Source organism: Aegilops tauschii, chromosome 2 (genome assembly GCF_002575655.3).
Source record: "Aegilops tauschii subsp. strangulata cultivar AL8/78 chromosome 2, Aet v6.0, whole genome shotgun sequence".
In the NCBI taxonomy this organism is placed as follows: Eukaryota; Viridiplantae; Streptophyta; class Magnoliopsida; order Poales; family Poaceae; genus Aegilops; species Aegilops tauschii.
The window spans coordinates 490,483,797-490,555,885 of NC_053036.3; the positions used below are offsets into that span (position 1 = coordinate 490,483,797).

Below are 72,089 nucleotides of genomic sequence, written 5' to 3' on the forward strand. Positions count from 1 at the left end.
TCCTGAAACTTCACGGAGAATTATTTTGGAATATATAAAAAATAATGGGCGAAGAAAATACCAGAGGGAACCCACCAGGCAACCACAAGGGTGGGGGCGTGCCCTACCCCCTAGGCGCGCCCCCTGCCTTGTAGCCCACATGGCAGGCCCCCGGTGCCCATCTTCTGCTATATGGTGTGTTTTGACCTGAAAAAAATCAGGAGGAAGCTTTCGGGATGAAACGCCGCCGTCTCGAGGCGGAACTTGCGTAGAACCAATCTAGGGCTGTGGCGAAGCTGTTTTCCGGGGAAACTTCCCTCCCGGAGGGGGAAATCGAAGCCATCGTCATCACAAATGATCCTGTCATCGAGCTGGGGTCAATCTTCATCAACATCTTCATCAGCACCATCTCCTCTCAAACCCTAGTTCACCTCTTGTATCCGATCTTTGTCTCAAAACCTCAGATTAGTACCATGTGGGTTGCTAGTAGTGTTGATTACTCCTTGTAGTTGATGCTAGTTGGTTTATTCGGTGGAAGATCATATGTTTAGATCCTTAATGATAATTATTACTCCTCTGATTATGAACATGAATATGCTTTGTGAGTAGTTACGTTTGTTCCTGAGGACATGGGAGAAGTCTTGTTATAAGTAATCATGTGAATTTGGTATTCGTTCGATATTTTGATGAGATGTATGTTGTCTTTCCTCTAGTGGTATTATGTGAATGTCGACTACATGACACTTCACCATTGTTTGGGCCTAGGGGAAGGCATTGGGAAGTAATAAGTAGATGATGGGTTGCTAGAGTGACAGAAGCTTAAACCCTAGTTTATGCGTTGCTTCATAAGGGGCTGATCTGGATCCATATGTTTCATGCTATGGTTAGATTTATCTTAATTCTTCTTTCGTAGTTGCGTGTGACGCCCCTGATTCAATCATACACTAATCATACACGCAAACGTGTACGATCAAGATCAGGGACTCACGGGAAGATATCACAACACAACTCTAAACACAAATGAAAGTCATACAAACTTCATATTACAAGCCAGGGCCTCGAGGGCTCGAATACATAGCTCGATACACAAGAGTCAGCAGAAGCAACAATATCTGAGTACAGACATAAGTTAAACAAGTTTTTCCTTAAGAAGGCTAGCACAAAACATCAACGATCGAAGAGGCAAGGCCTCCTGCCTGGGACCTCCTAACTACTCCTGGTCGTCGGCGGGCTCCACGTAGGCATCGGCGGTGGCATCTGGCTCCTGGGATCCACCATCTGGTTGCAACAACCGGAAAGAAGGAAGAAGGGGGAAAAGGGGGAGCAAAGCAACCGTGAGTACTCATCCAAAGTACTCGCAAGCATCAGATCTATACTAAGTATGCATTGGTATCAAATGGGAGGGTTGTATCTATGGACTGAACTGCAGAATGCCAGAATAGGGAGGAAGGCCTAGCCTATCAAAGACTAGCATCTTCAAGCAGCTCCAAGCATCTTGCAGCATGTATAAGAGTATAGAATAGCAGTTTAATTAACAAGCATGTTGTAACATTAATGCCCAGAGATCCTTCCTCGTCTCCCTGCGAGAAAGCAATCCCGGGGCCACATATCCATCACATATCAAGTATCCATTTCTAGTTGTATAAGATCAGGATACAAGTCTGAACGTCCATTCCTGTGGACACGGTATTCGAATATATATATATCTTCCCTGCAGGGGTGCACCACGCTACCCAACATGCTCGATCACTCTGGCCGGACACACCTTTCTGGGGTCAATGCCCGGCCTCGGAAGATCAACACGTCGCAGCCCTACCTAGGCTCGGTAAAGAGGTCCCCGCCGGTCTACATCCTAAGCACTCCGGGGTCTTGGGCCCATCGCCCGTTGCACTCCGGGTCGTTGCGCGCAGGGTGGATACCAGCACCGCCTCGGATGGCTAGCACGATCCTACCATGCCGCCATGCTGAACTGGACGTCTGACAAAGCTTCGGCTGATACTATGACGTCGAGGCCCATAACTATTCTCGCATGGTGGTTAGTGCGTAAAGGCCAAAGGCCAACTCAGAACAAATACCCAAACCTGTTAGTGCATTAACAATTAAAGTAGTGGCGGATGTCGGGACAAGTCCGGAGCTATCACCCCTCCTGGGTGATACCGCTAAACAGCCAGCCGCCACCATCACATCGCACGGGTGCTCTCCGGGCCCGCCCGGCTTTCACAACGGTCTCAAGTAAAGTCAAGGTAATTGTGTGTCCAGACATCAAGGGGAAAACCCGAGGAATCACCCCTGGTGGATTCCACTCGATATAATCGTCAAGGTGAACGTAAGAGGAACCACCCTCGAGGTTCACACTTGAGGTGTTGCACGACAGAGCCGTATCAGGAATGGTGAAGGAGGAATCACCCTCGTTGACCACGACCGAATAGCTACAGTACAGAGATCTCATCAGGAGTGATGTATGAGGTTCCACCCTCGGCACTCGATGGTAACTCTGCAGAGTCGAGCAACAAAAGGGGCGTGATGTGATGTGAGGTGTTGGGCTCTGGTCGTCGATCACGTTGATCGAGTCATCGATGATGAAGCAGGGGCAACAAGGACAAGGTGGGGTCACTGATGGATCACTTATCCAACCTATACTAATAGTTTAGGATAAGCAGGTAGGTAACAATAGCAGGTACAAAAGTAGGCTATGTATCAGAGTTGCAGCCGAACAAAGTGGCAGAGAACGGTAGCGAGAGCAGCATCCATGAGCAGCAGAAGCAATTAGCGGCAGCAGCGCACCGATGCAGCAATAACAGCGAGGGACGATAGGCAGCGGAAGCCACGCATGGGGTCGCGGGGTGGCCAGCAGGGCGCGAGCGCGTACAGGGGAGGAACGGGCGCGCGGTGTTGGGGAACGTAGCAATAATTCAAATTTTTCTACGCATCACAAAGAACAATCTATGGAGTCTTCTAGCAACGAGAGGGAAAAGAGTGCATCTACATACCCTTGTAGATCGCGCGCGGAAGCGTTCAAGAGAACGGGGTTGATGGAGTCATACTCGTCGTGATCCAAATCACCGATGATCCTAGCGCCGCACGGACGGCACCTCCGCGTTCAACACACGTACGGAGTGGGGACGTCTCCTCCTTCTTGATCCAGCAAGGGGGGAGGAGAAGTTGATGGAGATCCAGCAGCACGACGGCGTGGTGGTGGAAGTAGCGGGATCCCGGCAGAGTTTCGCCAAGCGCAAGCGGGGAAGAAGAGGTGTCACGGGAGGGAGGGAGGCGCCAGGGCTTGGGGTGCTGCTCCCATGCGCCTCCCCACTATATATAGGGGTGGAGGGGGCTGGTTTCTTGCCCTCCAAGTCCATTGGGGCGTTGGCAAAGGTGGGGGAAAGAAATCCCATCATTTCCCTTCCCCACCGATTGTTATCCCCCCTTTTTAGGGATCTTGATCTTATCCCTTCGGGATATGATCTTATTCCTTCTAAGGTGGGATCTTGGTGCGCCTTGACCAGGGTTGTGGGGCCTTGCCCCCACTACCCACGTTCATGTGGGTCCCCCCATGCAGGTGGGCCCCACTTCGGAACCTTCTAGAACCTTCCCGGTACAATACCGAAAAATCCCGAACATTTTCCGGTGGCCAAAATCGGACTTCCCATATATAAATCTTTACCTCCGGACCATTCCAGAACACCTCGTGACGTCCGGGATCTCATCCGGGACTCCGAACAACTTTCGGTTAACCGCATACTAATATCTCTACAACTCTAGCGTCACCGAACCTTAAGTGTGTAGACCCTACGGGTTCGGGAGACATGCAGACATGACCGAGACGACTCTCTGGTCAATAACCAACAGCGGGATCTGGATACCCATGTTGGCTCCCACATGTTCCACGATGATCTCATCGGATGAACCACGATGTCGAGGATTCAATCAATCCCGTATACAATTCCCTTTGTCAATCGGTACGTTACTTGCCCGAGATTCGATCGTCGGTATCCCAATACCTTGTTCAATCTCTTTACCGGCAAGTCACTTTACTCGTACCGTAACGCATGATCCCGTGGCTAACTCCTTAGTCACATTGAGCTCATTATGATGATGCATTACCGAGTGGGCCCCGAGATACCTCTCCGTCATACGGAGTGACAAATCCCAGTCTCGATTCGTGCCAACCCAACAGACACTTTCGGAGATACCTGTAGTGCACGTTTATAGCCACCCAGTTACGTTGTGACGTTTGGTACACCCAAAGCATTCCTACGGTATCCGGGAGTTGCACAATCTCATGGTCTAAGGAAATGATACTTGACATTAGAAAAGCTCTAGCAAACGAACTACACGATCTTGTGCTATGCTTAGGATTGGGTCTTGTCCATCACATCATTCTCCTAATGATGTGATCCCGTTATCAATGACATCCAATGTCCATGGTCAGGAAACCATAACCATCTATTGATCAACGAGCTAGTCAACTAGAGGCTTACTAGGGACATGTTGTGGTCTATGTATTCACACATGCATTACGGTTTCCTGTTAATACAATTATAGCATGAACAATAGACAATTATCATGAACAAGGAAATACAATAATAACCATTTTATTATTGCCTCTAGGGCATATTTCCAACAGTCTCCCACTTGCACTAGAGTCAATAATCTAGTTCACATCACCATGTGATTAACACTCAAAGTTCACATCGCCATGTGACTAATACCCAAGAGTTTACTAGAGTCAATAATCTAGTTCACATCACCATGTGATTAACACTCAATGAGTTCTAGGGTTTGATCATGTTATGCTTACAAGAGAGGTTTTAGTCAACGGGTCTGCAACATTCAGATCCGTGTGTGCTTTACAAATCTCTATGTCATCTTGTAGATGCAGCTACCACGCGCTACTTGGAGCTATTCCAAATAACTGCTCTACTATATGAATCTGGTTCACTACTCAGAGTCATCCGGATTAGTGTCAAAGTTTGCATCGATGTAACCCTTTACGACGAACCCCCTTTCCACCTCCATAATCGAGAAAATTCCTTAGTCCACTAGATAATAAGGATAAGTTCGACCGCTGTCATGTGATCCCTTCCTGGATCACTATTGTACCCCTTGACTAACTCATGGCAAGGCACACTTCAGGTGCGGTACACAGCATAGCATATTGTAGAGCCTACGTCTAAAGCATAGGGGACGACCTTCGTCCTTTCTCTTTCTTCTGCCGTGGTCAGGTCTTGAGTCTTACTCAATACTCACACCTTGTAACACAGCCAAGAACTCCTTCTTTGCCGATCTATTTTGAACTCCTTCAAAATCTTGTCACGGTATGTATTCATTTGAAAGTACTATTAAGCATTTTTTGATCTATCCTTATAGATCTTGATGCTCAATGTTCAAGTAGCTTAATCCAGGTTTTCCATTAAAAACACTTTTCAAATAACCCTGGATGCTTTCCAGAAATTCTACATCATTTCTGATCAACAATATGTTAACAACATATACTCATCAAAAATTCTATAGTGCTCCCACTCACTTCTTTGGAAATACAAGTTTCTCATGAACTTTGTATAAACCCAAAATCTTTGATCATCTCATCAAAGCGTTCATTCCAACTCCGAGATGCTTACTCCAATCCTTAGAAGGATTGCTGGAGCTTTGCATACTTCTTAGCATCTTTCAGGATTGACAAAACCTTCTGGTTGTATCACATACAACCTTTCCTCAAGAAAATCGTCGAGGAAACAATGTTTTGACATCCTATCTGCAAGATTTCATAAATAATGCAGTAACTGCTAATATAATTCTAACAGACTCTTAGCATCGCTACGAGTGAGAAAGTCTCATCGCAGTCAACTCCTTGAACTTGCCGGAAAACATCTTAACGACAAGTCAAGCTTTCTTAATGGTGACACTTACCATCATTGTCTGTATTCCCTTTAAAATCCATCTGTACCCAACAGCCTTACGACCATCAAGTAGTTCTTTCAAAGTCTATACTTTGTTTTCATACATGGATCCTCTCGGATTTTATGGCCTCGAGCCATTCGTCGGAATCCGGGCCCACCATCGCTTCTCCATAGCTCGTAGGTTCATTTTTGTCTAGCAACATGACTTCCAAGACAGGATTACGTACCACTCTGAAGTAGTACGCATCCTTGTCCTATGAGGTTTGGTAGTGACTTGATCTGAAGTTTCATGATCACTATCATAAGCTTCCACTTCAATTGGTGTAGGTGCCACAGGAACAACTTCCTGTGCCCTGCTACACATTAGTTGAAGTGACGGTTCAATGACCTCATCAAGTCTCCACCATCCTCCCACTCAATTCTTTCGAGAGAAACTTTTCCTCGAGAAAGGACCCGTTTCTAGAAACAATCACTTTTGCTTCCAGATCTGAAATAGGAGGTATACCCAACTGTTTTGGGTATTCTATGAAGATGCATTTATCCGCTTTGAGTTCGAGCTTATCAGCCTGAAACTTTTTCACATAAGCGTCGCAGCCCCAAACTTTTAAGAAACGACAGCTTAGGTTTCTCTAAACCATAGTTCATACGGTGTCGTCTCAACGGAATTGTGTGGTGCCCTATTTAAAGTGAATGCGGTTGTCTCTAATGCCTAACCCATAAACGATAGTTGTAATTCGATAAGAGACATCATGGTATGCACCATATCCAATAGGGTGCAGTTATGATGTTTGGACACACCATCACAATATGGTGTTCCAGGCGGTATTAGTCGTGAAACAATTTCCACAATTTCTTAATTGTGTGCCAAACTCGTAACTCAGATATTCATCTCTATGATCATATCACAGACATTTTATCCTCTTGTCACGACGATCTTCAACTTCACTCTGAAATTACTTGAACCTTTCAATAATTCAGACTTGTGTTTCATCAAGTAAATATTCTCAGCATCTACTCAAATCATCTGTGAAGTAAGAACATAACGATATCCACTGCGTGCCTCAGCACTCATTGGACTGCACCCATCAAATGTATTACTTCCAACAAGTTGCTCTCTTGTTCCATCTTACTGAAAACGAGGCCTTTCAGTCATCTTGCCCATGTGGTATGATTTGCATGTCTCAAGTGATTCAAAATCAAGTGAGTCCAAATGATCCATCTGTATGGACTTTCTTCATGCATATATACTAATAGACATGGTTCGCATGTCTCAATCTTTTCAAAAACGAGTGAGTCCAAAGATCCATCAACATGGAGCTTCTTCTTGCGTTTTATACCAATATGACTCAAGTGGCAGTGCCACAAGTATGTGGTACTATCATTACTATCTTATATCTTTTGGCATGAACATGTGTATCACTACGATCGAGATTCAACAAACCATTCATTTTAAGTGCAAGACCATTGAAGGTATTATTCAAATAGACAGAGTAACCATTATTCTCTTTAAATGAATAACCGTATTGCGATAAACATAATCCAATCATGTCTATGCTCAACGCAAACACCAAATAACAATTATTTAGGTTTAACACCAATCTCGATGGTAGAGGAAGCATGCGATGCTTGATCACATCAACCTTGGAAACACTTCCAACACATATCATCATCTCACCTTTAGCTAGTCTCCGTTTATTCCATAGCCTTTTATTTCGAGTTACCAACACTTAGCAACTGAACCGGTATCTAATACACTGGTGCTACTAGGAGTACTAGTAAAGTACACATTAATATAATGTATATCCAATATACTTCTGTCGACCTTGCCTGCCTTCTCATCTACCAAGTATCTAGGGTAGTTCTGCTTCAGTGACCATTCCCCTCATTACAGAAGCACTTAGTCTCGGGTTTGGGTTCAACCTTGGGTTTCTTCACTACAGCAGCAACTGATTTGCCGTTTCATGAAGTATCCCTTCTTTCCCTTGCCCTTCTTGAAACTAGTGGTTTTACTAACCATCAACAATTGATGCTCCTACTTGATTTCTACTTTCGCAGTGTCAAACATCGCGAGTTGCTCAAGGATCATCATGTCTATCCCTGATATGTTATAGTTCATCACGAAGCTCTAATAGCTTGGTGGCAGTGACTATGGAGAACCATCACTATCTCATCTGGAAGATTAACTCCCACTCGATTCAAGCGATTGTAGTACTCAGACAATCTGAGCACATGCTCAACGATTGAGCTTTTCTCCCTTAGTTTGCAGGCTTAAGAAACTTGTCAGAGGTCTCATACCTCTTGACGTGGGCATTAGTCTGAAATCCCAATTTCAGTCTTTGGAACATCTCATATGTTCTACGACGTTTCAAAACCGTCTTTGGTGCCACAATTTTAAACCGTTAGCATCACACACTGAACTATCACGTAGTCATCAAAATGTGTATGTCAGATGTTTCGTAACATCTACAGACGACGCTCGAGGTTCAGCACACCGAGCAGTGCATTAAGGACATAAGCCTTCTGTGCAGCAATGAGGACAATCCTCAGTTTACGAACCCAGTCCGTATAATTTCTACTATCAACTTTCAACTAAATTTTCTCTAGGAACATATCTTAGTAGAACTAAAGCGTAAGCTACTACATTATTTGCAAAGACCTTTTGACTATGTTCATGATAATTAAGTTCATCTGATTATTTAATGAACTCCCACTTAGATAGACATCCCTCTAGTCATCTAAGTGATACATGATCCGAATCGACTAGGCCGTGTCCGATCATCACGTGAGACGGACTAGTCATCATCGGTAAACATCTCCATGTTGATCGTATCTACTATACGACTCATGTTTGACCTTTCGGTCTCTTGTGTTCCGAGGCCATGTCTGTACATGCTAGGCTCGTCAAGTCAACCTAAGTGTTTTGCTTGTGTTCCAAGGCCATGTCTGTACATGCTAGGCTCGTCAACACCCGTTGTATGCGAACGTTAGAATCTATCACACCCGATCATCACGTGGTGCTTCGAAACAACAAACCTTCGCAACGGTGCACAGTTAGGGGGAACACATCTCCTGAAATTTTAGTGAGGGATCATCTTATTTATGCTACCGTCGTTCTAAGCAAATAAGATGTAAACATGACAAACATCACATGCAAATCATAAAGTGACATGATATGGCCAATATCATCTTGCGCCTTTTGATCTCCATCTTCGAGGCGCGGCATGATCACCTTCGTCACCGGCATGACACCATGATCTCCATCATCATGATCTCCATCATCGTGTCTTCATGAAGTTGTCTCGCCAACTATTACTTCTACTACTATGGCTAACGGTTAGCAATAAAGTAAAGTAATTACATGGCGTTTTTCATTGACACGCAGGTCATACAATAAATTTCGACAACTCCTATGGCTCCTGCCGGTTGTCATACTCATTGACATGCAAGTCGTGATTCCTATTACAAGAACATGATCAATCTCATACATCACATATATCATTCATCACATCCTTTTGGCCATATCACATCACATAGCATACCCTGCAAAAACAAGTTAGACGTCCTCTAATTGTTGTTGCATGTTTTACGTGGCTGCTATGGGTTTCTAGCAAGAACGTTTCTTACCTATGCAAAAGCCACAATGGTGATATGCCAATTGCTATTTACCCTTCATAAGGACCCTTTTCATCGAATCCGATCCGACTAAAGTGGGAGAGACAGACACCCGCTAGCCACCTTATGCATCAAGTGCATGTCAGTCGGTGGAACCTGTCTCACGTAAGAGTACGTGTAAGGTCGGTCTGGGCCGCTTCATCCCACAATGCTGCCGAATCAAGATAAGACTAGTAACGGTAAGCAAATTGAACAAATCATCGCCCACAACTACTTTGTGTTCTACTCGTGCATAGAATCTACGCATAAACCTGGCTCATGATGCCACTGTTGGGGAACGTAGCAATAATTCAAATTTTTCTACGCATCACCAAGAACAATCTATGGAGTCTTCTAGCAACGAGAGGGAAAAGAGTGCATCTACGTACCCTTGTAGATCGCGCGCAGAAGCGTTCAAGAGAACGGGGTTGATGGAGTCGTACTCGTCGTGATCCAAATCACCGATGATCCTAGCGCCGAACGGACGGCACCTCCGCGTTCAACACACGTACGGAGCGGGGACGTCTCCTCCTTCTTGATCTAGCAAGGGGGGAGAAGTTGATGGAGATCCAGCAGCACGATGGCGTGGTGGTGGAAGTAGCGGGATCCCGGCAGGGCTTCGCCAAGCGCAAGCGGGGAGGAAGAGGTGTCACGGGAGGGAGGGAGGCGCCAGGGCTTGGGGTGCTGCTCCCATGCGCCTCCCCACTATATGTAGGGGTGGAGGGGGCTGGTTTCTTGCCCTCCAAGTCCATTGGGGCGTTGGCAAAGGTGGAGGAAAGAAATCCCATCATTTCCCTTCCCCACCGATTGTTATCCCCCCTTTTTAGGGATCTTGATCTTATCCCTTCGGGATATGATCTTATTCCTTCTAAGGTGGGATCTTGGTGCGCCTTGACCAGGGGTGTGGGGCCTTGCCCCCACTACCCACGTTCATGTGGGTCCCCCCATGCAGGTGGGCCCCACTTCGGAACCTTCTAGAACCTTCCCGGTACAATACCGAAAAATCCCGAACATTTTCCGGTGGCCAAAATAGGACTTCCCATATATAAATCTTTACCTCCGGACCATTCCGGAACTTCTCGTGACGTCTGGGATCTCATCCGGGACTCCGAACAACTTTCGGTTAACCGCATACTAATATCTCTACAACTCTAGCATCACCGAACCTTAAGTGTGTAGACCCTACGGGTTCGGGAGACATGCAGACATGACCGAGACGACTCTCCGGTCAATAACCAACAGCGGGATCTGGATACCCATGTTGGCTCCCACATGTTCCACGATGATCTCATCGGATGAACCACGATGTCGAGGATTCAATCAATCCCGTATACAATTCCCTTTGTTAATCGGTACGTTACTTGCCCGAGATTCGATCGTCGGTATCCCAATACCTTGTTCAATCTCGTTACCGGCAAGTCACTTTACTCATACCGTAACGCATGATCCCGTGGCTAACTCCTTAGTCACATTGAGCTCATTATGATGATGCATTACCGAGTGGGCCCAGAGATACCTCTCCGTCATACGGAGTGACAAATCCCAGTCTCGATTCGTGCCAACCCAACAGACACTTTCAGAGATACCTGTAGTGCACCTTTATAGCCACCCAGTTACGTTGTGACGTTTGGTACACCCAAAGCATTCCTACGGTATCCGGGAGTTGCACAATCTCATGGTCTAAGGAAATGATACTTGACATTAGAAAAGCTCTAGCAAACGAACTACACGATCTTGTGCTATGCTTAGGATTGGGTCTTGTCCATCACATCATTCTCCTAATGATGTGATCCCGTTATCAATGACATCCAATGTCCATGGTCAGGAAACCATAACCATCTATTGATCAACGAGCTAGTCAACTAGAGGCTTACTAGGGACATGTTGTGGTCTATGTATTCACACATGTATTACGGTTTCCAATTAATACAATTATAGCATGAACAACAGACAATTATCATGAACAAGGAAATACAATAATAACCATTTTATTATTGCCTCTAGGGCATATTTCCAACACGCGGAGCTTTGCGCATGGCGGTCGCAGCATCCTACGGTGTCAAATCGAAGAGTAGGAGGGGGAATTTGGATGCGGTGCTCACCGAGGAGGCACAAGGAGGCCCGTCGAGTGGCGTAGGAACAGCAGAGGTGGTCGGCATCGTCGTGGTTCGTCGGGGACCCGAGGAGGAAGAAGCTTCGATCCAGCGCTGCAACAGTGAGGAGCTCCAACGAGTGGCACTAGTCGATGTAGAGGATGACGGCAAAGCGGACGGATGCGGTTCTAGTCGTCAGGGCACATGCTGGATGTGGTAGGGCGAGATGGCCGGCGATGCGGGCGCACGACAACGGCGGAGAGCGGTGTCGGTGGTGCGGATCTGGCGATGGAGACGAGGGGAAGGGGAATAAGGAGGGGTCGGCTAGGGTTTCAGCCCGATGGAGATATAGGCGAGGGGGAAGCGGTGAATGGGCGCCACGGCATCGTCCTGTGCCGTGGCGGCAATTGCCGGTGTCCACGACAACATGAACAGGGGAGATGGGGAGGGAGCGTGCGTCTGGGCCAGCCTGCTAGGTAGATGGGCCTTAAGGCCCAAGGTAGCAGGGGTTTGTTTTATTTCCTTTGCTTTGCCTTTTAGTTTTCTTTTAACTTTTCTATTTAATTGTCCTACTTAATTCTCAGATTATTTTAGCTTAATAAAATATTAGACCTACACCTAGATTAGTGTTTTAGTTTAACCCTCTACCGCAAAAGGCTTTACTCACAAATAAAAATAGTTTGACATTTTAAAAATTATAAAATGCATTTAATTAATTGTTTTTGCTACTGTTTTATTTATTTGGGAGCATTTAGTGTTTTATAAAAGTGTGGTTTCTTCACCAATAATACTCATGAATTATTTACCACACTTTGCACATTTTAGATTTGATATTTTGAAAACTTTTATTTTTGACTTTATTTTAAATTTGAATTTGAACCGCTTTGAATTCAAACGAGATTAGTAACAGCAACAGTGGTGACGTGGCATCATTATTGGAGGATTACTGTAGCTTAATTATCCGGGCGTTACATTGCGGATGCTTGCGAGAGGGGTAAATCATAAGTGGGAGGCTTGTCCAAGTAAGGACAGCACCCAAGCACCGGTCCACCCACATATCAAATTATCAAAGTACCAAACGTGAATCATATGAGCATGATGAAAACTAGCTTGACAGTAAATCCCATGTGTCCTCCGGAGCGCTTTGCATTATATAAGAGTTCGTCCAGACTTGTCCTTTGCTACCAAAAGGATTGGGCCACCTTGCTGCACCTTAGTTACTTTTGTTACTTGTTACCCGTTACGAATTATCTTATCACACAATTATCTGTTACCGATAATTTCAGTACTCGCAGAGAATACCTTGCTGAAACCGCTTATCATTTCCTTCTGCTCCTCGTTGGGTTCGACACTCTTACTTATCAAAAGAACTACGATAGATCTCCTACACTTGTGGGTCATCATGGCTCACCTGTTTATTACTATTACCGAATCAGATGGCACTGTCAAGCATTCTCAAAAAGGTGGCACTGTCATGCAAAGACATTAACACACTTTTGTTATAATAATCAGTGCCTTCCAATTAATCGCAGTCAAATTTGATTTTTCAGAGGCACGACCACACACTACTGATTAACCCAACACCACAGGGGCGCCATTATTGGGTTGTTTCTTGTATGTAGACCAATGTACCATCTACCATGTATGTACACCATAAGAGGTCTTGGAACCTCCGGAGCATTTGCTACTGCTCCCATGTACTTGAGTGCAGTGGATTAGGCGCTGTGCCCTTGAACCAACGGGCTCCACTTCCCCAAGTCGTAGCCGTCACAAGCGCTGATGCTTGCCTCCTTCATCTTGGTCTTGGAGACGCCATTGTTGCAGATGTTTGCGAACGCCCTCATGTGTTTCATGCCATACCAAGTGAGTGATCCGCACTGGGACTCAAAAACTCGCACCTGGCAGTTGGCATCAGTACAGCAGAGTAAGTTCTATCGGAAACAGAAAGAGTGGAGGGTGTTGCATGTCTATGGGATTCAAATAAGGAATTGTTTCACTCACCATCGTCTTCAGACAATACCAATCATCGACTAATGGCTGGCCAGAGCCTCTAACAGCCCCAAGCATTGAAGGCCCCTTGTCGAATCCAAAGACAAGCTTCCCGATGAAATCGATACTGCTGTCCAGATGCTTCCTGTGTAGAACAGTTTCTTTGACCTCCCTGAGGGCCCTTTGCTTCTCTTCTGATCCCCCATTCAACTTCTCATACTGAAAGCGAGAAGATAGATTAGCAGAAAAATTAGTCAAAACAAAACACATGAAACTTAGTACTCCGGATCTAGACAAGAAATGCTAAGTGGGATTTTTGTTACCTTGTTCCACATGAAAAGAATATCGGCGTCTCTTTGATTGATTGCACCCTTAAGGCTGGGCAAACGCTGCCTGTTTGGGATGTATGACTTTGCAGGATCGAAACCTTGATAGAGGAAAAGCATGTCACCCTTGAATGTCGTGTCACCATACTCCATGACATGAGAACCTATACTGGACTCATTCAGGGGTGCCGTTCTCGCTTTAACTACCTCGTACTGCTGCTTGATTGTTTCCTTCTTTAGATTGTGAGTTTCACTGCAAATTAAGTAGGATCGAATGGTTTAGAATAGCAAGCAAGTGTCATGGTGGTGGACAACTGATACAAACTTGTACTAGTACATATATTACAGCTGATGCTTATTACCTATCCTCCATCCAAGAAACACTGTATAAGTCACCTAAACATGTATCATATTCAGGTGGAGGTGGCATTTCCATCCTAGGGCAGTATGCTGCCCAGCTACCTTCTACCGCATTTGCTGCCGTTGTAACATAAATATTAAGATCTTGTGGCAACAAACCCTCAAAGATGCTACCACTTTCACACGCTTCAACATATATGATCTGCCAAAATTGTAGTAATTCTCATTAGAGATGGGACTCAAAGCGTACATATACTGTTTTGGATTAAAAAATATATAAATTTTAAGGGAAAAAGAAAAGAAAGGATACATACCATTTTCGAATAGCTTTTGGAAGCATGCTTTTGCCGCAACACTTTGATGAAGTCGTCAGCATAAACATTTGGTCCGTCGGGCATACCTGCACACAAGCTTGATAAGGATAGCTAAGATATAGTACAAAACAAATCAGCTGAACTACGGGGTCGTTTATGTGGGATTATGTATGCATGTACCAAGTGAACCAGGAGACCCATGATCCGTGTAGTAGATGAAGATGTGATCATTTGGTTTGCTGTTCCTTCCTACTCCCTCCAGTAACCGCGGTTTTGTTCCCCAGGAGAACCGCATACAAGTTCTTAGCAGTAACCTGCTCGCCAGTGTAGTCCTGCAATGCATGTTAAGTTGATCGTCGGCCTTATTTGAATTAAAAAGGGAACACACCCAGTAATTAGGTAATAGTAATACTTTGGGAACACCATGGTAAACATCTTTGCCTTTAGGATGGTTGATGACGACTCCACGCCTTGGGTTGTCAGGGCTGTCCGCGATGTCATTGTACATAAACACCACAATGTTGTCATCCTTGGGGCCTCCCTTCTTCAGGATCTGGTACGCGTGGCACACATCGGCCTGTACGTCGTGCCGTGCATCAACAACAACACACAGTCGCTGAACACAAAATTTCATATGGTGAATGATATACGAGTTGCATTGAGGAGAGAACTCTCACCTGGTGCCGGTAGTTGCCATAGCCGGAGGAGCCCGCGACGAGCACGGCCCACTTCATCACCCCTTCTTCCGCCGCCGACGCGGCGGGGCGAGGCGCGGGGTAGGGGCATGCCCATTCTCCGTCGACAGCCGGATCAGCGGCTCTGAGCTCCCCTTCGCCCCATCCGCAGCGGCCGCGGCCACGGCTAGGAGCAGGAGGAATCCACAAAGCCACCACGCAGCCATCGCAAACCTCGAGTTCATCATGTGTGTGTGCTAGAGAGGAAGAGAAGGCGGAGAGTGAAGTGTGATCGTACCGGCTGGGGCTGGGGCGTCATTTCATAGCCGCGGCGGCATGTAGGGAGTGAAGAATACTATTGGGGAAAATAGGTTGGAAAAATCCCTACATCTAATGAATCGCATTAATGAGTCGGTTCCAAATTAATTCCGCGTGAAAAGAGTTCTATTTAAACGTGATTAATAGAATTAATGACTTGATTTTCAAATTGATCCGTCTATCGATTTTTAAATTATTTTGCACTAATGGCTGCATGCAAACAACAACGATGTACATATATACCCCTCTAATAGTAGAGATTAATTGCATTAATGGTTTGCTTTTCAAAATGATTCGGCTCTTGATTTCAAATTGTTTTCACATTAATAGCTACGTGTGAACGACGACTTACACACTCCCTAGAGATATGTAAGCTGTTAGAGATGCTCTAACAAGCTAGTTTCTTTTATAATGAATAAATAAAATGATATAAACGAGCTAGCTGTGGTCCTTTTTTGATGATTTTTTGTACTAAAGTGATATGGATTTGGACATCCCACGGCTTAGACTCCGTCAACATGCATATTCTTTTGCGTGTATTTGCATCGATAGAAGTACGTGGCTCTATCTGTTGTATTGCTAATTGTGGCGGAAAACAGCCTAGTCAAATGGGTGTAGTCTCGTGTGTGGTGACCTCTTTCCAGCCAAGGAATGGAGGATCGCAGGAGAAGCCTGCATAGAGCACCCCTTCGGGGATGTGCCGTGAGAGATATCCCCATTCTATCAATGCCAACATAGCCACTAGGCTGGCCAACTGTACCTTCTCTATATCACCCCATCGATCACTTGATCAAAATTGTTTCCCGCCTTCTCTCTGCTAATGAAATCACCAGCTACGGCTGGATCTTTCAAAAAAAATAAAATCATGGCCGATGCTAGGCGTAAGCCGGCTGATAACTCGCTGCTATAAGCCGCCTTCGTAACCGTCTGATGGTGCATATCATAGCCGTTCACTTCGTGTCCCGCGGATCGCAATTCCCCTGGACGCACGCCTCCCCTCGCGCAGGCGCAGCACAGGCACCACCATATAGCGCCCAAGGTCCTGCTCCAAGCACCCCCAGCAACATGGCGGCGCACCGGCGATGCTTCCCGCGGCGCTGCCTTGCAGCATGCACACGACGACGCTTTGCGGCATCGCTGCCGCCGTTTCACTGTAGCATCGGCGACCACTGCATCCAGCACCAGGAGCCACCAGTGCTCCACAACAGCACCGTGCGCAGCAAAAAGCTTCAACGCAACACCGATGACGCCCCGGTCAAACACCATTGCAGCCCCACCACAGCTTCAACGACACCGGCAGTGCTCCATTGCAGCCCCGACGCCCGGTGAAGCTCCATTGCAGCTTCGGTGACGCTCCATTGCAGCCCCACCACAGCTTCAACGACACGGGCAGTGCTCCATTGCATCCCCGGGCGGGATCCTTCGGTTGCAACGTTCACTGTTGAAGGACGACGAGGTATGCGAGTTGCAGTGCCGTGGTCACCACGACGATTCACATGGCATTGCAGCATCTTCCGCCATCGCGCAAGTGCAGCGCCGTGGTCTCCATCACAATCGACGCTGCATTGTAGCATCTGCCGCCACCGCCTCACCACGGCGACGTTGTGTTGCAGCTTCTGACGTCACCGGCGCGCGCAGCACCGTGGTCACCACCACGGCGACGTTGTGTTGCAGCTTCTGCCACCACCGGCGAGCGCAGCACCGTGGTCACCACCACGGCGACGTTGCGTTGCAGCATCTGCCGCCGGCGATATCTGCGGTTTGCAGTGTCGCTTGTGCTGCACTGCAGCTCGGTCGCCGTGGGGAGACCCATGGGGACGCAGCCCCTGGCTTTGCAGCGCCGGTCGCCGGGGTGAGAAGCAGCGCCGGTGTCGCGGGATGAAAAGCAGCGGTGGCCCCTGTTTTGCAGCGCCGGGCTGGCTGGGATGAGAATCAGCGCCGGTGCCCGTAAGCTTTGCTGCAACGCACGAGGAGTGGCCTTGAGCGACGGTGGAGCAGCTAGGCGCGAAGCCATGCGCGCGATGCGCGGAGCGAGGAAGCGGAAGAGCTGGGATGGAAAAAGAATGCGTGGTGGAGGGGCGCTCCTCTTTGGATAAGGATTGGTGGTGGACGCTCTGGCCAGGGGCACGTGGCAAGCGGTGACGGCGGCTTACGCGCGGCCGAAATCAGTCGGTTGCAAAGAATAGTTTTCCTAAAATCATGGACCACGCCCGTGCACACACCAGCAATTAGCGAACAAACGCCGCCTCGCCATAAAACAACCAGGTAAAATCCCAGACGAATCCCCACATGAATCTTCCCCTGCCACCAGGCAGAAAACCAAAGCCGAACCGAGCCAAGAACCTTCCTTTTAAAAACGTGAAACGACGAGCTGCACAAAAACACCATCAAAATTTTCGGATTCTACTGTTTGGTTCTCGCCACTGTTGGCGAGCCAAATATTTGGCGCGGGATCTGGGCGCCTGAGATTTGCCAATGATTTGGCGTCAAAGTGAACTAGAGGAGCTGGGGTGGGCTGGGCGCACCAAAAATTTGGAGCTAATCCAAACGGGACGCCAAGCCTGGTTAACGACGAAAATTTTGGATCGGCAGGTGAGGGATGCAATCCAAACAGCCCCTGACACGGACTTCTACCGTTTGTCTTCAGCTGAGAGAGACACGGCGGGGGTCCCTGTCCGCTAAGAAACTAAATTTCAAGTACATGTTCCATCAGTACAAGGTCTCTACTGAAGTAGAAGTTGGGCGGAGTGAGGCACCAAAGGACTGCTGCTTCGTCTGATCTGGACAAATAACTGAATTGCATCTTTGTAAAAAATGACACACAAGAGAGAGAGATTTATTTCATTAAAGCCATAAGATTACTACTAACTCCGATCCATTGGTCTGGGTAGAAATAAGCTAGAAACCTACCAAACTTCTACTAGCATTCAGCACTAACTCATGAGCAACTTTATAAAACACTATCTTCACCTATGTAAGTATTGTCTGGTTCTATTACAAATGCTTCGCAGTTGCCCAAAATATCAGCAGAGATACGACAACTAGGTCAGAATGGTAAGTTCTGCTGTCAACTTAAGAGGTGCTTCCACCATGGCCGAAACTCTGAATTCTAAACAAACTGCAATCAAGGTTTAATTTTTGACATGTTCAGGGCGCAAATCTTATATGACACTTACTGCGCTGTATAATCGACCAATCACAGAGATCAAGCACAACAACGATGTAAATGGGCAACTTACTACAGTGCATCCTATTGTCCGACAAGGTTCCTCACCGGTTCTGGACAGTTTTTTTTTTCTCGTTTTATCTTTTCCTATTGTTTCTTTTACTCTTTTTATTTCGTTTTTTTCTCTTTGAAAAGTTCCCTTGTTAAAAAATGCTATAAATTTTCCAAATTTGTTGCACATTTTTAAAAAGCTATGCGAATTTTAAAAAAGTTCTAGTTTTCACAACAAACTAAAAATTTCAAACAATGGTCATGGTTTTAACATTTTTTCACAAATTCAGAAAATGTTTGGATATTTCAAAAAACTATTTGGAATTTAAATGCTCCTTTAAAAACTTGAAAAATTCATAAACATTAAAATTTCAAAAATTGTTACAGAATTTATAAAAAATGTTTTTTGAAAACATTAATGGAAATTTTGAAAAATACTCAAGTTTTCAAATTTTATTTTCATTTATAAAAACAACTAAAATTTAAATAATGTTTGTATTTTACAAAAATGTTCAAGATTTATTCATGTTTTATAAAAATGTTTGAAACTAAGGAAAACAACTGAAACCATCAGATGGAACAACTATAGAAGGCGTTGATTGCTACATGATGTCTACTACGCAACTTTATTCTTGTAGACACGTGTTGGGCCTCCAAGCGCAGAGTTTTGTAGGACAGTACCAATTTTCCCTCAAGTGGATGACCTAGATTTATCAATCCGTGAGAGGTGTAGGATGAAGGTGGTCTCTCTCAAACGATCTTGCAACCAAATACAAGAAATCTCTTGTGTCCCCAACACACGCAATACAATGGCAAATTGTATAGGTGCACTAGTTCGGCGAAGATATGATGATAAAAGTGTAATATTGAAGATAGAAATATATTTTTATAATCTGAATAAATAAAAACAGCAAGGTAGCAAATAGTAAACGGGCACAAAAACGATATTGCAATGCTTAAAAACAAGGCCTGGGATCCGTACTTTCGCTAGTGCAATCTCCCATCAGTGCTAATATAGTTGGATCATATGATTATCCCTCAAAGTGTAATAAAGAATCATTCCCGAGTTCCTATTAGCGGGGAACAAAAGATAGATATTGCTTGTAGGTTACGAGATTACCTCAAAGCTATTCTTTTCGTTCAATCTATTCAAGAGTTCGTACTAAAATAACACAAAGCTATTTTTTCCGTTCGATCTATCCTAGAGTTCGTACTAGAATAACACCAAAGCAAGTTCATATTCATAATACTCAATCCACACAAAGAACTACAAAGAGACCCCGAAGTTTCTACCGGAGAAAAACGTGCATCAACCCCTATGCATAGATTACCCCAATATCACCGCGGGGATCCGCGAGTTGAATGCCATAACATATGTCAAGTGAATCAACAAGATACCCCAACTGTCACCTCAAGTATTCATACCGCAAGACATATATCATGTGTTCTCATGTCTGAATATTCAATCCGACAAGACAAAACTTCAAAGGGTAAAGATCCAATTCATCATAACAAGAGTATAGAGGGTAGAAACATCATATGATCCGACTATATTAACAAAGCCCATGATATAGATCACGAGAGAGAGAGAGATTAAACACATAGCTACTGGTACAAACCCTCAGCCCTGAGGGTGGACTACTCCCTCCTCATCGTGGTGGCCGCCGGGATGATGAAGATGGCCACCGGAGATGATTCCCCCCTCTAGCAGGGTGCCAAAACGGGTCTAGATTGGTTTTCGGTGGCTACAGAGCCTTGCGGCGGCAGAACTTTTGATCTAGGGTAACCCCGAAGGGTTTCAGAATTAGTGCAAAGAGCGGGTGCGGGAGGCCACCGAGGTGGGCACAACCCACCAGGGCGCGCCTGGCGCGCCCAGGTGGGTTGTGCCCCCCTCTGGGCTCCCCCCAGGTGCAGCTCTGGCCCATTGGGTTCCTTCTGGTCCATAGAAAATCTCCGTGGAGTTCCGTTGCATTTGGACTCCGTATGGTATTGATTTCCTGCGATGTAAAAAACAAGCAAAAAAACAGCAACTGGCACTGGGCACTGGGTCAATAGGTTAGTCCAAAAAATAATATAAAGTTGCTATAAAATGATTGTAAAACATCCAAGAATGATAATATAACAGCATGTATACTTCATAAATTATAGATACGTTGGAGACGTATCAGCACCCCCAAGCTTAATTCCTACTCGTCCTCGAGTAGGTAAATGATAAAAGAAATAATTTATGAAGTGTGAATGCTAGCAAAGTGCATAAGTTTGATCAATGGTGATTTCAATCACTTTTCCTAGCATCATAACGACAATTCTTTCTTATAAAACTTCTCATGTCATAATGGCAACCAATTCACATGTTAAGGTTCAAACAATGAACTCTCTTGAAACTCAACAACCTATGTCCTTAGTCACCAAGCAATTGCTTCAACTTATTCAACAGAGTTTAAGTAAGAGCCCCACATACTCAACCATCATATAGTCTTCTATGATTGCTAACACTCACCTCATAGACATGAGCAAAACGTTTCAACCGGACACATAGAAAGATAGGGGCTTATTGTTTTGCCTCCCAATCACTACAAAAAAAGACACATCCGTGACATTTTGGGCCGAACGAATTTTTTCTGTCATACATATGACACTTCTATGACGATAATCGTGACAAAACCCGGTATCATCATAGATGTGGTGGGCTCCTACTTCTATGACAAAAAATCATGACAGAAAATGGGCTTTTCGTCCTGGGCGGGCCGGAGACGCAGCCGCATGACATTCTTTGGGCCGTCCATGACGGAAAAAACCATGGTAGAAGCGAGGGCGAGGAAAATTTCAGGGGGTTCCCGGTTACGGTGGGAGGTCGGGGGCCGAGCGATGCGCGTTTCTCTCATACACGTACGCGCGTGTGTGCGAGGCGTTGGCTCTAACTGAACCCGAGCGAGGCGTTGGGCTCTAACTGAACCCGAGCGATTGCACTGCAGGCTACGCGTTACTGAACCCGAGCGATCGATCGATGGCTGTTAACTGAACCCGATCTAGCGATTCCTTCGCTACTGCTGCTAACTGAAGCCGATCGATACTGCCTCTGGGATGAACAGTGAGCGTTGCGGGAGGGGGGGGGTTGGATGAACAGTGAGCGGTGGCGTTGCCTCTGGATGAATAGGACCCCGTGGTGTGGAGGGTTGGATGAACAGTAGACGATGGGGGGGGGGTGCCCGTGGAAGGGTGGTTGAACAGGACCCCGTGGTGTGGAGGGCTGGATGAACAGTAGATGGTGGAGGGGTGCCCGTGGAGGGGTGGTTGAACAGTAGCCGGTGGAGTAGCGCGCGGTGGAGGCTGGATGAACAGGAGCCCGTGGAGGCTGGAGGAGGTCGACGGTGGAGATGAACAGTATCCCGTGGAGTCCCATTTTGCGGTACGCCACACCCCTCCCGATGAACAGGACCCCCGTTTCGACCGTAGGAGGTCTGTTTCGTCCGTTTTGCGGTATGCCACACCCCTCCCGATCAACAGGACCCCCATTTCGACCGTAGGAGGTCCGTTTCGTCCGTTTTGCGGTACGCCACACCCCTCCCGATCAACAGGACCCCCGTTTCGACTGTAGGAGGTCCATTTCGTCCGTTTTGTGGTACGCCAGACCCCTCCCGATGAACAGGATCCCGTTTCGAACGTGGCCGGTCGAACACAAGGCCGTTTCCTCCGTTCTGCGGTACGCCAGGCCTCGTTTCCATCGCCTGTTCCGTTCCAAGCCCTCCCGATGAACACGACCACACATTCCGTTCCGACCCAGCCGGTTGGCTCCCACGCGTTCCGTTGCCTCCCGATGAACACGACGCATTCCGTTGCCTCCCCATGAACACGACGCATTCCGTTGCCTCCCCATGAACACGACGACGACGCTGTTTCTCCGTTCCGACCTAGCCATGTCAACGAGCCCTCGCCGTATGTATGCGCGAGTAGGCGTTCGAGACCCCGCCCGTATGTACACATACGTGGCCGTATTTTCTTTCTTGCACCCTGGCCGTTGTACGTACGTGTACATGCTACGTGCGCGCCTCTACTACGACACGTGCGTGCCTCTACATCCACCAGTATATATGTACGTACACGTTCGCGACCAGAGTGACAACGCTACGTACGCTTCGACCAGGTGGGTCCCGACTGTCAGGCACTTCCTTGCGTGCGAAGATGTAGCTGGTGGGTCCCAGCAGTCAGGGGGGCGAATCGTTTTTGTTTTTTTACCCGGAGGCACTTCCTTGCGTGTGAAGGTGTAGCTGGTGGGTCCCAGCAGTCAAGGGGAAACGTTGTTTTGCGAAATACGGTGGCCCGTCCGGTGGGTCCCTGCTGTCAGGTGGAGGAATAATTAATTTGCGCGTAATAAGGAGGCACTTCCTTGCTGCGGCCGTGGACCCAGCTGTCAGCGTCTCCACGCACAGTACTCTTCCGATGGAAGTCGTTCGTTGACCACATTGACCACGCCGCACCGAGAGCACCACGGCGGTGGACGACGGCGAGGCCTAGGAAGGGGACGACACGGAGGCAGGGAAGACTCGGCAGTTGTTTCCCACACGGAGGGGAGTACGACTGTACGAGGGTTTACTGGTTCGTCTGCCGTCGCCGAAGAATAACAGCAGGTGTGGGTGAGTAGAGGGATGGCTAGGCCAGCGATGGGAGTACGGTGGGGCGGTGAGGCCTACGCGGCAGCACAGCCGGCTGCGGGGAGGAGGGAGCAGGCAGTCCCGCCGGCGCTTGTTTGAGCGGCTGGAGCAGGAAGAGCAGAGATTGAAGAAGCACGACGGCCGTTGGATGGACATCCAACAGTCAGTGCTTGTGCGTCAACCTTTTTTTAGGAAAGCCTCAAATCTGTGGAAAACAACATACAGCCCATCTGCCATTATTTCTAATAATTTACAGCCCATTTGCTAATTCTTAAGGTTTTTTTGGAGCCCATATTCTTTTTGTTAGCATTACAGCCCATATTGTGGCCACGGTTAAAAAATTATACGAAATTTTGCATATTTCGGTGCGGTCCGAACTATTTTTAATCCCTAAATTTCGACTCACATTCAAACTGATTTCAAAAATAAATGTATATCAATGTAAAATCCAACAAATTCTCCACGCATAAAAATTAATGTAATTTAAAATCTTGAAATGAAAAAAAGATATTTGAAACTAATTGCCGGTTTGATGTGTTTTAAAAATGTACAACCCATTTCTCATTACTGATGGGCCATTTTCTCGGCCAGCCGAATGAAAGCTCTCCTCGTCTTGAAAGATTTGCAGCCCAACAGGCCTGACAAAGCGACTTACTTGGCAAATCACAAAAAAACTGGGCTGTGGCCGTGGACCCAGCTGTCAGCCTCTCCACGTACAGTACTCTTACGATGGAAGTCATTGCTTGACCACGTTGACCACGCCGCGCGGAGAGCACCATGGCGGTGGACGACGGCGAGGCCTAGGAAGGGGACGACGCGGAGCCGGGGAAGACGCGGCAGTGGAAGCCCGCGCGGAGAGGAGTACGAGGGTTCACTGGTTCGGCTGCAGTGTGAGGCTGCCTTCGCCGCAGGGCCTGGCCAGCGGTGGGAATAGCAGGGGCGGTGAGGCCTCTGCGGCAGCACAGCCGGCCACGGGAGGCAGGAGCATGCCGCACGACCGGCGCTGCTTTGGGCGGCTGGAGCAAGAAGACCAGAGGTTGAAGAAGCACTACGGCCGTTGGATGGACATCGTACGGTCACTGGAGCTAGAGTCGTTCATATTGACTAAGTTGACAAAGCCCTTCGTCCCCGTCAACTTAGTAGGCCCACAAGTCAGCCCAACAATATGGTGGGTCCCAACTAGCAGGGGGGTATTCATTTTTTTGGGCGTAATAAGGAGGCACTTCCTTGCGTGCGAAGATATAGCTGGTGGGTCCGACCTGTCAGCGGGGGGAACGTTTTTTTCACGAAATACAGAGGCCCTTCCTGTGGGTCCTAGCTGTCAGGTGGAGGAATCATTATTTTGCGCGTAATAAGGAGGCATTTCCTTGCGTGCGGCCGTGGACCCAGCTGTCAGCCTCTCCACGTACAGTCCACTTCCGATGGATGTCGTTCATTGACCACGTTGACCAGGCCGCGCCGAGAGCACCAGGGCGGTGGACGACGGCGAGGCCTAGGAAGGGAACGACATGGAGCCAGGGAATACTCGGCAGGTGTTTCCCACGCGGAGGAGTACGAGGGTTTACTTGTTCATCTGCCGTCGCCGGAGAATAACAGCATGTGTGGGTGAGTAGAGGGATGGCTAGGACAACGATGGGAGTACGGTGGGGCCGTGAGGCCTGCGCGGCAGCATAGCCGGCCGCGGGAGGAGGGAGCAGGCAGTCCCACCGGCGCTTGTTTGAGAGGCTGGAGCATGAAGAGCAGAGATTGAAGAAGCACGACAGCCGTTGGATGGACATCCAATAGTCACTGCTCTCGTGTGTTGACTAAGTTGACAGGGCGTTGCGTGTGCGTCAACCTTTTTTTTATTAAAGCATACGTGTCAACCTGTAGTAGGCGCACAAGTCAGCCTCAAATCTGTGGAAAACAGCATACATCCCATCTGCCATTATTTCTAATAATGTACAACCCATTTGATAATTCTTAAGAATTTTTTGGAGCCCATCTTCTTTTTGTTAGCATTACACCCCATATTGTGGCCACGGTTAAAAAGTATATGAAATTTTGCATATTTCGGTGCGGTCAACTGTTTTTAATCCAAAAATATCGATTCACATTTAAACTATTTTGAAAAATATTTATATAAATATAAAATCCAAATAATTGTCCACGCATAAAAATCAATGGAATTTAAGATCTTGTAATAAAAAAATTGAAACTAATTCCCGGTTTGATGTGTTTTAAAAATGTACAACCCATTTCTGGGCAAACCGAATGAAACTCTCCTCGTCTTGAAAGATTTGCAGCCCAGCAGGGCCGATAAAGCAAGTAGGCCTTGTTTGGGTATTTCTTTAAAAAAATAGAACTGGGCTAGCCATTTTCAGCAAGAAAAAAACACAACTGGGCTCATGATGTGGTAAACATAAATAAAACCCTGGCTAGACGGGCCACAGCCCCCGCACAGCCCCGTTGTTACCCTGATCCGTCGCTAAAACTAGTATAACTAACAACTGCTTCTTCCTAAAAAAAACTGCACGCCTTGCTGGGTCCCTGGTGTCAGCCGCTCGTAGTGTAATTCTCTCGTTTATTGACTACGTTGACAATGGCGTGAGCCCCAGATGTCCAACCATTAGGAGGAACCATATTTTTGGGCTTGTACTATAGAGGCACTTGCTTGTGTACTGCCATGACGCTGGTGGGTCCCTACTGTCATCCTCTGCACGTACAGTCATCTCCTTGTTCCTCTCGGTTGTTGACGACGTTGACAACGCAAGAGGGCGGCGCACCATGCACGGCGAGCGAACCAAGGCCGCAAAGCGGAGGATGACAGCGAGGCCTCAGATGGAACAAATAGGAGCCGTTGAAGATGCGCCGGTCCAGTCGCAGGCGGAGGGGAGTACGAGGGTTGACTGGTTCGGGCGCGGGTGCGTGTTGGGGCTGACGTCGCCGGAGAATAACAGGACGTGTGGGGAATAGAGGGAGGCACTGGCCAACGTTGGATGGTACATACGGTAGGGCGGCGGAGGCGCAGCCAGCCATGGGAGGCGGGAGCAGGCGAAGCCGATGGGGTGGTTTGGTTTGGGCGGCTGGAGGAAGAAGAAGACAAGAGATAGAAGATACACGACAGATGTTGGATGTCAATCCAATGGCTGGTAGGCAGAATCGTTTGTTGACTGGCTAGTAAGTCGACACCACCTTGGATAGGCTATTTCCTCGCGGGTCCCAAATGTCAGAATCCAAATTTGTCACGGTCATGCAGCCTTTCCTATGAATCGAAATAAGTTTGTGGGTGCTGGTGGGGGCTAATCACTTGGCTTCTGTAATGCACAGTGAGCTCAAGCAGCCGGCGAGAGTGATGTTATTTCCCTTGGTTGGGATTTGTTACAATATTTCACTCTAAATTAAACGAATGGCAAGCCATTTCCCTTGTTTCAAAGAAAATATGACAGTCACAGCCGAGTTGAAAAGGGCAGGAACATCTAACTCCAGCTTACAAACTGTACAAAAGCACGAGGGTTAATTGTTCATCAGGTTTACAAAAAAACAGATTGAGAAGGGCAACAACATCTAACTCCAGCACTGTTTTCGGCAGTCACAGTCAAATGGATCGGTCAGGTCCATAGAATGAACATCCTGGGTCGTAAAATTTACTGGATTATGCCCACAATATGTTGTAAATAGAAGCCCGACACGTTCAGAAGCTCTTTTGCCCACTTGAAACTCCTTTTTTTTTGCTCTTCGACATACCCATCCGTCAAAACCATGCTGCTGATAAACTTAAGCCTGATGGACAATAGTAACCTCGCATTCAGCAGGAAGAATGTGACAAATCTTGTGTTTGCACGGTTGGCTACATATCGTTCTAGCGTTATTGTCTTCAATCGAATCTCATGAGAAGTGAGAAAATCCTGATGCTTACGAATCCACCGATTGGTTATAACTTTCTTACCCCGTCCTATTGCCTAAATAGACATGAAGATTGAAAACAGTTAAGGTCTAAAAGAAGAGTGTCGAAAGAGCAACAGCTGAACGGTTAATTCTAGTACACTATATGCGGGCTTCCAATGTGCGTGAAATTATCACCTTTATATACAACTTCTCCAGACATGGAAAGCATTGCAACAAGCCAATAATCTTGTTTAGATCAAAACTATTCATTTGGATATATAAGATCTTGACAGAATCCAGCAGCATTGATAGGCCATCCATGGAGAAACTCTTCTTTGAGCATAGAACATAATATTAGTACAAAATGTGTACTCCAAGATGATATATAAATTATGCACAAAAATTTAAAATGCAGCTTATGGTTACAAGTGTAGATGATAATATAAAGTACCTGAAGAGCTGTGGAGCCAAACACCATATTGAAATCAGCACAGAGATCATGTATTACACCCAAGGTCTCCAGTTTAGGCGCAGAGAGGACGGTTATTTGCAACGGTGAATAACTAGAATCAAGGATCAACCTTTCAAGTGAAGGGGCATCTTGGATGATGAGCTCCCTTCCGTCAAAAGAAATTCCAATTCTTACAAGGTTAGGCGACTTTATTTGGAGACAACCGATTCTAACTGTGAAAACAAGCACCAAGCACTCCAGCGCAGGGCAACTGGAGTGGATGATGCTATGCAATGAGGCCTCCGATATACGAACCCGCACAAGTGAAAGTTTCTTGAGAAATGGGAGTCGAAGGTTTAGTACCAGATTGTCTGGTAGGTAGCACAGCGCAAAGGTGGCGGTGTGGAGAGAGGACGAAAACCGCGAGATGGACATCAGTGTTGAGGGCACAAGTTCATGGCGTTCGATATGTGGTATGTGATTTCCAGGGGAATAGTAGAACTCAAGCAGCTGTAGTTCTGTGAATTCAGGGGATTTCAGCCAGGCGTCCACCATGCCAGGGCACGGTATGCTTGCTCAGGTAGCATGACGGGATGCAGAGGCTTTGAACGGAGCCCTGGTGGGAGGAGATGATGGCTCTGGGGATTTCAAAATCATTAAAGAGAGATAGCTGACGACAGTCGAGATTAAGGGGCACGGCGCGCCATAGAGAGCGCCACCGAATTGAGAGGATTTGGGTGCGGCAGCAATCCTTGGTGGGGAGCAGCGAGATGATCTCCCCAAGGATGGCGTCCGGGAGATCGGTGATGCAGTCCACCCGAGATTCTACGGGTTCCTGGGATCCGGTGGGGGCGGGGTCGCCGCTTCTCCCCGCGCTGTCGGGTGTGGGATCTACAACAGGCGTAATTTGGGGGTACGAGTGGAGCGAGCTAACGTGAGGTGGGTGGGAGCGAGGAGGGGGCGGTGTGCTGGGTGTGGGTAGCGCCTCTCATTCAGTAAATATATGGGCTTTTGAATTGATTTTACTATTTACTAGTGTGGATGGGCTGTTTTGTCTTGGGCCCAGAGAAAAATTACTACTAGTACAGTGGAGACACTCTACAGCTACCCAGAAAAACAATTACTACTAGTACAGTGGAGACACTCTACTGCTTCTGGCTCCTCCTAGGTCATTGAAACGTCTCCCTCTACTTAATGCCGTTATACTTTTGTTAACCGACATGCGGGCCATGCAGCGGGCGGGCCCAAATGCCATCCACCAAATTAGAAGGCAGTATGCAAGCGGAGAGTCACCCCGGTCGTAGCACGGCAGTAACGAGCCGTCGTATCACAAAACCCCACCTCCCCGCAGTATAAGTTTGACGGACGAAGCAACCATCATTTCACTCTTCGCTGAATCCCCTTCTCCCTCACCGTCTTCAAGAAAGGCAACACTCGCATCTGCCAAAGTTCTTCTCTCCGAACGAAGGGAAGGTAAGCGGATCCACGATGTTGGTATATTTTCGTTCAGAGAAAAAAAAGAACTTTTGCAAAGCAGTAACCGATCCTCACTCTCTTTTTTGTTTCATTGTCATTGTGATTATGTTTTCCATTCAGTGGTCTCCTAGTATTCGCCAGTTTCATGATGGACCAAGGAGAACCAGGCAAAGATCTGCCGATATTGGAGCAGACGCGGGAGGCTGATCCCCACGAGACAGAGAGCTCCAAGAAGATGGAGGCAACCACCGAGCCGACCCCAGATACGCTCACGGCCACTACTGAGATGGTCAACGCCCCGTTTGAGGTTACAGCCCCCGTGGCACTTGAGGAGCAGTTTTCCCCCTTCGAGGATGTGTCCCCCCCCCCCCCCCCCCGCTGAGCTGCCCAAGGTGATTTCCTTCTTTGCCGATCTCGATTGTGGTTTTTCATCTAAGTATGTGGTGATTTTTTAGAAAAGGAAATATGTGGTGATTAACAATGCAAAAATTTATTAGCTTCGATGCCATGCTATACATAGTGGTTTAAATAACTTGTGTTTCTTATACTGAAGAGTAATTCAGAATTTGTTTCTGTTTCAATTAGAGCCCTGATGCAGACAAGGATTGTGTGGTTGTACATGTCACTCGCTATGAGGCGGACGACCTGAATATACGCACTGGGAAAACAGAGTTCTTAGGCTGTTGGATCCTGGAAGCCATTTGTGGTTATACCAATGAACAATTGTATTCCAGCCTCACTGTTGTGAGGTGTGTTGTCCAGGGTGTACTGAAGCACAAGAAGTTCAAAGCTACTCCTTCGTTTGTGAGGCATACTGTTCTTGTCAAGCTTACGCAGGAAGATGACATGGCATGCCTCCACAAACAAGTTTATCAGTGGCAAGGCCACAAGGTTGTCTTCATGAAGGTTCACAGGATTGAGCTGTTGCGGGACGTCCTCGATGATGTTCATGGCAAGGTCCGTCTTGTGTCCAGCCCAAATTAGATCGAGGCATAAAATAGTTGCCCCAGCTAGTGTTTAATAGTAGTTTGGATTGTGTCTAATTATCCGAACCTTGCATGTTATCGACCCCTCTGGGGCTAGTACTCTGTTTGAATCCGTCTATGGGAACTTCTGCTACTTTTGTGTGCCCGTGAATCATGTGAGAACCATCGTAATTGTTGCCGAAACAGATGCATCCTCACTAGTTTTTTCATGAATATGGCATGGTAAGACATAAGTTGTCACGGTTCATCATATGAGCAGTGTGTGTTTTGATGAAATAGAGCACTCGTTCGAGAACCGTGCGCCGACGTATACATAAGTACTTGTAAACATTGTTGGTGCTACCCCACTTGTAAGCAGTTGTGCAAAACACGACACATTGGCTCAGCTCGCTTCAACACTAGGCTATCGACCAGCTAAGAATCAAAAATCTGCTGTCTAACATATAAGCAACTATGTATCTTGTTACAGTGGTTCATGCAGTTAATTGAGGCCACAATGTAATAAATTCCAAACGTTCACACGCTAGTCCAGCGCTCATGTGGAACACTCACATTAAACTCGTCTTCATAAAAAACTTGAAAAGCATAAGTTAAGCAATTTTATACATCTCAATGATTCATAGAACATAACAAACATATACTAGTTCACAGCAAAAGACAAAGTTGTGAGAAAGTTTACAAATCAGGAAAAAACAAGCAAGGCTTCTCTGAGCAAAGGGCCTCCCGGCAGGCTTAAATTTCCTGGAGTTCACTCTGGTTTTTTCTTGTTGCCACCATCCAGGGTTAGGTTCTCTCATTCCAGAATAACCAATTATAATTGTGGTCTCAGCTGGAATGCTGAACTGAACCATGCAGTGTACTGACCAGCTGAAATGCTTGTGCATTCCACTAAATTTAAGCACCTCTATTTGCAGAAATAAGCAGACCACAATGCCTCTTGTCTGCGCACCTGTCCAAAAAACCGCCGTGCAGCCGTGCCAGCTAGTCCTCGGTCCATGGATGAACTGGTAGAAAGTGCATTCCGGACTAGGATGCAGTTGTTTTCGCTCGTCCCTGCACTGCAACCAGGAAGTAAAACGTACGAATCAGCTTCTTTTAGATTACGTTGGTCATTCTACCTTAGTTACTACCAATGTAGGGATACCTTGAAGACGGGAGGTTAGACGACGGCAACGAGGGATAGCCATCTCATTTTGCGCAGTTGTACTAAAACCGAGGTGTGTGCTTTTGATTGCGTGGATAGAAACGATACGGAGACACACATCCCGAAACGATATGGAGACAGACATCCCTGTTTGCGCAAATACGAAATACGGTTATTTAAACAGTGACAGATATTACTACTTTCCCCCGTTTCCTCTTAGAACCAAGTCCTAGATTCATGCTATAGCTTTCCCACTTTCTTCCCTGTTTGAACCAATGCTTTGAGTCAAATGTATGAACTAGATTTACTTCTAATAATAGTAGAAGTCTAGGTGGCTTTGGAACAACGGACGGAAGTAGAAAAGGATCCACACGAAGGGAGCTGGGGCAGTAGAGCAAGGCAGGTTTCGAAGGAATATATACCTGAGGGTCGTCGGCATGTGGCAAAGACGGCGTCGGGAGGCCGCATCTTGGCCACAATACCACAGGGAGGAAGAAGGGGTCGGAGGCCCTCCCGTGCCGGCGCTCTCTCGGAGAGAACGACACGGCCGCCGATCGGGACGCGCGGGCAGCCGTTGGTCTCCTCCCTCGCCGCCGACGACAGCGTGAATGATGCACCTACACCCCTGCCCGGTCGAGGTTGTCCGGCCGGATTTGTGACCAGCCGTGAGCTGAGAGAGAGTATGGCCACCTATGTGTTGCTGAGATTTGGAGAGCATGAGAGAGTGAACAAGAGGAACCCTAGTAAAGCAAGCGCTAAGGCTCCTGCTTTTATATATAGTGGAGTGAGTTTGTTGTACCAGCTTCAAAAAATGCGCTCCTACGTGTACCCGCGAGTGGGTGTGAGAGAACTAGTGCGTGCGTGCACCGCTTCTCTTCGTGATAGTACAATATACTATGCCCAAAGAACGTTCGCCGCAAGAGTAATAGTATAAGTGTGTGACGTGTGAGCTAAAATAAAATGTTCGGGCCGTCTTTTGTTTTTTAGAAGTTCTGAGGGTAGGGTGTGAAGAGCACATATGTGCGTGACGTCTACCTGCAGATAGACGGTGGGTGCGACGTGCGAGTCTGCGAGAGGACTCGGGAGAGTCGTGACTCGTGAGGGTGCGTGTGCGTGAGAGAGAGGGGGGCACGTATCAATGCAATGCATGTGTCCGTAAATCATTATCCGACAAACGTTCGCCACAAGCCTTTTCCTGACGAACGCCGTAAGAACCGTTAGATCGGCATCCGACAGTGTCAGTTTTGCCATGTCATTTAACAGAACAGCCACTCCTCCTACACACAAATCTTCCACGTGAGTGTTAGCAACTGCCGTATGCTTCCTCCGTTCCGAAATGCAGTGCATATAGCTTTATTGAAAATTCGAACCTCGCAAACTTTTACCGAGTTTTCGTGTACCAAATTGCACATGTAGAATACCATGTATATATCATTTCATTCATCTTCGAGAGGTAACTATAAAGATGGGTGAGGAGTCTACAAAGAAAGACCATCGTATCACTCGCAGCAATTCAAGCATCCTTTAGTGTCGAGGAATATCATAGGAACTCTATCTGATATGATTTTTATAGGATTTTTTTCCTTTAGAGCCAATTGGTTCATAGTAATAGATTCATATACTCCACATTTCAAAGGAAATAAACATGATATCATTTCTATAGCTTTAGAGCCACTTGGTTCATATGAATGGATTCCTATACTCCCTTAATTTCAAAGGAAAATAAACATTGGCGTATATTCAATAGAAAAGTTCCTATGATATGAACCAAATTACATCTCTTTTCTAATCCCTCCTCATAGGAATTGAGATACATGTCATCTCTAGATTCAATAGAAAAGTTCTTATGATGTGAACCAAATGACATGTCTTTTCCAATCCCTACTCATAGGAATTGAGATGCTCCATGTCATCTCTTTCCCTACAACTTCCATGTATACATCTTCTATTCCTAAATAGATAGTACAACCCACTAGTATCTTTTTTCCAAAACATGCAACTATGGAAAAACAACTATATAGTGTGCCAATAACTTTGAAAGATGATCGCTGGATGAAGCAAACCCGACAGTGCAGAGATAGGCAAATCTGAGCACTACTGGCCATTGGATATCATCAACATTCCACCAGATCTGCCACATGTACAATTTAGAAGACTCCATGGTTGAACTTAAGCATAATGCACAAACCTCAAAACGCAAGCACTTCTCCTTTGTTCTAGAATCTTCTGTATCATAATTGATTACTTTTGCTAAATGAATTGTCATTATTTGTTTTTTACTTTATGATTTACAATTCACAACCCCATGAATCTTAACATTTTTATAAAACTAATTGATTTTGAATGAGATGAACTATAAGAACTAAACGAACATCTACATCATGCATATATGACTCAAAGCTTTACATGCTATAGTGTGTATTTATTCATAATTTGGTTTCGAAATGTCATGCGTTCAATACATGTGTACCTTACTAGTTTTGAGTAGAGTAGCAAATTTCACGCGGCCCCGGGTATATCAAAATGCAGGGCCCATGCATCATTGCCTTTCGGTCGAACCTACGTCCACAATTTTTTGTACGTACTATATCTCCACTGGTCCCCGAACCCAAAATGCTGCCTCGTTCCCGTAAAACCAAGCGGCCCACACATATTTAAGGCATCGACTCGAACCCGTTTACTATGACGTGGCCCAGCACGCCGTAGTACTCCTACAAACCCTACCGCCGCACTCATCATCGGTTTTCTTCAAGAGGACGAGGGAGAAGCCGATTTGTAGTGGAGGCGCTTTCAAAAAAAAAGGATCTGTAGTGGAGACCCCTACCCTAGGGTGCCCTAGGTAGCTGCCACACGCATCATAGTTTTCTCTTTTCTTTATGCTCTTGCTCCCTAGAGTGAAATGATGGTTGCTTCGTCCGTCCAGCTTAATGCGGGAAAGGTGGGGCTTTGTGATTTGACCCCTCATCGCTCATTTTCTACTACTCCGGCGCTACGACCGGGGTGCCTCCAATTCCAACCGCTGCTCCAAACTGTAATTTGGTGCATCGCACGTAGAACAAGACGGTGGATGAGCCACATGTCGGCCAAAGGGGTCCTGTTAAGCGTGTCGCCATTTCGTGTGCGGACTGACCCTGCTTGAGTTGCCATGCCAACACGACAGGAGCAGCCTACCACTTGGTTTTGCTCCTTGGTGAATCCCGACTATATTGATCTAAAAAGATACGTGCTGAACTACCCTCTCCGGCTCGGTTTTTTATTTTTAGGAGTCTCGGTTTATAGGGCCTGCACGTAGTTCTAGGTCATCCATTTGAATAACTAAATATGAGTTACTATGTCACAAAAAGTATATCATTGGATTCTTAAGCGGATGTAGTTGTATTTAAAAGTCGAGGGCGAGGCTTTTCCTGCGTGGTAGGCGGGGTAGTTCCGCCTAGTCGGTTCGACAGAGACGCGAGAAGACGAGGGAGTAGGCTTCTGCAAACGTAGGGCTGTGTGATTTGACAGCGAGTTACTGCTGGATAGGTGGGGCCCCGTGATTTGACCTTCCATTATCATTTTAACTGCGGCGCTACGACCGGCGTGAGTCTCCCGATTCTTGACCACCTCCATACAGGTGCCTCTCCCAACGCTCCACCATGTAGTAGAGGCTGGCTCTTGCATGAGAGCCCACTTCTCCACTTTTTCCTTGCCTCTCTTTCCTCCACATATGCAAAAATGCCATGTAAAGCGCACTATTGTACTTACTTTTACTTGCTCCTACAGGTGCTTAAGCTTGCCACATAGGCATAAAGTCTGATGTGGCAAGTTAATCAAGAAGAGAGAGACTAGTTTGGTGACCCAAGGAAGAAACGGTGCTAAGCGCGTGTACCTAGGTGAAAAGACAATTTTGAGTCTATAGCTAATTAAATGAAGCAACCTTAGCAACACCATTTCATTGGAAGAGGTCACTCCTTGGCAAATGCAATAAATACTAGTACTCCCTGTGTCCCATAATATAAGAACGTTTTTGGCACTACACTAGTGTCAAAAATGTTCTTATATTATGGGATGGAGGGAGTACGAAGAAAGAGATAGAGAGGAGTAAAAAAAATACACTTATAGCCAACCTTATAGCCAACCTTGTTGTAGTATGAGTGACTAAGTGATGACTATGTATGACATGCCAACATCAGATAGCCTAACGCACCGTGTTAAATCTCCAAGGGCGCGACCGCGCGAGCGACACGACGGTCGTGGTAGGCGCGACCATGATACGGGCTGCTGGCAGCCCTTGGATCTGAGATCAAACGGTCGCATGCTAAGTTGCTGAATATTTGCAGAATAACCCTCCAGGATAGGATATTTACCCATAGGTCTAGAATCACGCCATCCAACCGTTCGATCTCAGATCCAAGGGCTCTCGGAAGCCCGTATCATGTGAGAATGTAAAGCCACTACCCTGCCGTTCGCACGCTGGAAGTTCGCTCCTACTCGTCCCCGCACGTCCTTCAATACTACGGCGGTTCGCTCCTAGTCGTCCCGTCCATTCACATTACGGCAGTTCCACTAATCCTAACCCTCCTCCCAAATCCATGCCGTCCCAAATCTCCACGATCGGCGGTGAGTACAAGGTTAGAACCATCACCGGCGATGAGTTCGACGTCATCTACACCCGTTCTTCCGCGACGGTGAAAGGATACCTTTCTCGCTTCAGACGCATGTTCGAAAACTCAGATGATGAGTGGGTCGCTGGGCTAGATGTTGAGTACACCACAGTCCTGGGACGAGAGAAGGATCTAAAGGACGAAGAGAGGAAGAAGCCCGCCGTGATCCAGGTTTGCGTACATAAGGTTTGCTTGGTCTACCACATATGCCATGCCGACGTTGAGTGCCAGGATTTTAAGAACTTCCTCAAGGACAAAACAGTGAAATTCGTTACTGTAGACTTTAAGAACGACAAAGAAGTCCTGGGTCAGATAGGCCTCGTTGTAGGCAACCCCTTCGATCTCCAGAAGAACCGGCTGGTGCCCTCTCGTCAGCCTTCAATGCTGACCCTGGCAGGAGCCATGGTTCATCCTTCGTACTGTAAACTGGAGAAACCTCATTACACGTTTCATCGTCATGCATGGCAGCGGAATGTACTAGATATAGACCACATCCACTACGCTGCAATGGATGGCTACCTTTGTTTCAATATCTACAAGGGTTGGATGAAGAGCAACAGCCAAGTGTGCGGTTCAAGCAAAGAAGTATCGGCCAAGAGGAAGAGGGACAAGGACGAAGTCGAGGACATGGACGAGGACTTCGAGTAAGGTGGCAGTGTCGTTGCTCATGGTGGTTCTAAACTTCTAATGCAGTGTCTACCAGATTAGTTGCATAGTTTAATTTCAGGTGTGCATAGTTTAATTGAGGGGTGTGTTGTGCTGAGCCCCCAGCAGAACTATGTTATGTTTCTTCTCGTTACTTTAACTCTTCAGTATGTACATACTACTAGTATTTCTTTAATAGAATTTAGCACCCCAATTAAGCACGTACTAGCTTTTTTAATAGTACTATATGCATAATTTGGCGACGAGCACTCTCTATATGTACCACCTTTTTTTTAATTTCAATTTTTGCTCCATGGCGCAATCCATCGATAGTACTACTGTACAAAAGTATACATTTTTAAAGGGCTAGAGTATTGTTCATCACATATATAGCCAGTTAAATTCTCAACCTAGAACGACGTGCATGCCATGTAGTAAACCGATACGGAGGAAGTATAGTAAAAATGAGGTGATTTTACCGAGCGATCGGCGGGGGAGCATGGCCTGTCATGCGGTCCCACGTGTCATGATGTACCAAGGCGATGCGCGTGTCCCTCTTGAGGCAGAAGCAATACTACGTGGTTTGAGATGATGGCGAACCGAAGTGTGAAATAATGGTTGCTTCGTCCGTCTGGGAAGGTGCGGCATTGTGATTTGACGTCTCATTGCTCATTACTACTACTGGGCCGGTACGAGTGGGGTGCGTCCCCCCTGCTGTTCTGCACTGTTATTTGGTGCTTTACACGTCGACCCGGTTGCTATATGTCCCACATGTCGGCGACATGAAGTACATAATTCATGAAAGGGAGCGTCGATGGAGGAGTATACTACATAATTCATGAAAGGGAGCGACTTAGTTTTGGAAAAATCTATTTTTACGGAGTACGTACCCACTAGGGTTTATAGGGCTCATCTAAAAAACATTCGTTTTTCTGTTTGATAAGTCTCAATTGTACTATACTAGTAGTAGTACCATTACATGTTGGATTTCGAGGTGCATTAGATCACCCGACGCAAGCAGTCTCAAGAGGAAACTAACCAGTGCATGTACAAGTTCATGGAAATTTAGTAGTCATTCATGCATTCGTTCTAATTAATGCCTCGATAAACATAACTTCTTGAGAAAAACGAGCGTACTAATTACTTGTGCAAACTACGAAATTAATTCGACCACTCACCCTCTACCTTGGTTGGAGAGATTTTGAAATTGAGCCATAAACTGGAAAGGAGGGCGTAGTAACTTTTGTCTCGATTACTATTTGTGGCCTTGTATAAATGCAAAATGTATTTTTTATAGTGGCCTTGTATAAGTAAATGGAGGGAGTACTAACCAAAGTACGTAGTAGGGACGAGGAGTAAACGGAGGGAGTAGTAAAATTTTCTCCTCGTGCTGCGAGCCACCGGGCGCGTGGGCGAGGGAGCGGGCATAAAGGCGTACAGTAGTAGTAGTTGTTGTTGTAGTACTCGTAAGCAAGCTTCACCTCATCCTGCGAGCCACCGCGCCCGTGGGCGGGGGAGACGGCGTACAAAGCAAGCTTCTCCTCGTTCTACGAGTTGACGGGACACATCAAAAGTACTCCAGTGTATAGAGCCTTGCCTCTAAGGTAGGCCCCACATGGTTTGCCTCTTTATTTAATTTAACATAACGCGTCAAGTCGCAATTTGTTTGTTCACCCGTGGTAGACGATCCTCCCTCCACCAAGTGGACAACCAGTACACGTGCCACATTACCACGTGGGCTGCCTTTTTCGTATAGAAATGAGCTCCAACGTGTACCCGCGCGGGTGTGGTTGGGAAAGAGACGGGAGTACGTGCGTCATGCATGCACCTCTTCTCTTCGTGCACGTCCCCCGCCTACGTGGGTGTGTGTGAGAGAGATACAAACCTAGACATAATGCGCCGTCCATCCCCATGCCTCCGCCCAGTCCGACCACCACGCCCCACTCCTCCTCACCTTATCTCTCATCTTTCTCCCTCCATTTTTATATACAAGGGGCCACTATCAAAATTACAATTTGCAGATATACAAGGCCACTAACACTAATCGATGCAATATTAATGGTGTTTTCCTCGTGGTACTAGCAAAGGAGGACATTAATTATCCCTTGCATGCATGCGGGAGTTTGTAAAAAAATGCATCTTGATGTTCCGTGCAATGCACGGGCATCTTGCTAGTCCATGAAAACAACACATGGCAAAATTCCACGGCGAACGAGGGATTTGAATCTGTTGGGAGGGGCTGTTGGGATCTTGCCCAGGGTAGCCAAAATATTGGCGACCCTTTTGTCCACCGGTGCCTTTGTCACCGATGAACGAGGAATGCCTCAGGTGCTCATGCTGTCATGCATCCTCCAGCGCGGGCGTTGGAGACGAGCTCGCACGAGCTGTGTTTTTTTGTCCCACAACGCTGCCCGAGCCGCCCGCAGACCGACCGGTGACCCGCAAATTACGCCATCCAACCGTAGCCGCACACATTATGACAGCAACTCAACCAACCGGACGAAATTCACGCAAACACGTAGACAAACTGATATTTCATATAAACAACGACGGAAATCATATAAAATACCGGATTTTCATACAAACATGATGGATTTCATTACATTCAAATGAACTACGCGGTGATAGTTCTGGACAGCACAGGTATACAATACCTGCCCTAAATGGGCGCCCGCCGATCGATTTGTGTTCCTCATGTCCGGCAGCACGATCACCGGACTGCCGGGAGCCCCGGAGGTATATGCTTCAGTGCAAAGGATGGCTCGCTTCCCCACTGCCCAACTGATATCATTGGCTGGTGCCGAAGATGATGGTGCCCGGCACATGTTCGAGTTCATCACCGGCCACTACTTCACCATGGCCGGCACCTGCTCGAGTTCATCCTAACATTCCCCACTTCCGTGGAGCCCATGCGGGGTCGACGAAGGTCCTCGCAACAAAAGGATCCGGCAAGACACCTGCTATGTACGCCGGCGTCGCCTCCGCGGTGGCCTTCATGGGACCCAAGCGGCGGCGGCCTCCCGTGTTCTACTTCTCCTTGATGATGGCGGCGGACACGGAGGCGCTGGCCACCGACTCGTCGCTCTCCGCGCACCCGGCTTCTATCGCTGCTTGCATGGCGCGGCCGCCGGCATGGGAGTCTCGGCCACAGAAATGGGAGACACGGTACGAGGCGGCGTCGTGGACGGCAGCAACGACGCCCGTGCGCTGCTCCTCGTCGAGCTGGCCTGGAGCGGCGAGTTGCTGAACCGCGCGCTGGCTTGGGGCGGCAACTGGCTCCGTCGGGCGAGGGGAGGGAGGTGGATCTGCGAGCTGCATAGCTCGTATCCGGCGGGCTACCCAGCCGGCTTGGATGCGGAATGACTACTCTCCGTAAGCCATTGTAAGAGTGGACAAAATGGTGGAGGAGATAGGGGAGCGGCGAAGGTGTGCGATTCTTGGCCGGTGTTTGGCCTTGTTTAAATAGGAGATTAAATAGATGGCGGACGGGAGGAGCTCGGCCGGCGTTGTGTTTAACGCCGGCCTGGTCATGAACGGACGTGTGTCCAGAGTGGGTTTCTCGGCTTCCACACGGGCGGGTTTCATGGAGGCGTTTGAATGCGGCACGGAGGTGTGTTCAGCCGGGCGTCCCGCGAGTGGCACCCTCGACTCTGACCAAGGACACCGCGCCGTTCTTCCACTGACGTGTGGGCTCTTTGGGTGCATGGCATGCATGTCAGTGACCCAACGCAGGCAGCGCACAGCAGAGGAACCTTTGGTGGGCCAGGGCGGTCAGAAGTGGGCATTTCATAAACCAATGATTGTTCATTGAGTGTGACGTCATCTTTTTCATGTAGATAAGCCTACTATGTTGATAGCCCATTCGATACATTGTGATTCATAAAGACCGCTGCAAACATCAATGTTCTGCTTATCACAGATAAGATTGATTAATACCTGTAACAATCCATGTCCTTAACAAAGGGTGCATGCACGTATAGGTTGAGCGTGTGTCTTGCATCGTGTGTTGTGTGCATGCAGGCGTGCGAGTGTTGCGTGCGTGCAAGGGTACGTTTCAGTGTTGCATGCATGGGTGCGTACGTGCATGTGTTCGTGAGTGCATGTGTATGTGTCAGTGTTGCACTCCAGCAAGCGTGCGTGTGTAAGTGTCAGTGTTGCACGCCTACATGCGTGCAGGTCTTGCGTGCGTGCATGTGTACGTGCGGGGTGAGGCTACACGTCAGTCGACTAACTTTTTCATCTCTGGTCATTAGATTTTCCAGCCGTTGGATACGAAATCAAGGGCCTCCAGTTTATCATCAAACTCCACCCCTTGAGCCGCCAGCCCGCGCCGCCCGCGGCCGGCCCGCCCTCCCCGAAACCACTCCCCACCGCCGGTCTGCCGCCGCACCGGCCATCCCTCTAGCCCCCCACTACAAGAAATATGTCAACTAGTGACCTTCTGGCAGTGACCCTCGAAGAATTGGTCATAGATCTAAGACCATTTGAGACCAATTGGTCAAAAGCTATTTGGGGGGCTCCAAACGCTAAACTATATCGACCATTTTGGTCAGAAAGGTCGTAATTTCCTTACGCGAAATGGTCACAAAGCAGACAACACTGATCCGCTGCCTTATTTCTAGCTGGTCATGACCAATATAGATGGTCATAACCTTGTAAGTTGTGGTGGATTTCTATGACTAGGCGCCACCTCATCAGTTTTGCCTATGTGTCATGTCCATGTGTCAATTTTTGCCCTAGGTTGTGAAGCAACCTATATTTCTGTCATTCCAAAAATTCCCAAAAAAATTGGGCATTCTTTACTATCCAAATCATTGCCTCATGACAACATTCAACTCCATTTGCCTGGAAAATCTATCTCGACAAATTTCCAAAGTTTTTGTTCAATTCGAACTGTTGTGAAGGAAGTACTAGCTAGGCATATCCTAATGAGCTGAATTTTTGCCACATCTTCTATATTCCCAAATCATTGCTCTCCACAAAATTTGAGCCCCATCTAACAATACATGTGAGTGTGGCTTCAACATTCATATTTCTGTCCAGTGTGGTACGTTGCAAAGCAAGTGACACCTAGGCTCCTCCATTTGAGCTGCAAATTTTCCAAGATAGTGTCCTTAGTAGATGATCATCCTCAGCCAAAACTCAGGCCCATTGGCCATGTGCATTTGTCGTACCACTAGTCAAACACTTGGGTGCTAATTCATGTTTGAGCATTGTTCGGTCTCCTCGTGAGATTCTTCAATTGTTATTTACTTCCAAGCATCTACCTGGGGAGTGCCAAACCTACTACACATGCCTAGGCTTCCCAGAACGCATGGCAACGCCACGGTCACGCGGTGACCATGCGGCGGTCATGCGAGTCTACGCGTTTTGGAGTTGGGGCCCTAGGCCACCGTCCAAACCTCAACGTATCACCACCAAACCATGTATTTATGCTTAAAGAGATACTTATGTACCTAGAAATGATTTTTGGAAAAAAAAATAAAGAGCAAACTATAAGGCAGCTGTAGTTCAAATTTGACCCGCTTCCTACTGAATCGGCGGAAATTTGTCTTTTTCACCAGAGATGGATCAAAGCTTTTGACACCCAACCTTTTTGTCAATTATGCATTAAATATGGCCTAGTATTTTACAAAATTTATTTGGTCCAATTTTGCAACAAATATATGGTAGGTCCTTAAAAAAAAACTCATTTCGGGCACTCGGAAAATGGAAAATGAATTTTCCGTGCAAAGAAAATGAAAACTCCCTTAGGCAACATTGTTTGGAATTACAAGATGCACCCTTGTGCACAATATGAGATCATTTGAACAAACTATGCCATGAATGTGGCCATAAGATTGATAATTTGGCTTGAAAGCCATGAATCTTCATGCATGATAGCTCATTTCTGAGAACACTTTTTTTAAAATAATTGTCGTATTACAAGTTTATTATTTTTCCTGGAAACTTGGTCACATATAATGACACAATGTGAAGGTTTCCCAATTTTTTGATATTTTTTGAAATTTTTATGCCCGTTTCAAAATGGGGCCAAAACGGCGGACTTGACCGTTCCTAGCTAGTGGTTGAATCTTGGAATTTTTTTGGTGTTTCTATGATTAAATAGATACTTTGGTACCTATAAATGATTTTTGGAATAAATAAATAGCAAACTATGAGGCAGCCGCAGTTCAAATTTGACCCGCTTCCTACTGAATCAGCGGAAATTTGTCTTTTTCACCAGAGGTGGATCAAAACTTTTAACACCAAAACATTTGGTAAATTCTGCATTAAATATGGCCTAGTATTTTATAAAAATGATTTGGCTCAATTTTGCAACAATTATTTGGTAGGTCCTTCACAAAAAACCTCATTTGGGGCACTCAAAAAATGGAAAATGATTTTTTCGTCCAAAGAAAATGAAAACTCCCTTAGGGAACATTGTTTGGAATTCCAAGATGCACCCTTGTGCACAATATTATATCATTTTAACAAACTATTGCATGAATGTGGCCATAAGATTGATCATTTGGGTTGAAAGCCATGAATCTTCACACATGATAGCTCATTTCTGAGAACACTTTTTTAAAAGAATTGCCGTATTACAAGTTTATTATTTTTCCTGGTAACTTGGTCACATATAATGACACAATGCGAAGGTTTTCCAATTTTTTGATTTTTTTTGAATTTTTTATGCCCGTTTCAACATGCGGTCAAAACGGCGGGCTTGACCGTTCCTAGCTAGTGGTTGAATCTTGGAATTTTTTTGGTGTTTCTCTGATTAAATAGATACTTTTGTACCTAGAAATGATTTTTGGCAAAAATAAATAGCAAACTACGAGGCAGCCGCAGTTCAAATTTGACCCGCTTCCTACTATCGGCGAAAATTTGTCTTTTTCACTAGAGGTGGATCAAAACTTTTGACACCCAACCATTTGGTAAATTGTGCATTAAATATGGCCTAATTGTTTAGAAAAATGATTTGGTCCAATTTTGCAACAAATATATGGTAGGTCCTTAAAAAAAACTCATTTTTTGCACTCGAAAAATGAAAAATGGTTTTCCGTCAATTTGACGAAACGTGGATCAAAAACATTTTACATAAAATCATTTGGTCAATTATACATAAAATTTGGTCTAATACATAGAGTTGGTAGGTTCGTCACAACAAAACGATTTTTTATACTTCAAAAATGAAAAATGCTTTTGTCCTGCAAAAGAACTTATTTTTAATCAATTACGACCTATTTATATGGTCATAACGTCATCAAGGCCTTTATTGCATTCTGATTGGTCCACGAGCACCTCACGCGGATCATGCATCGACCACCGTTGGATAGGCCCGGATCCGACGACAGCCCTCTTCCCCCACCCCCTCTACCCCTCATCCCTCTCATTCCCGTCCCGAATCAGCGTAGCTCCCTCTCACCCCTCGTACAAACCCTAGCCGCGCCCTCCTCCGTGCGCTGCTGCCTCCATCAATTCCGCCCAACACCGCCGTCCCCTTCCACTCGCTCTCCTCCATGAGCCGGATCCCCACCTCCTCCGGCTCCCGTGAAGGCCGAGGTGGACGTTCGATGGCCTCGGCTCCCGGATTCCGCACACCCACTCCGCTCCATCTGCTCTGATCTGATTCAATATCGGCTTCCTCCTCAAGCCACGCGACGCGAGACCAGCTCCGGCTCCCGCTCCGGCCATGGCGGCGACCAACCAGTCCGTGAAGGCCGCCAGATCTTCGACACCCGCGGCAACCCCACCATCGAGGTACGGACACGCCCCCATCCCCCATCCCCCGTCTCCTTGATCTGTGCGCCGCCGGTCCGGTTCGGCCCGATCTGGTAGCGGTAGCGGCTAGCGGGTGCCGCGCTCGTGTGTGGCAGCGGCTTGGCTTCGATTGCGCGGCCGATCTGGTCTGGTAGGGGTTCGAGGGGCGCTGTCTGGGGTTTCTGAATTCCCCTCGGCTATATTTTTTGGGGGTTTAGGTTATGCCATATGGATTCCGCACGAGGTGGCGTTTTGTTCGCTCAGATGCTGTGGCGCGTGCGATTTTCGCCTTGCCTGCTCTGGCATCTATTTTTTAGTTGTATCCACAGATCGGTTGGTTCGTTATGCTTATGCTCGGCTTGTGCTTGCTGAAAGGCGCTGCCAATCTGGGGCTTCCAGACTTGTCACTGACGAGTTGTTCGCCTGCAACCAGAGTGGTCTACTGCCGTGAAGAATCCCAGCAACGAGTATTTACATGTACACGCTGGAATTATTTAGACAAGTGCATGTACGTAGAGGCTAGCAGCCTATAGTACTACAGTAGCAGTTTACTTCTCACAGAGTGCAGTTTACTTATCACGGAGTGCTACATGCATGGAAGCATCTTACTTCTCTCAAAAGTAGTGTGATGTGTGCTGTAGAAAAGAGTGAACATTTTTTTTGCATGCGAAGAAAACAGTGTATACATGGCAATACTGCTGGTCGCTGAGAGAAATACTCAAAAAAACCAGTAGAATTTTTGTATTTATAATTTACTTTATTTTTCTTAACATGATGTTAAGTTATTTAACATGCTGTGAGGTCAATGATACACAAATGAAATAGATTTTACAAGAAACCTCTGACTAAAAGAAGTGAAAATTACTGCATCAAACTAATTTACTCCCATCGGTGCATGAACTGGTGGGTCATTTTGTTATTACATCAATCACTATTTTACTTTCAACCTTTATAATCAAGTTTTGCCTCCCTTCATGTCTAGTGAAGGGACAGAATGTTCCTGTTATAATTATTGTCTAAAGCTAATCTTGTCTGAATCATCTCTCTTTTGTAGGTGTCTATGAAGCTTTGGAGCTGAGGGACGGTGGATCTGACTACTTGGGCTAGGGTGTTTCCAAGGTTTACATTCGTTTGACCGAATTATATACCACCGTAGAATTCTACACCATGTGGTGGACTTAAGTATCTTAGTGACTTCATTTGATGTGTGTATTTCTGTTAATTTTAAGCTTTTGTTGCTCTGAAAATGTACCTCACTGACCGTTTGTCTATTTATTGTGTACTTCTTGCATGAGGATGTGACTAGTGATGCGACGTGCCAAGCAGCAGTAGGGGAAGGGGGTCTCCTGCTTGAGGAGGCGGAGTAGGGGCGTGCCCAGCTGGCAGCCCTGTCCTGCTCGTGGGGGAGGGGCAGGAGGGGTCTGCTCCCCTGCTTCCATTGTGACCGTGGCAGGTAGCTCCTCCATCTCCCTCCCCCTCTTCCTCTGCTCACTACTTCTGCTGCGAAGTTGACGAATATGTGATGCACTTGTCCCAAGGAATTTTAGAGGGATCTGTATGAACAAGTCATGTTTTTATTTTATTTTATTTAGGTTGTTAGTTATCAAACAGAGAGAGAAGATGAGCTTCTGCTTGGATTTTTTTTCTGCCAGCACATGATTTGTATGTATGCAATTATCATCTTGCGTGTGCGAGCTGGTTCCTTGCTTGGGCATCGCGTCGATGACCAAGTGTTAGTGCCGATTTGTTGTGGTGGTGCTCATCTGGCCATTGATTTCTTGCTGATAATTAGGTGCTAAAGAATGCTACATATATATGTTGAATACACTAGTCATGCTCCTGCATACATGTTTTGTTGGACGAAAAACTGTACAATGATCTGCTCCTTGGGATATTAATTCTTATGATATATCTTGTAATTTACTTTATTGTAAAAGTTAAACCCACTGCACGTGTTGAGCAGAAATTGTTTTAGTTTTTCATACATAATTGCCTATGCTTGTTGGTAGCCATTAAGTGTATAATTCATCATGGAAGCATAGGAATGTGATGGACATCATCAGATTACATTTATGTTCCGAACTTAAAATATTAAACTCAATGTTTAGATTCTGTATCTGTAATCATAAGGTTCACTTGTAGTCTGGTCGTACTTAGACATATTATTGTTTGAGTTAAGTTCACCGAATAATACTTAAAATTTCAGGAATCAATGATGCCGACCTCATTGCTGGGCACTGTGCTTTTGGTGTATGATATGGCTGGGAGAAAACACACAGTTCCCTGCTGGTTTATTACATATCAGCCAGTACTGTACGGAGTAGTATATAAGGATGTCTTACTGTAGTATGGCTGAGGCAGTGACCAGCTTGGTAGTTAGTACTAGCTGAGAAAATTCATGATGCTGGCTGGGAGCAAAAAGTTTATAGGCTTAGTTGCTGTATTGGTTCTGTTGTTGTATGTGGATATATGCATAGATATGTAACATGTGGGTTCCAAGCATGCTTCCGAGAAAAAGTAAAATTATATATACAATTTAAACATTGTACATCTGCCGTTCTTGTGGAATGCAAGTTATTTTAGGTGTGTGTTCTGACTTCTGACTGCTTACTAGATGGATACATGCAGCTAGCTAGCAACCTAGCAGTAATAGTAAGAATACATGTGACTAATTCCCTCCCTATACCTTGTGATTGATTCCAGGTATATACAGATGGCATCTCTGTCTGGCAACATATGCACCTGATTACATTCTGGTGCATATAGTATACTTGAACAGTGTAAACATATAGTATACTTGAACAGTGTAAACATATAGTATACTTGAACAGTGTAAACATATTCTGGTCTGAATCTTGTTTTGAAACTACTGTATTTCGTAGTGATGCATGAGATCTAAGCAGCATATAGACAAAGTAGTTTGAACTATTTCATTTGAGGGTACTGCTTAGTTTCAGTGACATCCTCAGCCACAGAACTGTATCTGATGAAATGACATAGTACTGCATTTGTATGTTAGACTTACAATTAATGTGCTACATTTAGATCGACCTATCATAGAAATCTGCTTAATTTGAACTGGAAGTACATAGTACTAACAATCAGATTGTCTTCCAGTCAATGTCTTTGATGTACACCTGCTCTGCTGTTATTATTTGTTAATATACAGATAAAGATGCAGGTTTACCTTTATTCTAAGATTTAGATCTTCCACTTCACATTGCTTCATGACTTTGTAGATTTATTTGTATACGCCTCTACCAATTTATTTTGCTTTGTTTGCAATTTCCAACTATGCGTATCTGTTGCAACTTGCAAGATTTATATTATTTATGTTCTTGTCTTGTTCCCTTCTTTATTTGTTCATATATGCCTGACCTGTCCTGTTTTCTCAACTATTCAGATGTAGGTCTTTGTGAAGACTCTCACCGGGAAGACCATCACACTTGAGGTCGAGTCCTCCGACAGAATTGACAATGTCAAGGCAAAGATCCAGGACAATGAGTGGCCCGTCCGTTGGTGCTGCTGATCCTGCTTGGACGGACATGCTGCCTCTTCCACGTCGGCCACATGACACCCATGGTGAGCTCTCTGCTGATCCTTCTTGTTCTCTGCTCTGCTTTCAACTGAACTTATTTCAGTTGGCAACTGTATACTAAATTTGAGAGTATGGGTGCTTGCTTGTGAATTGTGATGTTGTTCCCATTAGATTAGACTAGGTTAATTACAACCACAAGTATAGTAGCCTCTGTCCAAGTGCTCTTCATCTTGTGTGTCATCTGCAAGGCAATCAAGTTAATTAGATGTTGCTCTTTTCATGTTCTGCTTCATGCAGGCTGCTGGTGGACGTGGTGGTGATCCCCCTGTTGAAGGAGATGAGGTGGCACGCCTCCTGTGAGGAGGTAGAGGATGTGAGCTGGGATGTTGTCTGGTCGAGGAAGAAAGTCGCTGTCTTTACTGGCGAAACAAACTGCTGCGGCAGCCATGCTTGTGAGCTTATGATGTGCCTCTAGTTTAGTTTGTCGGTTTCTGTGAACCGTTCTCTGTGATGTATGATGTATTGCTACTGTTAGCTGTAAATGTGTTGTATGATGAGTTGACTTGATGGTTCGTTTGAGGCTGTCTTGTGAAGGTTACTGTTAGTTAACATGAGTTAAACAAATACATACACTTGCTGCTGTTAGCTGTAAACATGAGTTGACTTGATGGTTCGTTTGAGGCTGTCTTGTGAAGGTTACTGCTAGTTAACATGAGTTAAACTATTACATGCACTGGGACCCATTTGACTAGTGGACCCATTTAATAAAAAAGAAAAATGAAATTGTTTAGACAAAAAGGCCATGGCCCAACAATAAAAAAGGCTGCAACGTTGGGCTTGGCCCATGAAGTCGACCGAAAATTGACAGAAAAAATAAAAAGGCTGAATTGTTGGGCTCGGCCCATCTAAAGCAGTGAAATGGACCAGGCTGATTCTTATAAACGACCTTTTCATTTGGTCGCAATTTTGCCACATCAGATTGCCACGTCGGATCCGACGTGGCCTGGGCAGAGAGCTAGCGACCAAAACAGAAGGTCATAGAATCAACGACCTTTTGTTTTGGTCGTGGAATTCCACGACCTTCTCACAGAGAAGGTCGTTAATTTCAGTTTATGACCGCCAGCTTTTGACCATCTATTTTTGGTTAAAAAAAGGTCGCAAATGAAAATCAATGACCTTTCAGTGACCAATAGTGAGGGTTGCAAGTTGACATATTTCTTGTAGTGCCTCCCCCCCCCCCCCCCCGCCGAGCTTTTTCTCCGGGGATCCCCACCCCACCGCCCAATGAACGCCCCCCCAACCACCGGTGACTGCCAACCAGAGGTCTCACGACTTCGAATACCCACCGACTACTAATTTATTACCATTTCTGTCCTTCATATACGCACTGACGGGTGGGCCCTATGGTAATGTGCGCTGCTGAATGTGGACCGTCTGACTGGTCAATTGATCGTGTTATCAACAAATTACGGAGCTGTATGGTGAGCCAGTGACCGTATGATCACCCTAAAATGTACTTCTATTTTATTAACACAGTACAGACTCAAACTACCATTTCTTTCTTTCATATACGGGCTGACAGGTGGGCCCCACGGTTACGCACCCCGATGGTGCAACACTAGTTGTGCCGCGTGGAACGTTTGACTGGTCAATTGATTGTGTCATCAACAAAATACGGAGTTGTACGGGTGAGCCAGTGACCATATAATCATGATATGTATTTGTTTAACACGGTACAGACGCAAGGGCTCATATATACGCCCAAGCACTCACCGCTATAAGCGCACACACGTGAACCCTACCCCTATGAGCACCTTCGAGAGAGTGGGCCAGCATATATGATCTTGAGATTTTACGAAGTCACCATAGGTGCCTCGTAGTCGAGTGGAACGTCTCCTCCCACTGAAGGTACATCACCAGAAAATACTGAAATTAACACAAGATAAATGCGAGCACCAGGACTTTAACCTTGGTGGGCTCGAGAAACCACTGTGCTCTAACCATCCAACCACATGTTGGTTAGCACGCCAAAATGTATGTGGTGACCGTGATGAGCTTATTTTGAAGTCCAGTGACCATATCATGCTTTTGCTTCAAATACAATGACCGTAAGTGTCGTCAACAAAATACGGAGCACGCATCAAATGCAAAGTCCGTCAGTGTCATCAACAAAATATGGAGACGTATCGTGAGCTAGATACCGTTGTACTATTGTATATGCTTATTTTCTTAGTGGCCGATTGCGTGTGTGGTGTGGTGGGCACATCATTTCTAGTTGTGGTGGGTCAACATGAAGACTCATGGGTCGGTTCCATCCTGCGCCACATATAGGTTGGACTGAGACGTGTTATACGAAGACCCATGTGGAGGACTCGGTGTACAACACGAAGCTACCAGAGTCGCGGAGGACTCTATCCCCACTGGTGATAAGCCGACTATATATGATTTGTAACCCTAGCCCTTAGTATGTTATACAAGCTTGGGGGCTAGTTCGTCGATAGTATACACACACGCACAATGCCTGGTATTCACGTGTACTTTGTACACACCGCTATCACAAATATACAGTACCAGGAGTAGGCTCTTTCTTCAACTGCAAGGGTCCGATCCGAACAAGGGTAAAACTTTGCCTCGTATTACCATCCAGCCTAACAGCCAGGGATATCCTACCGAATGATATGATGAAATCATATCTGCCAACTACTAAGAGAGAGGTGTGTCGGGGGGGGCAATGTGTGCGAAAGAGGCCTAAAGATAATGTGCGTGCGGGAGACACGTAGGCACATATATGTGCGTATAGAGGGCTAGTAGGGACCGTGCATGTGTATATATGCATGTGAGAGAAATAGTGTTTTCCAACTGAGATTAGTGAAAAGAGTGGTACATAGTAGTCAGAAAGAGAGAGAGAGAAACAGAGAGAGCATGTGCGTGAGACACCCTGACACCCTGAGAGAGATTGTGAGCATGTCTGAAAGAGAAATGCCGATGCATATAAAGTGTGTGCACTTATGCGTTAGATAGAGAGATATATAACGCGTTTGTGAGAACGGGGTGAGGCATAGTGCATCTACGTGTAAAAGGCGGTTCTACGCATTAAATTAAAATATAAATGGCATTATTATTTTTGGATGAGATCATGAATTTTGCAAATTGCGTATGGACGAAAATCGGTCTATTAGACACCCATACTATATTGAATTCTAGCATGTGCATGTGTTTATTTCATATTATCGATCCATAGAGTGAGAGCGGTTTGAAATACAGGCAATGGATGCTTTTGCAATTCATATATAAACATTAATTAGTGCACTCCATGTTGTTAGTGTGAAGCACTTTATACATTTGTCACTTGCATGGATACATTCCAAATTGCTAGCTACAAAATAGAATACATGTCGAATTCAACATAAAGGGGGTTTCAAAGATTCGAATTCATAGGAAGTGCATTCATCTATTTGAACCGGAGATAATGGCATTTGTAAATCAGATGTAAAAGGGGGCATCAATCTTTGTTGTGAGTTTGAACATGCTATATATATTCATACGCATATCTAACTTTTTTTGCAACCAAGGAGATTATATCTGGAACCATGCATGAACTGAGGTAAGTTGCATATTTTTTAATATATACTCGTGTACAATGTATATTCAAATGTACCCCCTCCATTCCAAAATAATTGTAGCTTTAGGATTTTCAAGAGTAAAGATTTGTGAAGTTCGACAAATCCTAAAAGTTCAATTCAAGAGAACCGAAAACGTTAATGCTTCTGCTCCCAAATATTGAACGAATCGCCAAATAGGCCTCTGGTCACCCGAAACCGCACGAGACTAATGTTTTGGTGGTAGGAAATTACTGTCCTGACTCTGGCCCGTGTAGCCTATCGGCCCGATGTCCAAAGGTCTAAACCGGGGTAGGTTTGTAACTTCACCAAGACGCCAGTCTCAACCGCCCCCGAGAAGCATTCATACGCTGTGGGCGCCTACCCATGCGCTCGGCCGAAATCTATCCCGCCCACATTTGGGACACCTGACATGCCTGTCCTACCCCCAACCCGCAATATGTCCGAAATTTTAGATGGGGGCAAAGTTTGTAACTTTCCCCAAATTTCAAACAAGCGCGTCTCAAACCGAAACATTGTTCCCCCTTAGTTCCCCGCCTCCCTCCGTTTCCCCATTCATACTCCGTGGGCGCGAAAATGCCCTCTCCACTAGCCGCGAAACCCCAGCCTCCTCCGTCCTCCACCCCATAGCGGCCAATACACCGCCGCCCTCCTCCATCACGCCAGAGCTGGTACCCCGACGTCATCGTCCAACACAACCACAACCGCAACACCCTCAAGGAATTAGCAGCTGAAGCCGAGGCAGAGCTGCCTCCACGACGCCGACGCCGACGTGCGCCGTAGCAGAACCACTCCGACCACGCCGTCCTGCGCCTCACTACTGTGGCTCCACTGTCGCAACCATCCACCGCACCGGAGCTATTCCCGCTACGCCGTCGTTCACCGCCTCGGATCTGCTTCCCCGCCGCCGACAGACGGCCACCGCACCACACTCAACAACTTGGCCATGGGTTCGTCCAAGGCTGCACCGTCCTCCACAACTTTTGGTTTCCAGCAAACAACAAGAAGATCGTCGGAAAAACAGAAGGAGGACACAACACTGCCAGCAGAAAGAGGTACTCCTCTTCCCTTATTCGTGCAAATCTTACGTCTCCGCTCACACCGTATTCATCCCACGAAAGAAACTAGTTGAGCGTTTCTTACTGCATCTTCTTCATGATACTAAATGCACAAGGTTTCCTCCCTTTTACTATTTCACCTTTGCTAGAGGTCAGTAGCCCGCCTGGATTTCAATTCAGGGTCAGTTGAACCGCAACTAAAAGAAGCAGCACCCGCTTAGGCGCGCGGAGCACCTAGTCCGCCTGTTCCCCGGGGAAGCGGCGCATCGGTGTCTATCATAAGAGTGTGGGGCGCAGGAGCTTCTTGCGCCCGACTGGAGGTCGGCGGGGCTTGAATGGATGGCCGGGGGGCAGTGCCAAGCACGGCGGTGCAGTGAGGTCGAGGGGAGGGCGCAGGCAGGGAGGAATACTGGGCCGGTGGTCGCTGGCGTTTCGAGGAAGATCGTCAACACTGACTGGCTGGAGGTAGATGAAGGCGATCTGCCCGTTCTTTGTACATTGGACGGTGTAGAAAAAATGGACTGACCTATTTGCTTTCAGTCGACTGTTATTTTCATAGAATCCTGTAGTAATTTAGTGTGCCATGCATGTTGTAGAGCTATCATATGTCTCCCGTCATTTATTTCTCACCGACCAGCTATCTGCTACCTTTACACTGTACTAATTGTGCACACACTTCACCCATACTCACACTATTGTTTTTTTATGCATGGGTATTTCAGACTCTGACGCAGTGTTTATGAATGCAGAAAAGACAGAAGTCGCTCCAATGTAATTCGAAGATAAGCACTAAGCGTTTTAGCGCTCTAATGGGTGCAGTGTCAGCAGTTGGAGACAGTAAACGTAGCTCTGCAGTTGATGATCTAAATTGCCACACACAACCATCCCAGGTGCTTGCTTTAACTTCGCGCTGTCAAATGTGGTTGCATGTTGCATATGGTGTCTAGCTTGTATTGCTTCCAATTTGGTTAAATTGCATCTGCTTACTTTACACATTATACCTTTGACAATGACATGCCTTCCTGTTTTTGATACATACTACGTATGTCTATTAACCATGTTCGTACATCAAACTAATGCTCTTTTGTATCCCTCGTCAATCACTTATGATGAGACAGTCACCCGAGTGGGTTACTGTGAGACGCCCTACTCGTTTAAAGAGTGCAGTGTCATCCTCCCCACATGATTCTCAAGAAACAGCAAGGCTAAATGAAGATAGTCAACGTAGCTCTCTAGTTGATCACCGCAATTCCCCCACACCACCATCGCAGGTGCTTGCTCTTACTTGGCAGTGTGATATGTGGTTGCATGTTGCATATGGTGTCTACCTTGTAATGCTTCTAATTAGGGTAAATTGCATCTGCTTAGTTAACACATTATACCTGTGAATATGACATGCCTTCCTGTTTTTGGTACATACTACGTCTTTCTATTAACCATGTTCTTACATCAAACTACTTTTCTTGTGTATCCCTCATTAATGCTCCTAATTTGTTAAATTGCATCTCCTTAGCTTACACATTATACATGTGAATATGACATGCCTTCCTGTTTCTGGTACATACTACATCTGCCTATCACACCATGTTCTTACATAAAACTACTGTTCTTGTGTATCCTGCGTCTATCGCTTATGATGAGACAGTCACGCGCGTGGGTTAATATGAGACGCAATACTCTTATAAAGAATGCAATTTCATCCTCTCCACATGATTCTCAAGAAACAACAAGCCTAAATGAAGATATTGAACGTAGCTCTGTACCTGAAGACCGCACTTCCCCTACACCACCATCACAGGTGCTTGCTCTAACTTCACAGTGTGATATGTGGTTGCATGTTGCATACGGTGTCTGGCTTGTAATGCTTCTAATTAGGGTAAATTGCATCTGCTTAGTTTACACACTATACCTGTGAATATGACATGCCTTCCTATTTTTGGTACACACTACATCTATGTGTTAACCTTGTTCTTACATGAAACTACCTCTCTTCTGTATCCTGCATCAATCACTTACGATGAGTCACCTTTATTCGTTGCATATTGCATATTATTTCTAGCCTGTTGCCATGTATTGCTTCTAATTTGGTCAAATACATTTGTTAGGGCACCCTTTTAATTTGGCAAAGTGATATTGGTTTCATCTTTCATATGGTTTCTAGCTTGCATCGATTCTAACAAGTTCAAGCACCTTGTGCTTAGTTTACACTTTATACATCATACATGTCAATATGTCACACCGTCCTGTTTTTCATACATATTCCATCCTCCTATCATGCGGCTGCCTTACATGAAAGTAGTGTCCGTCAGTATCATGCATCAATGAGTTCTGAAGAGCAAATTTTATTCCTTTTTCTTGTGGGTTTGACTTGACAAGGCAAAATCAAGAAAGAGGAAGGAAAAGAGTAAGGAAGGCGATGATGGTGGTCCTCTGCAGCAACGTAAATGGAGCATCTGTACCGATTCTCCTTGTACTGATAGTGCATTACAAGGTCCAAGTCTCCGCTCCCCTACTCCACCATCCAAGGTGCTTGCTCTAACTTGGCAGTGTGATATCTGGTTGCATGTTGCATATGGTGTCTAGCTCGTATTTCTCCTAATTAGTGTAAACTGCATCTGCTTAGCTTACACATGATACATGTGAATATGACACGCTTTCATGTTTTTGGTACATACTATATCTGTCTATCACACCATGTTCTTACATGAAACTACTTTTCTTGTGTATCCTGCATCAGTCACTTATGATGGGACACCTTTAAGTTGGCAGTGTGATATTGGTTTGCATCTTGAATATGATTTCTAGCATGTATTGCTTCTAGTTTGATGAACGCCACCTATGACGAGACAATTTTAACTTGGCAGAGTGATATTGATTGCACCTTCCATATGGTGTCTTGCAGTGTTTCTAATTTGTTGAAATGCCTTCTGCTTAGTTACCACATCATAGGTGTGAATATGTCAAGCCGTCCATTTTTTCATACATATTCCATCCTCGTATCATGACTTTGCCTTTCATCAGAGTAGTGTTCGTCAGTATCATGCATGAATGAGTTTTGAAGAGCGAATGATATTCCTTTTTCTTGTCGGTATGACCTCAAAATGCAAAATCAATAAAGCTGAAGGAAATTGGCAAGGCATTGGATGATGGTGGTCCTTCCGAGCAACTGAAACGGAGGTTCTCTACAGATTCTACTCCGCCATCCTCCCAACAAGATTCGCAAGACAACGCAAGGCTAGACAGTCAAGGTAGCTGTGTAGATGATGAGCACATCTCCCCTACTCCACCATCACAGGTGCTTGCTCTAACTTGGCACTATTATATGTGGTTGCATGTTGCGTATGATGTCTAGCTTGTATTGCTTCTAACTTTGTTGAATTGCATCTGCTTACTTTACACATAATGCCTGTGAATATGACATGTGTTCCTGTTTCTACATCAGACTACTATTCTTGCATATCCCGCATCAGTCACTTATGATAAGGCACCTTTAAGTCGCCACTGTGATATTGGTTGTGTCTTGCATATGATTTCTAGCATGTACTGCTTCTAATTTGTTGAAACGCCGTACAGTTTGAACTTGGCAGAGTGGTATTGGTTGCATCTTTCATATGGTATCTAGCTTGCAGTGCTTCTAATTTGTTGAAATGCCTTCTGCTTAGTTACCACATCATAGGTGTGAATATGTCACACCATCCTGTTTTTCATACATATTCCATCCTCGCATCATGTGTTTGCCTTTCATCCGAGTAGTGTTCGTCAGTATCATGCATGAATGAGTTCTGAAGAGCGAATTTAATTCCTTTTTCTTATCGGTTTGACTTCACAATGCAAAATCATTACAGCTGAAGGAAATTAGTCCGGCAGTGGATGATGGTGGTCCTTCGGAGCAACTCAAACAGGCGGTCTCTACAGATTCTACTCCGCCATCCTCCCAACAAGATTTGCAAGACAACACAAGGCTGGACAGTCAATGTAGCTGTGTAGATGATGAGCACATCTCCCCTACTCCACCATCACAGGTGCTTGCTCTAACTTGACACTAGTATATGTGGTTGCATGTTGCGTATGATGTCTAGCTTGTATTGCTTCTAACTTGAATTGCATCTGCTTACTTTACACATAATGCCTGTGAATATGACACGTGTTCCTGTTTCTAGAACATACGTGTACATGATGAGCACATCTCCCCTACTCCACCATCACAGGTGCTTGCTCTTACTTGGCACTGTTATACGTGGTTGCGTTTTCCGTATGATGTCTAGTTTGTATTGCTTCTGATTATGTTGAATTGCATCTGCGTAGCTTACAACTTATACCTGCAACGATCACTTACCCATAAGACACATTTAACTTGGGACTGTGATGTAGGTTGGATCTTGCATTGTCTTCTAGCTTGTACTGCTTCTAATTACTTGAAATGGCACTTACAACGAGACACTTTTTACCTGATAGAGTCATATTGGTTGCATGTTCATATGGTGCCTAGCTTTCATTTCTTCTAATTTTGTTGAAATGCCTTCCGCTTACTGTTTTTTCATACATATTCCATCCTCCTATGGTACGTGTGAATATGAAATGCTGTCTTTTTTTGTATATATTCCATCCTCCTATCCTGCGCTTGCCTTACATCAAAGTAGTGTTTGTCTGTATCATGCATCAACCAGTTATGCAGAGCTAATTTTATTCATCTTCTTGTGGTTTTGACTTCATAAGGCAATATTAGAAAATAGGAAGGAAAAGAGTAAGTTAGGGGATGTTGGTGGTCCTCCGCACCGACGCAAACAGAGACTCTCTAGATTTGTCACTGCTACTGCTACTGAAGTTGAAGTCCCAAGTCTACATGATGAGTTCATCTCCCGTACTCCACCATCGCAGGTGCTTGCTCTAAGTTGACAGTGTGATAATTGGTTTCATGTTGCATATGTTGTCTAGCCTGTATTTCTTCTATTTTGATTAAATTGCACCTGCTGAGTTTATAGGTTATACATGTGCATATGACATGGCTTTCTGTGTCTAGAATACACTTCATCTATCTATCATACCATGTTCTTACATCAAAGTACTGCTGTTGTGTATCCCGCATCAGTCACTCATGATTGGGCGCTTTTAACATGGTAGTTTGATAGTGGTTGCATCTTGCATTGATTTCTACGTTGTACTGCTTCTAATTTTTCGAATTGCCACTTATGACAAGACACTTTTAACTTGGCAGAGTAATATTGGTTGCATCTTTCATATGGTGTCTAGCTTGCATTACTTCTATTTTCTTGAAAATCCTTCTGCTTAGTTTGCACATCGTAGCTGTGAATATGTCATGCCGTCCTGTTTTTCTTACATATTCCATCCTCATACGGTTGTCTTACATCAAAGTATTGCTTGTCTGTAACATGCATCAATGAGTTCTGAAGAGTGATTTTATTCTTTTGTGTTGTGGGTACAGCTTGACATGGCAAAGCCAAAAAAGAGCAAGGAAAATAATATAGTAGGGAGTGCTGTTACTCGTCGGGTGAAATGGAAAAGGTTCTGCCATCGAGATTCTGCTGGTACATATAGTGCAGTAGAAGGTCCAAGTCCACCGGCTAAATCTACAAACACAGTATCACCTGCTCCACCAGCTGCAGCATCCGCTTCAACTGTACCAGCATCTCAACCAGTTACTTGTTCGTTTGCTCCGGAACTGGCCAGTTCCCAAGCTGCCTTCACACCTAACACTACTTCCGAAGCACTGCTGACACAACAGGACATGGCAAGATCAGATGAACCTCATGAGCATCAACACCAAGACGGTACCTGACCTAGTCAAGTTGCAGTTGCATGCTCCTTTATATGTACTCTCACAGTTTGATGTAGACTAACACTTTCCATATTCGTTGCTGAACTAGCACCACGGTGCAACCGGAAACAGACATCAGGGATAATGCTTGATAGATTAACAAAATCTAAAGGAGGAAGAATGGAGATCCATTTTGAGGCAGGTTTAAAAAGGCCACGTGATGCTACAGAGTCAGCCAAGTTAGTATCAGAGGCAACCGTTGCCGTTAGGTGTCATGCACGTATCCTCCCAACGTGGATCCAGTACAGGAATGAGAAAGACAATACCCAGTTTAACACCTTCCTTGACCATTTATCCGTAAGTAATGTTATTCATCGCAATTAGTAATATTGTCTTGCTCTGTCCCATACTTTCTAGCTTCCTCCTAATAAGACTCACATTCCTTTTTCAACAGATGAGGTTCAAGTTGGATCCGAAAGATGATGCAACTAAACAAGCATGCACTCATGTTTTTCAGTCTGCTCTCCGACAGTATCGGTACCACCTTAGAAAATCTCACTTTGAAGGCAAGGCTAACAATGAAATCGCCCAAACATCTCCAGTGGAATATATTACAGATGAAGACTGGACAGCCCTCGTTAAACACTAGTCTAATCCAAAGTATCAGGTAGGCTATATGTATTTGAACAGACCACATATTGAACTTGTATTTATGTATGTGCCTTACAAGTGTATCTTCTTCTAGGCTAACTGTTTGAAGAACAAAACCAACCGTTCTAAAGTGAAATTCCAACAGACAACAGGATCTCGTAGCTATATTGCACACTGCGAGGCTCTTGTAAATAGCTGTTACTTCCTTCTTTTTTTGTGCCATATTATCGTATCTATATTGACTTGTTCCAAATACAGAGGAAAGCCCGTGCGGACCAAAAAGAACCTGAACCGAATGCAGTGCAAATCTTCAAGGATTGCCACACCAGCAAGATGAAGGGCATGAGCACACCAGTTCAAGCCGATGTTGTAAGTCCTTACTCCTCCTGCCTTGAACTGATTGGTACTGTGATGTGTTCATTTAACTACTTGGTTTGCAGCCAATGTCAGTTACTCTGTTCACTTTTATTCACAGTTGTCTTAACGTATCATTTCACCTTACATGGTTTAAAAGAGATGAAGGATATTCTTTTGGTCTTGATCTGTAATCTAGTTGTTATGTTCACGTGCGCACACAATGATAAAATAGCCTGTTTGTTTTATATCTGTTTGCCCATGATATGAATGATGTCATACTATGTTCATCCTACTTTAAACCATGTCTCTTTATCCTTAGATGTCAACGAATGTGAGGAAATAGACAATACAGTAGGCATGCTACATGGACTTATGTTCCGAAAGTGATTTTATTATGTAGTTGGCACTACAATACATGCTAATGTATTACAGTAGTTCACCAAAATAAGTTATGTATAAATGTTTAACCTACTTTGTTTGTTTTTGTCTCATTAGTAACATATCTGGTACACTAATCTACAAGTTCAAACTTTCAGGAAGCTATGGAACAAATGATTGAACAGCCACAACCACCTGAAGGTGACGAGGCTACTACAGGCACAATGTCACCTCTTGCTGCAATGCGTCAGTATCTCTCCACTAACAGTGCAAAAAGCACCTTCCTGCGTAATTCTGGGTTGGTTGTCAAGGTAACCTTGTCCAAATCGCCTAGTTAACAAAATCTTCCTGCTAGACAGAGTGATATATCTGTGCTCCAGACACAAGTCTAATCCCTAATGGACGTTGTTTCGGAAACAAGAATAGTGGTTGAGAAATGTCGTCAAGATATGATTGGTTTTGAAACCAGACTATCAGACATTCGCTTCGTTGTTCAAGAGCAATGGCGGAAAAAGGTGGAGATCATGCTGCTCCATCAGATTCTACAGCCTGAAACATTAGCACTTAGGTCAAATGATATGTGCTTCTATACATCTGATGGTGCTTTTATCTGGAAGTGCTATAAACTTTATGCCAATAGGCCTTTTGTTGTATGGTTGGAATTTATTTTGTTGTGATACAACATTTATGATGCTGCCTCAGGCTGCAGTAATTACGACGCTATTTTTGTATAGTGTAGGTTTATCTTAGTAATGTATTCAGCCGAAAGCTTCGTAGGAGCCCAACATGCCAACATTTGTCGGGCCCATTCCAATTGGGCTAAAAATGATTACGGGCCGAAATTGGCATGTAGCCCACTAAAAATATTTGGGCCTAAATCAGCATAAGCTTTCATATTTTTCTGGTAGGCCTGTGCCCATAGTGGGCCTTTAACAGGCCTAAACATAATTTGGACCCTCAGTAAAAATAGGCCGTTTACAGGTGTAAATATCTCGAGCCCATAAAAAACATGGGCCTTTAATAGACCGAAAGTGAGATTGGGCCCTGATTGTGCCAATTAACCTACTGGACTTAGCAGGCCGAAATGGTGGCCCATTTACGATGCGGATCTTTGACAGGCCGAAATTCGGACGGGCCGTAAATGCGCCGACCTAATACACGGGCCTTTAACAGGCCGGAACTTCGGTCGGGCTAGATTATCGTCATTTTTATATGGGCCGTTAATGGGCCTGATATGATGTTGGGCCACATATGGCCCATGGTTTACGTCCGACGTTAACAGGCCGAAAATGACAAAAGGCCAAAAGTGGCCCAAAGCTATAGTGGGCCTCTAACAGGCCGAATGTCAGACATGGCCGAATATGACCCAAATCCTTCCCGGTCATTTATGGGCCGAAAGTTTTGATGGCCTGTAGATGGGCCCAAATGAAGCCGGACCTTTAACAGGCCGAAAATACACCGGGCCGTAATTCGGCCCAATTACTTAGCGGACTGTTAACGGGCCAGAAGTGACCATGGGCCGCGTTGATGACAAGTTAGGATAGGCCGTTGACGGGCTGATTTGACAGAGAATGTTGGGCCTTTAGCTCAGCCAGCCCATTATGGTCTGCAGAATCTTGTGGGCCTTTAGCTGGGCCGACCCATTGTGGTCTGCAAAATCCTGTGGGCCTTTAGCTGGGCCGACCCATTGTGGTCTGCAAAATCCTGTGGGCCTTTAGCTGGGCCGGCCCATTATGGTCTACAAAATCGTGTGGGCCTTTAGCTGGGCCGGCCCATTATGGTCCGCTAAATTTTGTGGGCCTTTAGCTGGGCCGGACCATTATGGTCCGCTAAATCTTATGGGCCTTCGGTTGGGCCGGCCCATTTAAACTTTGTGGGCCACTTTTGGGCCGGTCCACGTGTCAACATATCATAGGCCCATCTTGACCGTTGGATGAGTGACACCTGTGCCAACGCGGAACTGACGCGTGGATCCGTCAGCCAATGAGAATTTTACACGTGGAAAATCAGCATTGGTCGTGGCTGTTAACGGGTTATCGGATCCAAAATCCGACCTGATAGCTTAACGGCGTTCCGTTACGGTGCATGCCATGTGTCGGTCACCCTTGACGAAAGCACTTCTGTGACGCGCGATTTATCGTCATGGAAGTGGACACTTCCGTGATGATAATTTTGGCAATGTCATGGAACACTTCTACGACAGCACAGGTATGACTATCTTGATTCTGTCATAAATTGTCATGGATGTACATGCATGACAGAAAACGCGACCTACTGTGAGAAACACGTATCATCACGGAAGTGTATTTTTTTTGTAGTGAATGTATTCACCTCAAGGGTGATGTCAACAATAATAACTCATGCTACCCATATTCAACTGGACATAAGTGCCTAGATCTTTCCTCACCACATGATGCTTGCCAAAAGAGAAAAATAAAAAGGAATAGAGAGAAAAACTTTGACTCTTTGCTTAAAAGTAAATACTGAAAAGTAAAAGATAGGCCCTTCGCAGAGGGAAGCAGAGGCTGCCATGCGCTTATTTGTTTGTATGCTCAATCCCTTAGTGCAAAAGAACGTCATGTTACATTGCCCCTTAAGATGACAACCTTTATTATGCAGTCTGTCGCTTTTATTCTTTGTCATCCAAGTTCGTGCAATGCTCAATTTTCTCTTACACTAAACGATCTCACACTTTTAGAAGCAATTTTTATTGCCTTTTTGCATCGACGACAACTTACTTGAGGGATCTTGCTCAATCCCTAGGTAGGTATGGTGGACACTTGAAAAAGATTTAGGTTAAATGGTTTTTGGATGCACAAGTAGTATCTCTACTTAGTGCGGAATTTTTGGCTAGCAAAGATAGGGGGCAAGCACCACACGTTGAAGGATCTATGACAATATGACTTCTATGTGAATATGAACAAACATAAACCATTACGTTGTCTTCCTTGTCCAACGTCAACAATTTTGGCATCTAATATTTTGATGGGGGCTCACAATCACAAAATATTTCCATGATAGTGTATTTGGATGTGAAAGTTCTCTCCCTTATACTAATTATTCGTGAATTGCTTGTATGACCAATATTGTGATTGTCAAGCCTCAAAAGATTTCACTTTCTAAACCCAATGTGAAGCTACCACTAGGCATGATATGATTTCAACTTCATGATATTCAATTCATTCAACAATTTACTCATAGGATAAAAGTGAAGCACAAGAGTAAATGACAAGCTACTCCAAAAAGATATAAGTGAAGATAAAATGAGTAGTTAAGTAAATAGATAGTTATGTGAGGACTCTCTCTTATTTAAAACTTTCAGATCTAAGTATTTTATTAAAACATAAAGCAAAACAAAAATAAAATGACATTCTAAGAATAGCTCAACTCATGTGAAGAAGCAAAAACTTAGGCTCAACCATACTAACCGATAATTGTTGAAGAAGAAAGGTGGGATGCCTACCGGGGCATCCCCAAGCTTAGATGCTTGAGACTTCTTGGAATATTATCTTGGGATACCTTGGGAATCCCCGAGCTTGAGCTTTTGTGTCTCCTTAATTCTTCTCATATCACGGTTTTCCTAAATCTCAAAAGCTTCATCCACACAAAACTCAACAGGAACTTGTGAGATAAGTTAGTATAAACCAAGGCAAAAACCTTATCATTCTCTACTGTAGCAAATCAGTAAAGATATTATTCAACATTGCATACTAAATGCCTCTGTATATTTAATACTCCTATCCTCAAATAGAATCATTAAACAAGCAAACATATGCAAACAATGCAAACATAACAGCAATCTGCCAAAACAGTACAGTCTGTAAAGAATGCAAGAGTATCAATACTTATTCAACTCCAAACTTTATGAAATTCTACCACACTGTAGAGAATTTATCATATCTCATTATTCAAAAAGTTTCAACATTTTATCACACTCTGACTTTCCTCGGGAATTTTTGCAACATTGATAAACTTTCTGTTTTCAAACAGCAACATGTATACTTGCAAGATAAGCGTGGCAAAGGCTATCAATGCCACTTTTATTGAAATAAAAGACGAAAAACATTATTCTATATAACATCAAGCAAATCCTAACAAAATAAAATGACACTCCAAGTAAAACTCATATCATGTGACGAATGAAAACATAGCTCCAAGTGAGGTTACCGATAATGTTGGAGACGAAAGAGGGGATGCCTTCCGGGGCATCCCCAAGCTTAGTTGCTTGGATATTCCTTGTATATTAACTTTGGGTGCCTTGGGCATCCCCAAGCTTAGGGTATTGTCACTCCTTATTCTCCTCATATCGATATCTCACCCAAGACATAAAAACTTCAATCACACAAAACTTAACAAAACTTCGTGAGATAGGTTAGTATGATAAAGAGTAAACCATTTCACTTTGCTACTGTCAAAGACAAGATTCATAATTGTTTACCCACAATGACTACTGTAGCATATCATTTCCACAATTTATATTGAGCCACATAAGTCATAGAAACTAGAAAGCAAGCAATCTATGCATTGAAAACAGAATCTGTCAAAAACAGAACAGTCTAAAGTAATCTGTACTCAAACAATACTTCTGCTACTCAAAAAATTATGAAAAACTTAGGATGACGTGATAAATTTGTATATTAAACTTCTGCAAAGAGAATCAACTCATAAGCACTCTTCTGTTAAAAATGGGACTTATTTTTGTCAGCACAAAAGTTTCTGTTTTTCAGCAGGGTCAAATCAACTATCACCCAACATGATCCCAAGGGCTTTACTTGGAACTTTATTGAAACAAAAGCAATAAAACATGATCGATACAGTAGTATAATCATGTGAACACACAAAAATAGTAGGTAAAAGTGTTGGGTTGCCTCCCAACAAGCGCTTTTCTTTAATGCCTTTTAAGCTAGGCATGATGATTCAATGATGCTCGGATAAGAGATAAGAATTGAAACACAAAGAGAACATCATGCATCATAAGTTCCTCTCTCATAATAATTTTCAGTAGCATCATGAATAGATTCATCAATATAACCATTACATAAAGCATTCTTTTCATGATCCACTAGCATAGAAAATTCATTACTCTCTATGGCATACATGTCATCATAATAATCATCATAGAAAGCAACTTTATTGTCATAGTCAATTGAAACCTCGTCCAAAATAGTGGATGTATCACTAAATAAAGTCATGACCTCTCCAAATCCACTTTCATCAATATTGTAATAATATTCAACACTCTCCAAAATAGTGGGATCACTACTACCTAGAGTTGACACTCTTCCAAACCCACTTTTATCAATGTAATCATTATAAATGGGAGGCATCCTATCATCAAAATAAGTTTGATCAATCAAAGTAGGGGGACTTAAAAGATCATCTTCATTAAACATAGCCTCCCCAAGCTTGGGACAAACATTAATTTCAGCAAATAAATTCTCAGATATGTCATCCTCATCAAACATAGCATCCCCAAGCTTGTGGCTTGGCATATCATAAGCATAATCACTCTCATCATTAGTAGTATGAATAGCACCAACGGTATAACAATTGCTATCATCAATATTTCCCAAGTTGGTGCCAAAAAGATTTCCAAGATTATAAGAAGTATCATTATCTTCCCAATAATAATCATCACAACAAGCAATAGGCATAACAAAATCATGATCCATAGTGCTCTCGGACATTGTGCCGTAAGACATAGAAGCAATATCATCATCAAGTGCATCATCTTCCACAATTATTTTTGATTCATTTTCATGAGGCACAAAAATAATAGGAGCAACATTATTTGGGAGAGATACCTTTTTACCTCTCTTCTTTCTTCTTTTCTTCTTCTTCTTCACCACATCATGTGTGGGTTTAATTATTCTTTTAAAGCTTCTTATTGATGAGATTGGTTGGATAGGAAGCTCCTCCTCGTTACCTGATTCATCATAATAAACACTAGGAGGGTTTTGGGAAATATTTTCCCTTTCATTTGTACTCTCTTCATATTCTATTTGTTCTCTTGACTTTAGATAGTTGGCAATATAAGGATTCTCAATGCAATTTACCGCACAAAACATATAAATTTCTTCTAGATCAAAATCAAGAAATCTCTCGAGATTAAATTTTGGAATACCCTTAGTTATACGTTTCATTTCTTCATACCCCAAAAGAAGACTAAGCTCTTTTTGATGCTCAAGGGTAATCAAGTTATCACAATGTTTGGACACAAATTGATCATGAAAAAATTTGCATTGGAGATTTAAATGACCACATTCATTGCAAAGTTCACAAGGATGGCGAAAATCTTTCAGCACAATCATCTTGCCTCTCTTGCAACCCTTTTGTTTCTAAATACTTATGCTTCTTACAAAATCTATCTTCCCTTTTTGGTGTGCAAAGGCACTCCCAATTGACTCCGCAAAAAGTGACACGCTTATAAGAAACATTTTTGTCATGACTTATGCAGTCATCATTAGTATTTAAGATATTCAAAGAATTCATACTAACAACATTGAAATCATGCTCATCATTCAAATATTTTGTGCCACGCATTTTATTGACTTCTTCTTCTAACAATTGAGCACAATTTTCCGAACCATCATTTTCAAGAAAGATATTATAAAGATGGTCAATAATATGATGCAACCTAAATTCCATTTTTTGGGTAGTTTTCTTTTTATAAACCAAACTAGTGATAAACAAGAAACTAAAATATTCAATTGCAAGATCTAAAGATATACCTTCAAGCACTCACCTCCCCGGCAACGGCGCCAGAAAAGATCTTGATGTCTACTACGCAACTTTATTCTTGTAGACACGTGTTGGGCCTCCAAGCGCAGAGTTTTGTAGGACAGTAGCAATTTTCCCTCAAGTGGATGACCTAAGGTTTATCAATCCATGAGAGGTGTAGGATGAAGGTGGTCTCTCTCAAATGACCCGGCAACCAAATACAAGAAATCTCTTGTGTCCCCAACACACCCAATACAATGGGAAATTGTATAGGTGCACTAATTCGGCGAAGAGATGGTGATCAAAGTGTAATATTGATGGTAGAAATATATTTTTATAATCTGAATAAATAAAAACAGCAAGGTAGCAAATAGTAAACGGGCACAAAAACGGCATTCCAATGCTTTAAAACAAGCCCTAGGGTTCGTACTTTCGCTAGTGCAATCTCCCAACAGTGCTAACATAGTTGGATCATATGATGATCCCTCAAAGTGTAATAAAGAATCACTCCCGAGTTCCTATTAGCGGGGAACAAAAGATAGATATTGCTTGTAGGTTACGAGATGACCTCAAAGCTATTCTTTCCGTTCAATCTATTCAAGAGTTTGTACTAAAATAACACAAAGCTATTTTTTCCGTTCGATCTATCCTAGAGTTCGTACTAGAATAACACCAAAGCAAGTTCATATTCATAATACTCAATCCACACAAAGAACTACAAAGAGACCCCGAAGTTTCTACCGGAGAAAAATGTGCATCAACCCCTATGCATAGATTACCACAATATCACCGCGGGAATCCATGAGTTGAATGCCATAACATATGTCAAGTGAATCAATAAGATACCCCAACTGTCACCTCAAGTATATATACCGCAAGACATATATCATGTGTTCTCATCTCTGAATATTCAATCTGACAAGACAAAACTTCAAAGGGTAAAGATCCAGTTCATCATAACAAGAGTATAGAGGGTAGAAACATCATATGATCCGACTAAATTAACAAAGCCCATGATATAGATCACGAGAGAGAGAGAGAGAGAGAGATTAAACACATAGCTACTGGTAAAAAACCCTCAGCCCCGAGGGTGGACTACTCCATCCTCATCGTGGTGGCCGTCGGGATGATGATGAAGATGGCCACCGGAGATGATTACCCCCTCCGACAGGGTGCCGGAATGGGTCTAGATTGGTTTTCGGTGGCTACAGAGCCTTGCGGCGGCAGAACTTCTGATCTAGGGTAACCCCGAAGGGTTTCGGAATATTTGGGAATTTATAGTGCAAAGAGGGGGTGCGGGAGGCCACCGAGGTGGGCACAACCCACCTGGGTGCGTGATACATCTCCAATGTATCTACTTTTCCAAACACTTTTGCCCTTGTTTTGGACTCTAACTTGCATCATTTGAATGGAACTAACCCGGACTGACGCTATTTTCAGCAGAATTGCCATGTGTCGTGGTTCTAAGACTGAAAGAAGAATGGGGGGTAGGTATGAGGAGGCAAGATCCTAGCTATGGTGAAGTTGTACACACAAGATTTACGAGTTCAGGCCCTTCACAGTGGAAGTAATATCCCTACGTCTCGGTGCTCGGGAGCTTGGTCGATTGGATTATATGTGTGGAGTTATAGGGGGTGCGAACCCTTGTGCCTGAGGAGGGGGGTGGCTTATATAGAGTTTGCCAGACCCCTCCGGCCCTCAGTTACACAGGGTTCAATGTACACAAAGATATGAACGTTACTGGTAACGCCAGCATTAAAGTTACATAAATGACCATTAAGATTACGAAGTGAACGCCCGACCGTTGTCATTCAGAGTGACTTTAGACCTTCTGTTCTCTGAGTGGATTCTGGTATGGTCGAATGGAATTGGGATATCCGAGTGAACACTCAGTCGAGTGGGTTGAGTCCTGTGGTGATTCCAGTCGGTAGAATCTACTGTCCTTTGAATGTCTTTGACTGTAGGGCAGTGTCCTTGGGTAGGGTACTCAGATCAGGTCTATTGCCCTACCCTAGGTACATGTCATCGTCATTAGCCCCCGAATGGTTCTGGGTCCAAGTGGAATTGAAGTTGAAGGTGACTCCGACTCAAATTTCCTGCTTCAGAGACATTTTACTTAGATTGGTGAATCATTCAAAAAGTCTCAACTTCATTTTCAGTCGCCTTGAACCATTCAGAGGTTGTCGAGTGAACTTTCGTCAATAAGCTTCGAGTGATTTGACAAGGTATAAAATCTTCGGTCTGAAAGATTGCTCTGCTGCTCCCGGATCTTGCGGGATTCGAAATTTTGGGAAGCGCGCGGGATGGAGGAGGCCGCAGTGATCGGAGTGGATTAGGCACGGGCGCCTCGATCTCCGTGCCACCTTTTTCACCACGTACCGTGTGCGCGACTGTTGCGGGATTTGACAGGATTACCCGGGCCCACGAGTCAGCCACTCGGGAGAAGGCCTTATATAAAGTGTCGTGGCTGGGGTTTTCTGCATAGTGCATCCCATTCTCTCCCTTCCTCCTCTGTTTCTCCACCGTATCCACTTTCTCCCTCGGCGTCGCTGCTCTGCTCGAGCTCCGCCCACCGCAATGGGGAAGGAGAAGACGACAGCTCTGGAGCGCGCGAAGAAGGCGACAGCGAAGGCGAAGGGAAAGAAGACCAGCCGGGGTGGATCTTCGTCGCGATCTGGCTTGCCGCCCGGCTGGATCCAGGGCAACTGGATCCGGTCGATGATCCAGCAGGAGGACATAGAGGATTTGGTCGTGGGGGGCCTGATCCCCCACGGGTCTTGGCGGCTCCCAGAGGACGAAACCGAGCCGCGGCCGCAGGTGGGTGAGTGCGTCCTTCTCGCCACTCACGTCGACCACAGTTTTTCTCTGCCTCCCCATCCTTTCTTCTGAGGCGTTTTGAACTTCTTTGGAGCTCAACTTCACCACTTTTCCCCCAACACCATCACGTATCTTGCCGCATATGTGTCCATGTGTGAGAATTTTCTGGGGTGTCGACCGCACTGGGGTCTCTTGAAACATATTTCACCTGCCGTTCTCAGTCGGTCAAAAAGGCCAGCCCGAGCGATGAGAGGACGCACGTGATCCAGATGTGCGGGGGTCTTGGGATCCAAATGAGGAGTAAGAGCACCTTCCCAACCATGATACTTCCAGAGTCTGTTAGAGGGTGGCAGTCGACCTGGTTCTACTGCAAAGACCAGCCGACTCCAGGTCAGTCGACTGGGCTTCCCTCCTTTTCCATGTCTCGAGTCGAGAAGCCATCTTCCTTGAAAGTGACTCCAGCGGAGAAAGCGGAGGTGAAGACGTTGGTCGAGCGAGTGGTCCAACTTGTCCGTGACGGCGTGACTGGCATGGATCTGTTAGAGGTCTTTCTCAGTCGACGCATCCAGCCACTTCAAGCCCGTGATCATCCGATGTGGCTGTATTCGGGCATTGATGATTCCACTCGGATTCATCCGGAAGAAGTTGACGAGGCTACGGTGGCGCAGTGGCTGCAGGGAATCACCGGCAACAAGGATAACCCCAGAGGGTCCAGGAGGATTCCTCCACTCGACAACACTTATGAACCAGACAAGGTCCGACTCTGAATTTCCGAGTGTCTTCTTGATCCATTGTGTAATTGTTCTTGTCGACTGACTATTATTCGTTCAACTTATTGTCTTGTAGATCTTCACTGAGATGTATTTGATGCCCAACGGAGAGGAGGTGCAAGAGCAGGAGGGAGAGGCGAGCGGAGGGGAAAGCACCGACTGGCAGTCTGACGGAGGGGAGGACGAGGAGAGTGATGACCCGAGCGATGGTGAAGAGGTTGTTCTCCTCCTCGCACGGAAAGGCGATCGAAGCATACCCATGACCCAGCTAGCATTCGAGGGAAAGCGACTGCGCAGACTAGTCAGTCTTCGAAGCGCACTCGGACAGTTTCTCCTGTGCTGACTGAGAAGGCCCCAAAGCAGCCCAAAGTCGTACCGCAAAAACCTCAGAAGGCCTTGTCCATAATCAAAGTAGTTGTACCCATTGCCTTTGGGTAATTCCTGAATTTGACTTCTTAGTTTGGCACAACTTGCTCTTTGGTCGACTCACTCCTCTGTTCTGACCGACTGAAATTTGAGGTTTGTAGTGCTGCTACCTCTGGGACTTCTGCTTACAGAGATGATGACGAGAAAATGGAAGACGCAGTCACTTCCAATCCGGGTATGATTCCTGCAATTTTGTTTTTACTTTCTTAGCCACTTTCTTGGTCGACTGAACTCTAGCGATAGATTCTTTTGCAGCTCCTCCCAGTGTCATTGATCTTCCAGACGACGACGAGGATGTGCCACTGAGGCCTATGGGAAGGACGAGTAGGAAAACATCAACTGGTAAGACGCCTCAGTCGACGCCATTGACGGAACCGGTGATCCAGGAGACCGGCGATGCCAATCGGGCTTCTGTAACTTTTGCCGTACCATTGTCGAGTGCCCAGCCCTCAGCATCGACTGCACAGATTCCAGCTGATCCACCGTCTTCACTCTTCACTGCGCATCATGTCCCAGAGGACCAAGTGGGTGCTGCCAAGGAAGCTATACGCTAGGCAGGCATCATGATGGAGCAGATGAAAGTGGTTCGAGAGGCCAGTCAAGCTGCTTACGACGCCAACTCAGCTCTCCAGACCAACGTCAAGGTTGGTTGATTTCCGACTGATCCTTTAGCTTGTCGCTTGTTTTGTTAGGATATGCTACCTGAAAACTTTTCTTGTGCATCTATCTGTCAGTCTGTACTTTTGCATCTGTACACCCAGTGGGTGTTTTCTCGATCGAATCGACTGGGTTATGTTGGTTGTAGGTTTAGACTAGTGGGGGCATGCAGAGTGCACCCACTGGGTGTAGTCCCTGAGGCCGCCGTCGAATGTGTGATTCGGCGGAGGTCTTGACAAAAATATATTGTTCTTCAGTTCTTCCACTCGATCTGGGCGTACCATGTCGAGTGGAATCTGAAGCAGTGGGGGCACGCTGAGTGCACCCACTAGGTGTAGTCCCCAAGACCGCGGTCGACTGCGGGCAGTCAGTTGGGGTCTTAGAACAACTCTTGCATTCCTCTTTTTTTTACTCGACCTGGTCGGACCATGTCGAGTATAAACTGGACTAGTGGGGGCACGCTAAGTGCACCCACTGGGTGTAGTCCCCGAGACTACTGTTGGATGTTTGATTCGGCAGTAGTCTTAGAACTTTTTTGAACTTGTCACTCTATTGCTCGGAAGCAACCAATCTTCATGTCTGTCGACTGATTATCCCCTAACCACAGAAATCTTGTGAACTTGGAGCTCGGTTTGCCGACTTGGAGCAGAAGCAGATCCAGCTCAATCTTGATCTGGAGTTAGCCAAGACGAATTTGCAGAAGGCTAAGGATGATGCTGTTGGTATGAAAAACTTGTCGACTGACTCTTTTCTGAACTGAGTGTTAATTCTTTCCTCTGAACCAAGTGTTATCTCTTTCAGAAATGATGAACCAAGCTTTGGCGCAGAAGGATCTGGAGCTTGCAGCCGCACAAAAAACAACAGAAGAGAAAACTGCACTTGCCAACCAGAAG

At 45.3% G+C, this 72,089-nt stretch overlaps 1 long non-coding RNA gene and 1 pseudogene across 1 annotated transcript; one reads left to right on the top strand and one right to left on the bottom strand.

Annotated features, from left to right (window-relative positions):
- Positions 1-12,939: 12,939 nt before the first annotated feature.
- On the bottom strand, positions 12,940-17,647 carry LOC109752679 (asparaginyl endopeptidase Rep2-like; annotated as a pseudogene).
- A 26,518-nt stretch (positions 17,648-44,165) lies between these two features.
- On the top strand, positions 44,166-47,212 carry LOC123497385 (uncharacterized). Its single transcript, XR_006671087.2, has 3 exons — positions 44,166-44,428; positions 45,483-45,881; positions 46,635-47,212. It is a non-coding gene; the product is annotated as an uncharacterized lncRNA (long non-coding RNA).
- The last annotated feature ends 24,877 nt before the right edge of the window (positions 47,213-72,089 follow it).